At 43.3% G+C, this 72,089-nt stretch overlaps 3 protein-coding genes and 1 non-coding gene across 7 annotated transcripts in view; 2 read left to right on the top strand and 2 right to left on the bottom strand.

Moving 5' to 3' along the window:
- Pfkfb1 (6-phosphofructo-2-kinase/fructose-2,6-biphosphatase 1) overlaps positions 1 to 956 on the top strand; it is a 151,234-nt gene extending 150,278 nt beyond the window's left edge. Inside the window, exon 12 of the mRNA XM_071606774.1 lies at positions 857 to 956. Within this exon, the coding sequence (XP_071462875.1) occupies positions 857 to 945 (89 nt within the window). The 3' untranslated portion in view covers positions 946 to 956. The remainder of the gene's footprint in view (positions 1 to 856) is intronic.
- Positions 957 to 16,928: 15,972 nt separating this feature from the next.
- LOC114104183 (melanoma-associated antigen D2) lies at positions 16,929 to 24,975 on the bottom strand. 4 transcript variants are annotated; one of them, XM_027950207.2, is made up of 13 exons: positions 24,889 to 24,975; positions 23,323 to 23,396; positions 22,489 to 22,983; positions 21,818 to 22,126; positions 21,634 to 21,697; positions 21,324 to 21,403; positions 20,747 to 20,841; positions 19,843 to 19,922; positions 19,707 to 19,749; positions 19,347 to 19,409; positions 18,086 to 18,200; positions 17,247 to 17,695; positions 16,929 to 17,064 (listed from the first exon to the last, which is right to left on the bottom strand). In XM_027950207.2, the coding sequence occupies exons 2-12, from the start codon at positions 23,365 to 23,367 to the stop codon at positions 17,255 to 17,257; spliced, it is 1,830 nt and encodes a 609-aa protein (XP_027806008.2). In that variant the 5' UTR covers positions 23,368 to 23,396; positions 24,889 to 24,975; the 3' UTR covers positions 16,929 to 17,064; positions 17,247 to 17,254. The 4 variants fall into 4 exon arrangements, with proteins under 4 accessions (XP_027806008.2, XP_027806010.2, XP_071462429.1 ...); XM_027950209.3 differs by lacking the exon at positions 24,889 to 24,975 and adding an exon at positions 24,263 to 24,346; XM_071606328.1 differs by lacking the exon at positions 24,889 to 24,975 and adding an exon at positions 23,644 to 23,662.
- LOC114104191 (small nucleolar RNA SNORA11) lies at positions 18,378 to 18,505 on the bottom strand. Its single transcript, XR_003584804.1, has one exon. It is a non-coding gene; the product is annotated as a small nucleolar RNA SNORA11 (small nucleolar RNA).
- Positions 24,976 to 34,713: 9,738 nt separating the features above from the next.
- Positions 34,714 to 63,177, top strand: Itih6 (inter-alpha-trypsin inhibitor heavy chain family member 6). Its single transcript, XM_027950164.2, is given in 14 exon segments — positions 34,714 to 34,815; positions 35,918 to 36,072; positions 41,601 to 41,711; positions 42,539 to 42,786; positions 44,893 to 45,062; positions 49,559 to 49,675; positions 54,889 to 55,060; positions 55,757 to 56,758; positions 56,761 to 57,789; positions 59,570 to 59,662; positions 60,382 to 60,417; positions 60,658 to 60,771; positions 61,694 to 62,071; positions 62,966 to 63,177. Coding segments are annotated over 14 exon segments (3,939 nt in total).
- The last annotated feature ends 8,912 nt before the right edge of the window (positions 63,178 to 72,089 follow it).

Genomic DNA, 72,089 nt, shown 5'->3' with positions numbered 1-72,089 from the left:
AACTTAACCTAAGTGTCTACCAAAAAATGAATGGATTTTAAAAAGTAGTACACAGTGGAGTACTATTTGGCCATGAAATTCCTTCACTTGTGACAACAATGTATAAACCCAGAGAACATTATGTTAAGTGAATAAAGTCTTGCACAGAAAGACAAATACTGCATGATTTCACTCCTGTGTGGAATTGAAAAAGAGTTGATCTCATAAAAGTACAGAGTATAATAGTGATTACCAAAGGCTAGGGATGGGGAGAGGTTGATCAGTAGGTACAAAGTTATACTCAATAGGAGTAAGAATATTGTGCAGAAAGTCAAATAGTTAGCAATAATGTATTCTATATTTTCAAATGGCTAGAAGAGAATAATAATGTATTGTATATTTCCAACTAGGTAGAAGAGAATTTGGTTTGTACCACAAAGATACAATAAATGTTGGAAGCAATGGGTATACAAATTGCCCTGATTTGATCATTACTCAATGCATATATGTATTGAAACATCATATTATAACCATAAAACATGTATAAATATGTACAATAAAAAAATAAAACAAAACTTTTAAAAATAATTCCATTCTGCTATAATTGGTGTGTTGTTATGGTTGAGATGTGCAGTGTCCTCCACAAGCTCACATGTGAGACAATGCAAGAAGGTTCAAAGGAGAAATGATTGGGTTGTAAGAGTCTTAACCCAATTGGTGACTTAATCCCCTGATAGGGATTCACTGAGTGGTAACTGAAGTGGTGGCCTGTGGCTAGAGGAGGTGGGAATTGGGGGCGTGGCCTTGGGGCAGGTATTTGTATCTAACAAGTAGAACTTCTCTCTCTCTCTCTCTCTGCTTCCTGATCACCATGAAGTGAACTGCTTCCCTCCACCATGCTCTTCTGCCATGGTATCCTGCCTCATCTGGATCCCTGAGGAATGGAGCTGGCCTTCTCCAGACTAAGACCTCTGGAACTGTGAGCCTTCAAATAAACTTTTCGTCCTCTAAATTTGTTCTGGTGGGCTCTTTAAGTCATAGCAGTGAAAACGCTGATTACAACATGTGGTATTCCCTTAATGTCATTTACATTGAAGTGTTAAATATGCTTTTGGGGGGCTGGAATTATGGCTCAGTGGTAGAGCACTTGCCTAAGCATGTGTGAGGCAATGGGTTTGATTCTCAGCACCACATATAGGCAAATAAATTAAAGATCCATTGACAATTATATATATATATATATATATATATATATATATATATATATATATATATATATTTCAAATCAACTTACATATTTGCTAATAAGTGGTTTCACCAGTTACTGAGAAAATTGTTAAAATATCTACTTATGATTGTTCAGGTCTCCTCTTATTTCTATCAATTTCTTAATATTTAATACCTATAATAATGGGTGCATACAAATTAATTTATTTTTTTAGTACCAGGGATTGAATCCAGAGGTACTCAACCAGTAAGCCACATTTCCCAGCCCTTTTTTATAATTTATTTAGAGACAGGGTCTCAATGAGTTACTTAGGACCTTGCTAAGTTGCTGGGGCTAGCTTTGAACTCATGTTCCTCCTGAAGCCTTCTGAACTGCTGGGATCACAAGCATGTGCCACCATGCCTGACTACATACAAATTTATAAATGTTATGTCTTACAACTGAATTGACCCCTATGTCATTTCAAAGACATGTCTTTGTCTTTGGTAATACTTCTTGATCCAAAGTCTATTTGGGCTGGCAATAATACAGGCACACAAAGTAGACTTTTACTTTTAGCCTTTTTTTGTTCTTAAATTTAAGGTTATCAATTGTTTTGATGTGTGAGCCCTACCTATGTTTAGTGTTTAACACATGCATGGTTTATTTAATATATATTACTATATCTGTCCCACATAACTTTGTATCTTTATTCCTCTTCAGATTAATTGGTATTCTACTCTTCAATTTTATCTCATGTATTAGATTTTATATTGTGTATTACTGTACTACTGATATAATGTTTGCCCTAAAAATTGCATTATGCATGCTTGATGTGTTATTTTTTTATCATTTTGACCAAAGTAACTGACATAAACAACTTAGAGGAGGAAAGGTTTATTTTGTCTCATGGTTTCAGAGGTCACAGTCCATGGTTGGCTTATTTCATTGCTTTGGGCCATAGGTGAAGATGAACATCATGACAGAAGGACATGACAGAGGAAAACTGCTCAACTTATGTCAGCCAGAAAGCAGAGAGGTAGTAAAAAGGAGGCCAGGTTCAAGTTAGACCCTCCCAGGGTACAACACAATGTGCTTCAACAAGGCCCCACCACCTCCTACAGTTTCCAACACCTTCCAATAAAGCCACCAAATTATCTTTTCCATATTTTTATTGGTGCATTATAGTTGTATATCATGGTGAGATTTGTTATTACATATTCATATATACACAATATGACAATAAAATTTGGCCGATATCACTCCCCACTATTTTCCCTTTCCTTTCCTTCCTCCCTCTCCTTGTCTTTTCTTCTACTGGTTTTCATGAGATCCCTCCAACTTTCTTTCCTTTTTCCTCTCTACCTTCCACATATGAGAAAACTTACAACCCTTAACTTTCTAAGTTTGGTTTATGTCACTTAACATAATATTCTCAAGTTCCATCCATTTTCCTGCAAATGACATAATTTCATTCTTCTTTATGGCTGAAATCTCTATAGCTCCATTGTGCATGCATACATGCTTCACTTTCTTTATCCATATTGCCATTAAATTACTAATCCATCAATGAATTATTCCACTGATGAGGTCAGAGTCTTCATGATGTAATCACTTCCCCAAGCCCCTACCTCTGAACATTGCTGCATTGGGGATAAAGCTTTCAATACATGAGCCTTTAAGAAAAATTCCAGATCCAAACTGTAACACTTGATTTAGGAACTACCATAGCCGTTTTACCACTTCCCAAACAATTAAAAAATATATAAATTATTTTAAGTACATTTATTTATTTTATGCCATCAACACTAATACTTTGATATCTTTTGCTTCTGCAGTCTATAACTTCCATAGCAAATAATATTGTTGCATCAAAGAGTCAGTATTCCTTCATGTTTATTCACATAGATATTTTCCAAGAAACTTACATTCTTCCCACATTCCACTTCGTCCATCTGGATTCATTTTGCTACAGCCAAAACAACATCCTTTCATATTTCTTGTAGTTTGAGTTTGCTGGCAACAAACTGTCTCAGTAATTGTTTACCCAAACATATCATTATTTTACCTTCATTTTGAAAGAACATTTTTGCTGAATATTAACTTGAGTAATTTTTTTTCTAATTCCCTTAACGTACATTCCATTGCCTTCCATTTTCCATAGTTAATTTTCAAAGTTTAGATATAAGACTTATTATTGTTGCTTAAAGATAATATTTCTCTTTCATTGGGTGCTCTTGAGATTTTTCTTTCTCTTAATAATAATTCATAAATACTTTCCCGGATCTGAAGTCTATTTTATCTGTAATTAATACAATTATTTCAACTTTATTTGCATTTGTATTAGCATGGTAATCTTTATCTCTTTACTTTTAATATCTATTTGCCTTTATAATTAAATTGGGATCATTGCAGACAACATAAAGTTGATGTCTAATTATCCACCCTGCTGAGAGTTTCTATTGTATTGGTATATTGAAACCACCAATATTTAAAGTTATTATTGATATATGGTTGTATTAATATTTGGTATATTTGAAACTTTTCTATTTGTTGCCCTTATACTTTATTCTTATTTTATTCCACAGTTTTCCATTCTCGTTTTGTTTCTTTTCTTTTTTTTTCTGGGCGGGGGTGATACCAAGAATTGAATCAGGGACACTCAACTACTGAGCCACATCCCCAGCCCTATTTTGTATTTTATTTAGAGATAGGGACTCACTGAGTTGCTTAGTGCCTCACTGTTGCTGAGGTTGGCTCTGAACTCACTATCTTCCTGCCTTAGCCTCCTGAGCCACTGGGATTACAGGCATGCACCACCGTGCCTGGCTTCCATTCTTTTTTCTTTTTTTCTCTTTTTACTTTTCAGTTTGGGAAACTTCCATTGATATATCATAAAGCTCACTGATACTTTTTCCCATAGTTTTTACTGATGCATTATAATTGTACTTTATGGTGGGATTTGTTGTTACCTATTCACATACACATGCAATATTCATACAATATAACAATATAACTTGGACAATATCATTCCTCAATATTTTCCCTTTTCCTTTTTTCCTGCCTCCCCATGGTCACTTTCCTCTACTCTACTGATCTCCCTTTTATTTTCATGAGATTTGCCCACCCCAACATTCTTTTCCTTTTTCTGCTCTAGCTTTCACATGAGAGAAAACATAAGACCTTTGACCTTATGAGTTGGGCTTATTTGGTTTAACATAATGGTCTCTAGTTCCATCTATTTTCCTGCAAATGACATAATTTCATTTTTTTTTTTACTGAATAAAAATTTGATTGTGTATATACACATAATTTCTTTTTTATTTATTTTTCAGTTGTAGTTGAACACAATATCTTTATTTTTTATTTATTTATATTTATGTGGTGCTAAGGATCGAACCCAGGGCCTCTCACATGTGAAGCGAGCGCTATCGCTGAGCCACAACCCCAGCCCCTACACTTAATTTCTTTACCTATTCATCTATTCATGGACACCTAGACTGATCCCATAGTTTAGCTATTATAAAGTGTGTGTCACTATAGTATGATGACTTTAATTCTTCAGAATAAATATCAAAGAGTGGTACAGCTGGGTTATGTGGCAGTTCCATGCCTAGTCTTTTGAGGCACCTCCATACTGATTTACACAGTGGTTGTGCTAGTTTACAATCCCACCAACAGCGTAAAAGTGTTCCTTTTCCTCCACATCCCTTCCAGCATTTATTATTATTTCTATTCTTAGTGACTGCCATTCTGACTGGTGTGAGATGAAATCTCAGTATAGTTTTGATTTGCATTTTCCTAATTTCAGTTGATGTTAAACATTTCTTCATATATTTATTGACCATTGATATATCTTATTTTGAAGTTTACTGCTTCTTTCTTCTACTATGTCCAATCTCTTGATTAGTCCATCAAAGGCATTAATCATTCCTATTACATTGGATTTTATTTCTACAATTTTCTTTTATTTTAAGGGTTCCCATATTTATGCCTTTTACATTAACCATCAGTTTTTCCACATTGTCCAATCTTTTCATTAGAGCCTTTGGCATATTATTCATACTTATTTTAAATTCCTGCTCTTCCACACATCTGTAACAAGTTCAAATGCTATACTTATCTCTTCATATTGTTGAAAGGTTTTCCTTTTAACATGCTTTATTATTTTATGTTGAGAGTAGACATGATGAATCGGGTAAAAAGAAATGAAGCAAATAGACTTTAATGTAAGGAAGTGAAGCAAATAGACTTTAATGTGAGGTGTTATGTTATTCAACTGTGAGTGAAGATACACTTGTTTTTCACAGTAGTTGTAAGGGTCAGAATCTAAAATGTACTCCATTGTCTATGCTTTGGCTCCTCTTTTCTCCTTAGCTTTCCTAAGAACTTCTTTCTTATATAAGGTCTAAGGTTTGCAGTGCTTTCACTTGTACCCTCCAAATATTATGCAATGCTTGAGTTGATGGGTTCAAGTGCAGAATGAGAGGAAGCATTCTATAATCCTTTTGGTTAGGTCTCAGTCTTTTGGTGAGCTAATGGCCCTGGTTATGAACTTCACAAGTGATTTTGAGACCCTACCCAATGCACTGTAAGTGACACAAGAAGGCTGAAAAGTTCTGAAGTTGGGTATATTACTTCTATACACCGAAGGTGAGAGCGCTAGGTTGGGATGTTTCCCCTCCCACAGGATAAATGCATACTAAAACACAACTTTGTAAGTCTTAGGTCTCAAGGGCTCTGTGGTTGAAAGCTTTTAGGCACAAACTTACCACTGTCCAAGGAAACTTGAACATTATTATTCTGGAGCCTCAGATTGGTACAGTTTGAAATGCTGCTTCCAGAAGTTAATGGATCAAGGCACTAAATCAAAGACTCTGTGATATATGTTCCCACAATCCTGATTCAAGGATGAATGATAGAAGGAATAACATACTAAAATTTATGGCCTCAGAAGTATATGGTTTCACATTTATAATGACACTACTGTATAATACCAGGCTATGGCATTATAAAATCTTAATTTTAAAAAAGTGGCTTCTAGAAGAATAAGAATCTTTATTACCTAAGGTTTTATTAATTCACAAATCTAGGAACACAGGATACTCTACCTGGCACGATTTACAAGCTAGGAACAAATTGAAAACTGGAAATGGGTAGCAAAGGGTATCATGGTTTCATGCTGCATAGACAAAAGTTAAAATGTTCCTACAAAACTGTGAGATGTTTACATCTTTCCTGTTATGTAAGGTATAAGGGGCCTAGAAAAGACATGGATATAGGAGAACAAGATTCATGGAAAGTGTAACAATAGGCATGAGGTACTATTGTTACAAAATTCTCAGCTTACTGGGCCTCCTATAGCCAAGACCACGTATAAAACATAGGTACGTATACCTGCTTCATCTTGGTACCAAACATGGAGCCACTCACATCAATAACAAACACCACATTCTTTTCCACAGGCTGGAGGCCTCGGGGGGCAAAGTAATGAATAAAATAGCCACCATAAATCTGAACAAAAAGAAGGGAAACCAAAAAGGACTGTGAGAGAAGATTTAATCAGGCCCATCTTATCCTCCTGCACAACAGCCCGCTAGGACTGCCAGGATCCTAGGACTTCTTTCTCACTGTTTCTAGTTACAGAGGCATGTGTGCAATTGTTTGCTCAATGTCATTCTCCCCCCACCAGAACTCTTCTGTTCAGACCTTCATCCCAGGCCTTGCCCAGAGCTGTGGAGTGAAGGAGACTGGCTTGTGGCCCAGGGCTCCAAGGATCAGGATTTCTGTAATATGTGAGTTCCTGTCCGTGAGAGAGCTGGGCTTGCACAGTCTTCAGGGTCCCCAGGGACACTTTGCCTGGGCTCCAGGAACTGTAAGTATTGTTTTAACCTCCCTCAATAGAGTGAGCCTGGGGCCCAGCTCATTGCTGCCAAGGGCTGGGAATTTGCAGGGCCTCCCTCTCCTCCTAAAACCTCCTTTCTGCTGTTGCTGGGCAGAGCAGGAGGGGAGGAGGCAGCAGAGGCCAATTGAGCTGTGTGTGCAGAGGGGATTGGTTACACCAGGTACAAATGCCTTGGGCTGCCCTGGCTGTGATTGGCTGCCGAGTCTCTCCCCCTACTCCATCTCTCTCTGGCTCTCTCTGCAGAGCCAGGGGGGGCTGGGCAAGCTGAGCAAAGGGGAGGGGGCCAGAAGGTCCCTCAGCACCAGTGTCTGCTCAGCCCAGGGTTCTCTGGGCTTGCTGAGCCTCTGAGATCCCTGAAGCCTGAAGCCTGAAGCAGGCCTGGCTCTGGGAGACTGGCTCATCCTCCACTTGGCCCTCAGGTGCTCTGTGACCAGAAGGCTGGACACTGGCTCCTCCTATCTCACTGGAAAGAGAGGAGATGGGAGGCCCTTGCCCCCCTTTGAATGACTCCATAGGTTCACATGTGGCTTCTGTCTCCAGGTGAACCTGGCTCTCTGTCACAGTTCCCCAAGGCATGAATCACTCAACCTACCATTGCTTAAGCCATGAGAGAACTCAGCTGGCCTTGAGTATGACTCCCCTACAGGGGTAGGGAGAACTGTCATGCATATCACGCCACCCATGTTTGATCCCAAGCTAACCAAATCCTATTGGGACACCTGGAGCAGTACCCAGCTCACCAACCTCTCGCTGGCTCCTCCAAAATCACCCCACCCCACCTTCACAATTCAGGAAGAATGTGAAGGGCACCAGGACACACACTTGCACCACCCACCTGCCCATGGACCCATCCATCTTCTGAAGACCACACAGTCTTAACACAGACCCTAGGCAATTAGGGCTCTCAGCAGTCTTTATCCCTTGTCTTCCTTTCACCATCTCCCCAACGTGCAACCCACTGGATGTCCCATAGAATATAAAATCAGGCGTCTTTCCCATCCATGGAGGCAACCCCTTGCTCTCAATCCCCATCAGACTTCTTCTATCCAGCCTCTTCCCTCCCCATGGCATTCCAGACTAAAGACTGGGTCTCCTGAGATGGTCTCTCTTCTCCAGTTCACACCTGCACAACCACCAGGACTGATCCTGCTCCCAACTCATAGGGACACTGCTTTGCTCAAAGGCAGCTAGCTATGTGCTAGCTTACCTCCAAACTCAGTTTGTGTATTAGGAATCTCACCAGACTAGGCCTCACTGATGAGTTTCAACTTGACAATGACTTCCACTCTCTCCCAAAGCCTTTCCCCTGGCATTCTGAGATCATCAGCTGTCCACATTCTCCTAACACCTCTCAGGCCACTTCATCCAGTTTCTCTCTCTAGGACCCATTGTCCACCTGCCCCTTTTCAGTGCTTCCAGTCGGCCAGATCAGAGTGTGCAAAGACAGTGATTAGGATTGTCTCTCTCTGGAGTAAACTAGCGAGGCTCAGGGTGCTGAGCAGGCTTTCTGCTGTGGGTGGGGCCTGGCAATCTGAAGCCCCAGATCAGTGGCTGCTGAACGGGGAACTCCACCTGACGTGACATCACAGCCCGGGCCTCTGACTCCACTCATTCTCCCTGTGTAGACTCACTCTCTAGCTTGAGTTACACCGCTGAATCTCCACCTATGTCCCACATCTCTTTCTTGGCCTCAGGGTACCCGTTCCCCGACCACAACTGCCGACACACTAGCTGTGGACCTCTTCACCTGGGAGGCTGAAGATGCTTCCAACAGATGCTGCTCAAACAACAACCTCATCAACTTCCCGTAACGAAGCCCTGAGATTTTCTCAGGTGGGAGCCACTTCATTGAGCCTAACCTGGATAAGAGTGTCACCTTCAATTCTGTGCCCAGCTAGTCTGCCACCAATTCCTGCTGGTTTTATCTGCTAGAGACTTCTCGGGCTGCCCCACCTCTCCCTCCAAAACAAAACAATCTCAAATTCAGGGCTACTTTTCCTTGGGTTCCCTGCTTTTTTGCGAAGTCCTCCATCTCTACAGCTTGGCCACAGCTAGCTCCTGGGTTGCCATACACACGACCTCATAATGTACTGCCTGATCACGGCTCCCCAATCACCTACAGGACAAATAGTAGCTTCCTTTTCATGCCACTGCAGGAAATGCCAGCCATTTTCTGATCTCTTACCATTTTGCATCTGAAATCCATGCTCCCTGGTTCCCAAGCCATTTCTGACTCCCTGCACACACTCAGAGATGTCAGGCTTCTGTTGCTTTTACCCTGTGGCCCCACTTGGCCAGCATACCTTTCCCTTCCCTCATGGCCCCCACACAGGGCCTGTTTCTGGCATTCCTTATGTCCCAGGTCAGCTCGACATCCTGCAGGGTGCCTTCCCTGGCTCCCTTTCCCCCTCATCTTGCTAGCCGCACACCTTGTGCTCTCATGGAAAGGGTATGTCTCATCCTGTGTCAGGGTTGTTTCCATCTGTATGGCCACAGAAGAGGCAGGATGTGTGTGGAATCCTCCAGAGTTCCCTGCACCAGCCCAAACTGGAAACAACGACAATTAGGGGCCTAGGGAGTCCTGATGGAACAAGCAGGTGAACGCACTGGGCTTGAAAGGTGGGCACAGTCAGATAGGTAATGGTATGGGGATGGAGTGCTCCTGGCAGATGGCAGGAGGAGTCAGAGTTCACAGTTAGTGGAAGTCCTCATTGTCCAATTGAATGCCTAGTCCCATGTACCCAGTCTCTATGCCCACTCCAGGCCATTTGGAAAAGGTAAAGAACCAAGCAGCAGAGAATGTCTCCATGAACTAAACATACCTGGGTAGGTGACAGAGGGGCAGGTTATGCCCCTGCTGCCACCTGCTGACAGGGTACCCACAGCTCCTCCTCAGGGTAGGTCAAATGCTTTCTTCCCCCCTGCATAACAGCCTTGCCATACCTCTGCACCCCTGCACATGCTATTCCCTCTCTGGTGTGCTTTTCCCTTCACCAAGTTCACCGACATGGAAGCAATGCCATTCATTACCCTCATGCTCTCTGAAATGCCTACTCCTTCTGGAAGATTATTCTGAATCAGCCTTCTCTGGAACCCCCACTTTGCCCCACAGATATACACACAGTGCCTAGGGATTTGATGCACGTGATGACTATGTGGATCTGGCTGCATCAGAATGTGGAGATTAGGGGTTGAGGCCACAAATTTCTGAGTTTCTAGAGTCTGAGGGCAGGATTTGTGTAGAGGGGCTCTGCTGGGTGGCCATGTGTCCAGGTAGAAGTGAATGCACAACTCACAGGAAGAGCCTGGATGAAAGCAGAATGTCTGACAGGGGAGAGAGAGGAATTTCAGATGGGATGGAGTCATGAAGAAGAAGGGATTTGGCCCAGGATTAAGAGGAGGATGGTGACTGGTGGAGAAGGAGGAGAAAGACCCTCCCAGGGCAGCAGCTGGTCTGAGAAAATGATTGATCATACACAGAAGAGGGATCAGGTGACCCGGGGGGAAAGGAGTGAGTTGTGCACTGGGGCTGCTGGAGGGTGGTCTTTGTGCTGGCTGCTGGGAGATGTGTGGCCCAAAGACAGGCCAGGACCAGACCTATCAGGCTGTCTCCATCCTCATGGAAAGTCAAGGTCTTGGGTCAGAGCTCCACAGCTCAGAAGGAGTAGGGATCTCTCAGGGTGTTCATGAGTGGGTGGGCTCAGAACTGAAGGGCTCCCTCTTTAGGCATGCGGCTCTTTCGACAGGAAAGGCCTTTGCAACAAATAAGAGACAGCAAGAAAGTCCACAAGAGCAGGACAGTATCAGAGCCACAGAAAGTCTGAGAGTCTAACTGCTGGACAGTGGTTCACTTTGCCAAAGGGCTAGCTCTGAGTGGGCTATGCTTTGGTCCATTCTGGGAATGGGTTCATTTGGACCGTGATTCAACTCCTGTGGTTCCAGGTTCCCATCCCTTTGGGTATACACGTGGGTCCCAAGGTCAGAAGCTTTGAGATCTTACATATCATCCTATCCTTGTTTACTAGTTCCCATTCATCCCCAATTGTGTACACCAGGGCATTGTCCAGACCTGTCCAACTTCAGAACCCATGTTGTCTCCGAGTACCTGCACGTCCCCAATGATGTCCTCCATGACCACATCATATTGGACCATGAAGTCAGCCATGATGCCTGAGCTGGAGAAGGCAGACTGGTCTTGCATTGTGGGGCAGAAGATGATTCGGACACAGGTCTCTCCCTTCTCGATCCTGGTGGATGGGGGTGAGTCAGCCTCACCTGTGTGAAAGGGGACAGTTGCGGCAATGTGGCATGGAAGGCTCTCGCCAAACAGAAAATCCAGGGACATAGACAGCACAAGGGCACCATCAGGAAGGGTGAGAATTCCAACCCTTACCATCACCTGCATGCATCACCCTTCCACCTGCCCCCATGCCACTCTCTCTCCCAATCCTGCGGCCAGCTCCTGATTCACCTCCTCCATCACACCCAGTGACAGACCCAGGCACGTCCTCAGCTCCCAGCACTGACTGTCTGTCCCTCACTCACAGCCTCACCCTGCCATGCTTCCCATCCTCCCTGGGCCAGCCTGGAGGAGTGTCACTGCCCAGCTCACCCAGAAGCCCGGGTTCCCCTCCAGAGAGGCACTGTGGTGCATGTTAGAGCAGAGACAGACACATCCACAGGGCCTGGGTCTCCTCCCGTCCCCTTCCCTCTGTGGGAAATGGCAGTCTAGCAAGGTTCTCCTGTGGCATAGAATTGCATGTGCTTTCTTCCCCTGTGCCTCTGACTCCCAGCATCACGTGTGTGAATAAGCCTTTTAGCGTCTCATGAAATCACTGATGACTTTCTGGTCCCGGATGTTTGCTGAGCTGGCCACAAGATCAACTCCTCTGGAATTTTAGTCCAAGACAAGTGTCCATTTAGAAAGGTCTGTGTGCCTCCTTTTTTCCACAAAATGGAGGCCTGGGAATTCTGCTCCCCCTCCTTCCTGCTACAGCTGTCAGGAAGCTTAGGGGCAAACTGAGCCCCCATACTCTCTGAGGCGCCTGCTCACATACATTCCCTGGGCTTCCTTCCTTTCATAGCTCTTTGTTCTCTTTTATCCCCACAGGATTGGTTCTATCCTCTGTTTTAGCCTTTAAGGGGAAGGGGGAGGGAGCTGCCATTTATAGATTAGGGCTTAAGAGTGCAGGCTGCAACACTCAGATGGCCCTTGGGCCCAGGTCTCTCCTGCTGTTGCCTTGTGTCACTGGAGAACTTAGTCCCTCTCTGTTACCCTTAGTCCCTTCATCTACATCACAGGGATAACATGTGGCCTCATTTAATATCTACAACATCTTTGTGGAATGGCTATCACAATCATCTATTTATTGATTAGGAAGACGAAGTCCAAAAAATGGTAAAAATGCTTTCTCAGGTCATATAAGTGATATAAGACAGACCAAGCCTGAAAACCAGGCCTTCCTACCTGACCTCAGAATCCCTGCTGTAAAGGTAGGAAATGTCCCAGGTACTGTGCTTCACCTGATGTCCTGGACCTAAGGCTCCATTCTGTTACTTCTAAACTGGTAGCTTCTTATTGAGGTAGGCTCTGATGTGACTCCCAGTGTTGTTTCTCAGAGTAAAGATAGAGACTACTGGAAGTGTCCTCCTGTCCCTTGGCACCACCTGCACCTGAAGAAAGTTGGCTGGAGCTAGTCCCCACTCTGCCCACACAGCCCCAAGCTCAGTTGGACATGTGTTCTTCTCTACACGTGTGTCCCACACACATATATGTGCCCATATGCACAGACACACACCAGGCCTCAACTTCCATTGCTCACAGGCAGTGTACCAATCCTGGATTAATAGTACTTTCCCAATTATTGCCACCACTCTCCCCATCACTGTAGATCTCACTCATGCAGCACCTACTATGTATCAGGGAGTGCTCTGGGTGCTCCACACTCACCATCCAAAGTGACACAGAGACCAGGCTGGTGAGTGAACGTTGCTCTAATCTTATAGGCAGGATACAAGGCCATAGCATGACAGAAATGTGTCTGAGGGAACACATGATCCTATGTGTAAGGGAGCTGGTGGGTTAAACCATGTCTCTGACCTCCCAGGCTCCTTCCACCCACACACACTGACTGCTGACTCATATTCATTATCAATTGTAACATTAAATGCCTATATTTGTAGGTATAAATGCACCTGCATGCATTTGTGTGGACATTTCTTGCTTACAACATCTATGATTAATTACACACTTATTCATAGAGGGAGAGCTGATCTCTTGCTCCTCTGGGCTCCCACAGCCATTTGTGGTTCTTCAGTGCTGTCATTGCTTCCCTCCCCAGACTGGCCATCTCTTAATAACAAGAACACCCAGCACGCAACACAGGGCATGAACACTGTAGTCACTAGGACATGTTGGTTGAATGTGTTGAGTGACAGATTAGGATGGCGTATGACAAGTCCCAGTTGGAGAATCAAGGCAAGCTCCTAGCATCTTGGCGCAAAATCCATGCTATCTTCATCAAATAACTACTCTCCTTTTAAGAAACAACCACTGGCACTTCACAATCAATTCAACATTAAATTACTGGGCCCTGATTGAGTTTGGAGTTTGAACCACGAATGATGGGACCCCCAAGTGACCTTGTAACCCAAGCCACCCATCCTGGGTTTGTGCCATCTGATTCACCAAACTGTAAATTGGTCAGACAATGACAATATTCCATCACAAAAGAACAGTGATCTATACAATATCAGACCAGAGCATATCCTGAAGCCACACAAGTTACAGGAATCACACCTTACCTACCTACTTACCTACCTACCTATCCTACCTACTTCTGCCCCATTGCTTGCTTCCCTCAGCTCATCCCCTAGGGCCATGTGGGAAGTTCCCATATAACCAGCTTCCTGAAGAAGCAGCCCAGGAGCATGATTTACAGTTGGTAGATGACACCACATGATAACCAAGAACTAGCCTGAAGCTGATCTGTGGTGTTACAACCACACTCAGATGTGACCCCGATAGGTAGTAAGGAAGGGAGATCCTCCTAAGGGCTACACATCTGGTTCATCTCCTTATCCAGAAAGAAACCTTGCCAGGAGCACTAATCAGTATGGATTAAATCAGGCCAGTTGGTCAGAGACCAGGAAGGAATGAGATTGGAGGATTGATAGCAATAACAATGATGCAATAAAATATGTAGTGAGTACACATTGTGTGTAAGGCACAGTTCTAATTGCTTTTCCTGCATATAGAGACAGTGGGCAAATCTATAAGAATGGGCCCATGTGCATGCTCACCAAAAGGACAATAATGACCTAAAAGTGCAATCCTGTTAACTGTTCTGCAGATATCACAGTGACCTTTTAAATAAGCCAATGAATAAAATAGCCATAGTAGAAGTGACATGTTATGCCTAGATTCAACATGGATTTACCTTCACGTTTAACTTTTAACTTAAAACATTTAGTCATTAACTAACCCTGTATTGAAAAAAAGAGTAAGTATCATCTTACTCTTTTATTTACTCTATGTATAGTCTATGTATAAGGCATAAATACACAGCTATTAGATATATAGTATACTTGTGGAAATCAAATTTCATGGGCAGGGGACAATCGGGATAAAAATGTCTAGGGGCTTCTTAGAAGGTGATAAATAGATGGAGAAACTGCTCAAGGAGCTCTGCCCATTCCTAGCCAAGAGGAAGATACATGAAACAATAAAGAATTATCTTAGATTTAATGAATGATATAAAGGAAAGACTGGAAATTGTGAGTTCATTCACATTTGGCATCCGTGCTGATAAAGGCGGCAAAAACAAGAACCAGAGTCTGTCCTCATTTCCCCTGCCAATATTCCTCTTCCTCTTCCCTATTCCAATATTCCCTCACTTGTCAGGGATCAGACTAGCTCTCTTCTTTCCTCACTGCCTTCAAGGCCCCATACTTGAGAAGCGAGGAAAAGCCAACCCCTTGTCCTGTCAAATTCTAGGCTTTGTGGGAGGGAAGAATTATTGAGGAGTCCTGCAAGTCCAGGGGTCTGTGGAGGAAGGGCAGAATTCTTCATGATTGATTCACCTTTTATCAAGTACCTTTTATTAAATTGTTATTATAATCACAGTCCCTGAATTCTTCACTATCCCCCATTATTCCTCATCCCCTCCAATTTCAAATGGACAGCACCTGGGAATCTGAGGGATCCTTGGACATGCTATCCACCAGAAATGCCTCCTAGGAGGACAAAGCTGCCTCTGACCTTGGGAACTACACAGCCTCCTGAGGAATCCTCGTCCTGTTTATTAATGAAAGAACATCTGCTTCCAGTGAAGGATACCTCAGCAGTGAAAGCAGGTCTCAATTCACAGCTATGGGCAAGGAACTGTCTCACTCTGGATAGAGCTTTTAAAAAAATCCTGTTTCCTATGCAATGAACATATTGCCTTTATTGCTTCTAGAATCTACAGTAGGGAAGAGGTAGCCATTACAAGGGCCTCACTGTCTGCAAGACTGGTTCAGTGATTAGGTGCCTGGTAAAGTAGGGATTAGAGATGGTGAGGACTTCTTGGAAAAAATGGTCCAGGGCAGTACCACCCAAAACAAGGAGGCAAGTCTCTGACAGCTTGAGGTCCCTGTCCCTTTGTTGGCAGTATAGGAGAGGACTTTGGTACCTGACTCATACTGCCCCCCTTTACCTCAACTCCTGCTACAGTCCAGGTGCTTTGACTATCCACATGGATATCCCAGCCAATACTCTGGCCTCTCAAGCTATTGACATCTCACCTGCAAGGAACCATCATCTTCTCTCCCCTTCAACCACTCATTTCTTAGACATCACCATTACCAGAGCTCTCTCTGCTATCCTCTTAAATACAATCATCCCCCTAACTATTCCCCCAGTATAACCTTCCAGTTCCCTTCATCACTCCTCCCCAGATAACCTGGATCACTGTTAGATATACAGCAGCTACTCAGGATGTTTACTAAACATTATGCCCCCATTCATGGACTTCATTGAGTCTCCTATCCATAGATCCCCATGTTGTCTCCCAATCAATTTCATACTCTTATCCTTCTTCTCCAAGCCTGCATAGGTCCCATGGTCCACCTTTTCCACACTCTACATCTGTACTGCTTGTCAGGCAGGGACACAGTAGGAAAGATCTTGACCCATATTGACTGTCCTTGGGTCTAGATTCACTCATTCCTTATCCCAAATCCAAACAGAACCCAAATCTTGAAAGAAATCAATCTTGTTCTTGGCTCATATAGCCCTAATACTGAGCACCTTGCCAGATTCTTCCAAAATTCATGGTTTAATTTCTTATTGGGGCCTATTTCTTGACATCAGTCCCCTGAGTCCTGTCTGGACAGTGTATTCTCCAAGAGATTCCCACAACCCATTCTCTCACCTCAGGGACTAGCCTGCATGAGTCAATGTTCAACTTTTCCCTTTCCATTGGTTCCTGCCCTGTTAAGTCACTTTTTCCTTCCCCAAGAAAATGGCCCCTTGTTCTGGTATCTCTCTTTAGCTACCTACTTCTCCTTCCGATTTCATCCAAATTTCTGAAAAGGAGAGTCCATACATATGTTCAGTCTCCTACACTTCTGCTTTCTGATCCGGACTTGCCCACCTCACACCTCTTCTTCAAGAAAGTGTCTTCTGTGTCTATAATCCCCATGACTCCCTCCCCTGCTGAACTTCTCTCAGGAAGATGTGCTAAACTTGCTCCCTAAAACTAACACTGTCACCTCAAACTACACATAGACTGAAACAGAAACTTTTCCAATTTCTTTCAATGTGTGACAGCCCACCAAAAAAAATAATGCAACCAATTCAGAAATAGCAAATAGATTTAATGCAGAGTATCAACATCTGTTGATTGATAGTGGCTGCCTAGAGTGCTGTTTTGAGTAGATTTCTGAGGGTGCACCCTGGCTTGAAGAGAAAGACTGCTGGGATTAGCAATATCTGCAAACACAAGTAAAAGAAAATTAAAAATTCAATTAATATTCACCAATCAGGAAGAAATAAAATACCCAAAGCAGTGTCTTTTACACACTCTCTGTATCATTCTCAAAACCAGGCTTCATTCAGCTCCTCATCCCATTCCCATGAGCCCCAGCTTCTACCACCAAAATTATGACAGATACCTGAAATCTCACTTGTAGGAGAAACCACAGGCACCAGAACTGCTACTGGTACTGGCACCAGCTCCACCAAGGCCAGCAAAGAGCCCAAATGTGAGAGTGGCGGTCAGGCTCGCACTGGCACTGAAGCCACCACTGGCACTGGCACTGGCACCAGCACCGGTACCGGTACTGGTACTGGTACTGGCAGCAGCACTAGCACCACCACTCTCTTGGGCTTTGGCTTTAGCTTCAGCTCCTGCCTGGATCCGGGCTTTGGCCCAGGGTCCAATATCAGCTTCATCCCAGTTGCAGGGCCCAGCAGCATTCTCAGAGCCAAGCCCAATGCCCATTCGGGCTCTAATCTCAGCCCTCGCCTTGGCTTCAGCTGCAGCCTCAGCTGCAGCCTTCAAATCTGCTTCCATTGCCTCACGGTACTGAGCTGCCCATTCCTTGGGATCCTTCTTTTGTACCTGAAATGGAAATAACAACCATCAGAAGGATCATAATCAGAGGATGAAGTACGTACTATTTGCTAGGCACCATTTTACATGCTATATGTAATAGCAATCATACAGTAAGTTCTAATAGTAATTCTGCACCTACTATACTATTCCATCCCTGCACTAACACTTTCTAGCTCCATAACTGGAACATATCACCTACCAACCTTTATGGACCTGTTTTCTCACATGCAGTAAGATAATACCATGTCAGTTGTAAGTGCCTGCCACCATGTTTGAAAACTAAGAAGAGACTTCAGAATGTTTAGATATGACTACAGGCTGTTCTGCACACAGCGTGTCCCAGCCAGGGGCACCCCACACTCTTGATGTGCTAAGCTCAAGCAGCTCTCCAATTACCTTGCAGGCAAATTTCAGGACTTTCATCTTGCTGGTCTCATAGTAGGAGCGCAGGCCCCAAAAGAACTCATACTCAGGGGGATTGCTATTGGGGACTCTGGCATAGTCCAGGTACCTTGAAAAGAGAGGTTTAAAGTCTTTATTTCCAGGGCCACCCAAGGCCAACCCATGCATGGACTATAGACAGGCTCTAGATGATCACCTCCCAAACTAAATACTGCAGCTTTCCCCTTAGTATTGAGCTCTGTCTCACTGGTCCTTTCTGAAAGTCACATGGAGGTGTAGAGGGTACACATGTAGGGCATTTGTTCATAGGGAAGCCACAATTTTTGTGCCCCTTGTCACAATAACCCCATATTCCTGTTGGGTGTGTTGTAAACAGAGAAGCATTCTTCAGGCCCCCTGCTCTGAGCACACCCCACCACAAGGGTTCTGAAGCCTGGCTAAGCCCCTGGAAAGATCTATTATAGAAAATGACTAGAAAGATGATAAGGGAAGAAACAGTCAACCAAGAGCAACCTGCTCTTTATATTAACAATTGTGGTGTGTGTGTGTGTGTGTGTGTGTGTGTGTGTGTGTGTGATTATCTGTGTGAGTCATCACAAGTTCTCCAAAGAACAATGATAGGGTGGCTCTTGGTCAAAAAGTCAAGAGGGTTGGACTCCAGGCCCCAAAGAGCCTTTTACTAGCTGTTGGATATTCAAATGTCCCCTCTCAGAGCCTTAAGTCCCTGAAACACAAAAGGGGATGGAAAGACATTCTGCAGGGTAGTTATGAAAATGAAATCAATTGTACAAGTCATGTCACCAGCATGGTAAAACTGGCTACATGAAGTTTTTATACTGAGGCATTTCTTTATGGAAATTAATTTCTATGAGGTTTTTCTTAGCACAATAAAATGAACCAAGGAATTAGAGTCAAGATCCAACACAACTCTTCCATTTGATACCTATGTAACCCTGTGCAAATGACTTCACCTCTCTGAGCCTCAGTTTCCATGATATGTACAATGCTGGTAACGACAAACTCTCCCTTGCTCTCAAGGCACATAAGAGTCCACATAATAGAGCAGGAAATATACACTACACTTGTTCCCTATCAATGCCCCCCAAATAACCTACCAGCTGCACACATACATGCATTCACCACATACACACATGTGCACACATGCATATAGGAATTCACTTATGATGCCTTCACTGCTCAGTTCTGACACAGGTGAAATGCATGGAACACACCAACACTAGCCAAAGATACTTACTTCTGCTTCACAAACTCATCAGTAATGAGCTTCTTCACATCCCCAAAGAGTGAGTGATGTATCCTAAGAGCAGAAGAAAGACAAATAAACAAACAAATCAATGCCACAAGAGCAGTAGCACTTCCCAGACATGGGCAGAGGCATTTCCAAGATGGAAAACAAGTTTCAGCACAGGGGGAAGCTCTATAGAAGCTCAAGAGACAGTGAGAGAGGGAACAGAGTTCAAGAGCATTTGCCCATCCACCCAGCCCAGCACCCCCCGCCTGCTCCACCAGACCACCAGGCTGATGCAATCCTGGGACCGTCCTCTCTTGCCAAAGGACAACACGGACAGCAAGCGTTGAGAGAGCCCAATCATACCCAGGGCGCAGCCCCAACTTGCGTAGCACCTCCCAGATGACAGCTGCAAGGGGAGGCAAGAGGGGATAGGGACAGAAAATGAACACATGGAATTCAGAGCACAGCCACCCATTAGGTTACATGCCCATCCACTCACCCTCACTGGACCTATTTCCATTCATGAAGATGATGCTAAGAAGCACCATGAGGAGACCCAGCTTGGGTGAGTCCTTGGTCCTAAGGGAATAATAAGACAGAGAAACTTTATGTCCATGAGCCATGTGCAAGACACACTGGCCAGCTCACTAGGCTAGCCTCTCTTAGATTCCTTTGATATGTGAGAATTCTGTCCAGTCTGTTTTCAGCTCTATATGACCCTATGCAAGTCACTCAGACACATGAGCCATGGTGTCCCATTCAGTAAAATGGGAAAATCATATCCTATCTCTATCCCATGTTGCCAAGAAGATGGAAGAATACCTGTCACAAGTTGACCAGGTAACAACACAAGTACCCAGTCAATGTGAGTCCTTTCTTCTCCCAGAGCCCTCAGACCTGAGAGAATTCTAGGCAAAGTCCCCAGTGACGAAACTCCCCATGACCTTGGGCAAGTTTCCAGGTTCCTCCAGGCTTCAATCTCCCTATCCATAGTAAGCACTATGCACAGATGTATGCACAGCATATCCAAACCTTTCTTGCCATTGGAGCATCATGATCTGCCCACACCAGGAAGCCCTCCCATGAGAACCACTCTGCCAAGGCCAGGCCAGGCATTCAATAGGAAAAAAATCAGGCCACAATAGGCCTGGGAAGCTTCTGAGGAGACGACTAACCTAACAGCAGGAATGTCCCATCCTAGGCTCTTATGCTCTTCAGTCAATCATAATCAGGTACTACTACTGTATGCAGGACTCTAACCATGAGTGGGGGCTGGGGCAGGGGCTTTTTAGGTCTTGTCTTTTCTGACCCTCTAAGAGGACATGGGGAGAGAAGGCAAGGAAAGGGTAGTACCATGTATGAAAGTAGAAGCCCCCTCTAACCCCATCCCTTTTCCAGCTTACGTTCCCAGTATTCCTGCATCTGTGGGTTCTAAGGTGCTGAGAAGAATGTACAAGTGGTCATTCTTATCAATTTCCTTCAACTGAATCCCAAATACCTGTGGATGGGAGAAAAACTTGTGAGATCACAAAATTCAGCTTCCCAAACATCCTGAAGCTAACCGTGTACCTAAGGGTTTTGAATGTGTGAAAAATCAGTGAGATACTGCTCACAAAGCACACAGCTAAGTGCCAGGCACAAGTAAACAAGCAATAAATGTACTATTGTCATTATCTTTGTGATTAGTGGGAATCTAGGGAAACAGGAGAGTATGTAAAATATACAGAAGTACACATCCAGCGGAAGACAAAAGCCAGGACTAAGTTGGGTGGATTGGATTTTGGCTGTGCTTACACCACTGACTTGCTGTATGACCCATGGCTGATTTATGCCCCTCCTTAGGCTGCTGTCTGACCATCTTCCCAGTGATGGGGATCTATTAGTGCATCTCTGTGGTTTCTCCCCCAGAAGAGACATTGTATACCTTTGTTCTATTCAAGGTTTCCCCAGTCTACCCATCCCCCAGGGTTGCCCCTTCACCTTCTCCAATGAATAGCCTGCTCGTTCAATGATTTCAGGGTACACATCAGTATATTCTTTGATGATGTCCTTCAGCATGTCTGCAATGGGAGAGTGTTGCCAGCACCTGGGCTAAAGAGATGTCCCATGCCCAAGCTACTGACCCTTTGCCAACCATGCCATGGGTGGCTTAACCAGGTTCTAGCACTGCCAAATTAGAACTTTGGGAGGAAAGAGGTAAGAGTGTAAGAGTGAGGGGTGCTCCCAGCCCACAGAGAGAGGGCAATTGAGGGCAGAGCTTAGGGAAGGGTTAAGGTTAGTAAGACTCTACCTGAGCGTTTGATGGGAATCTTTGTCTGGTCTTTAGATAACAGGTACTTCACCAAATCATTTGCCTGGAAGAGGAACAAAAGATGAAAAGAGCAATATAAGTCTGCAGAAAACCTGAGAGGTTAGCAGAAAAGGGTTCAACCAAGGCAGTGGAAAAAGCAGGATAGAAAGGATAAAGTTCTCACCCTCCCTTGCAAAAGGGCAACATCACGAGGTGGTGGTGCTTCAGGCTCCTGGGATGACTGGAGTTTGGCAGCTCTACGCCGGGCCTTGCCCCTGCGGGCTTTAGGTGACCTCAGTGAGAGCAATGCTCTCCGGGCCCAAGCAGCCAACCGAGTTCTTGATGCCCTACGGGCCCAAAAGGCTATGGGACCCCTTGAGGCCCTGCGGGCCATTGAGGCCATTAGGGCCTTTGAGACCCTTCGACCACCTGTGGTTCCAGAAGCCTGACTTTGATCACTGTTGCCATCCTCTTCCCCATCCAGATGTTTCACCTGCATCAATAGAAAGGAAACTCAACATCACTAGGTAAAGCAGGTCCTTTCTTTACACCTTATCTCTTTCAGGAAGCACCCCCTAATCCTGCCCCAGTAGTAACAGCCTAATTCACTGGATACTGGCCTCGCTGATTGCTGGGTTTGTTTTTCTGACTTCCAGTTGGGAGTTTCATCCCCACAGCAGACCAGGAACAACCCAAGGGTGGGGCCTGAATCTTTTCCTCTTTCTATGTGCCCCACTGGCTCTGTGTATACCACCCTGGACTCAGCGTCCTCTATAAAACTGAGACTATGAGAATTACAAACCAAGTGAGAAAAAAGGAATGGAAAAGCAAGGGTGATGACTGCAGAAGTCTTACCTTTCGGGCTTTCTTGGCCTTGACCTTGGGTCGAGTATCCTGATTTTCCTGAGCCTGGGCAGCTGCACCCTCAGGCTCAGGTTCATCTGCTGGAGCCTGAGAGGTAGTAGTCTCAGTCTCCAGAGCCTTTGTATTGACCTTTGTATCAGCTACACAGCTGGCCTTTTTGGTCTCAGTGGCAGGCACTGTCACAGCCTGCAGGTCAGCATTCTGTGTCTTGGTGTCAGCTGCTGGACTCTTCTTTTCAGCTGCCAGAACCTGAGCATCAGTCAGCTTGGTGGTAGTAGGTGAGGCCTTGGTGGTAGCTGACTCCTGAGCCTTTGAGGCCTTTGAGATCTCTGTAGCCTTTGAGACCTCTGTAGCCTTTGAGACCCCTGAGGCTTTTGAGACCTTTGCAGCCTCTGAGCCCTTTGGTGTCTCTGAGACCTCCAAGTTCTGGGTCACTGTTAACAGGGTCTGCATTGTCGAGCTACTGTTCTTTTCTGAGGCTTCTGCCTGCAAGGGGAAACAGGGAAGCTCACTGACCTTCTCCCCACACCCAAGCAGGCAAATGGCTCCAAAATTCCAAGGCCACACTTCTCTGATCTGTTCTGACTCTGACTTGCAGTGTGTTCTGACCACCTCAGCCTCCCCTTCCTCTGAGCAAGAATTTATGACAGAAGAGGGGCCCACCCACCCTCTCCCTTCCTCCCTTCCTCCCTCCTGAGGGAACCCAGGCAAGGAAGTGGGTGGAGATGGACAAGTGGGATGGGAAGGGAAGTGCCAAGGGATTTAGAGCAGCAACAGGGGCTGGAGAGGAAAAGCAGCTGCATAGAAGACAGAAAGAGGCCTTACCTGGAAGCGAGCTGGACCCGCACCACTCTTGCTTGTGTCAGACATGTCTCAAGTTGGCCTGGCAAGAGCTGAGCCTGAAGGGGAAAAGGCCTGGGTCAAGTGGTGAGCCCAATGAACGTTGTCTCCCGTTTGGCTTAGAGGTTGATCCTCACCTTTTCTAGGGCCCCAATCCCAAACCCCTCCCCCACCCCCAACGACTCTGTTCTCAGATACAGAAATCCAAAGACTAGGTCTCAATTCTCTGCAGCCGCACCCTCCCCTTCTCCAGGAAGATGTGCCAGCGCGGCAGCTCTAAGGACCCCGCCCCTTTTCCCAATGCACCCCCCAGCCGCAGGTCGACAGTGCGCATGCGCGTCTGCTGCAGGGCCCATCTCAGCCCCGCCTGCTTTCCCAGCACAAGCCCTTTCTTTGATGTCCACCGTGCACATGCGCAGTCGGCAGCTGGCCCATCTTGGTGCTGGCCTTTCTCACACGCCCCTTTCTAGTGATACACGACACGCATGCGCAATAGTTAAGCTCTCAGTCCAGCACCCAGCCCTAATACACGCCTCTCTCCAGGTCCGCAGTGCTGTTCGGTCCCGCCCACTCCCCAAATACCCTCTCTCCCAAATTGTCGCAGCTTCTGGTGGTCCCCGCCCCTCCCCTAATCACACCCGCCCCACCAAGTCCACAGTGCCTTCTGGTCCCGCCCTTTTTCCTAACACGCCCCCCTTCAAACAGGGGCAAAACACATCTAGGTTCCGCCCCTTTCCTATTACACCCCCTCCTCAAATTTAACTAGTGATTCTATCTTGGGCCAGGCCAAACTGGGTCCAGTCCCTCCCTTTCCAGCCGGATGGATCCGGTATGATCCGGTCCTTAAGGCAGGTTTTCTCCAGATCCCAGAGGGTGGTGCCGACCCCTAGCGGGCTCTCATCCAAAACCGGGCCCCACTGCTCACCTCGTCCTACTACAATTCCCGAGTGCGTCCACTCTCTCCAAGCCCCTCCGAAACTCGGAGACTGCCCTCCCCCCTCCAGGCCGGAAGTGGTCCCGCCCCTTTCCGCCTCCCTAGGGGGCCTCCGTCCCAGCCTGTCTGCCCCTCCCCCGCTCCCTGCTCCTCATTCCTTATCCCCCTCCCTATTCCCTCTGCCTTGCTCCCTATTCTCTATTCCCCCATCGCATTTCCTATTTTCTGCACAGAATTCCCTATCCCCGTTCCTTACATCCTCCTCTGTGTTAACTATACACACCCTCCCCCAGTACTCTTTAACCCCTCTCTGCATCCCCTACTCTCTTCTATGAATCTCCACTCCCCCTCAGTATTCCCTTCACCCTTGTATTCCTTGTCCTCTACCCAACATGCTCCGTTAGCCGTTTTTCTCCGTTCCTCCGCTAGTCTCTGTTCCCCAGTCCATATACAGTCTACTACTTTATCGGTCGTCCTTATTGCCTTCAGCCCACTTCGGGTCATCTCTGCTCCAGCTGCAGTGGTGCAACAAGAATTGCCCACCTGCCTGTCTGTAGGTTAGAGGTGTTGGAATCACTGTCTGGCCGCCCGAAAACTCCAGTCTCGACGCCACTCACCTTGTCCTCGAGCGAGTCTGGGATGCGTCTGCCCTCTCTCAGTCCCTCTCCGAAGTCTCAGGCTCCTGGACTAGAGCTGCAGACAGCCCAGCCCAGCCCAGCCCCTTTCCGCAGCCCCCTGCCACCCCCCCTCGCCTTCCTCGGGGGTGGGGCAATGGGGCCCCGCTCAGGGCTGTCTGACGCCAAAGCCCATGTTTATGCCACTGTACCAGGCTCGGTCTGAAGCCCTTCCAACCCAAACCACCCCCTGAAAGCGAGTCATTCATTGAATTTATTTATTTTTATATCTTTATTTTTTCTTATTACAAAGGTAATGTGTTGATGTTGTCAGAATTTGAATAATGCAAAAATATGTAACAGACCAAAGAAAAGCTAACCTTAACTCATTTCCCCAAAATACTACTATTAACATTTTGATACTCATTCATCTAGATTTTTTCCCATTGATTTACTAATTATTTGGGTTTTCTCACCATACATGGTACACTATACTAACTCTTCTGTGACCTGTTTTTCTCTCCAGTTACATGTTTAAACCTCTTTCCCTTAGTGCACATTTTTTTTTAACAGCTGCATAATCTTTCCTTGTATAGATGTCCCATAACTTATTTAGCCAGTCCAGCATGCAGGGACATTCTGATTGTTTCCTCTTATCCCCTCACTGTTGCATACATTGCAACAGGATACATCCCAAGATCATTTTTTTGTTAATGCAATTACTATATAACTCAAATGACACAAAGTGTCAACTTATTTCAAAAAGTGCACCGAATAACATTTCCACTAACAATGTCTCTTGTGTCATGTTATAAGTATTTTTCATGTTACTTATGATATACAAAAGGGTTTGCTATACAAAATGTTTAATTATTATGTAGTTAAATACATCCCTTTTTCCTTTATCAAGACTGGATTCTACTTTTTTGCTTTTTACTTAATTAATTTTTTCTAGTGCATTATAATTATACACAGTATTTGGATTCATTGTGACATATTCATATGTGCACATAACATAATTTGGTGAGTTTTATTCCCCATTGCCTCCCCATTGCCTCCCCTCCTTCTTCCCCTATCTTTTTCCTCTACTGGTCGCTCTTCTATTTTCATGAGATTACTACCACTTATTTCCTCCTTTTTTCTCTCTAGCTTCCACATATGATCCTTGACTTTCTGAGTCTGGCTTATTCCTCCTAACATTATGCTCCTAAATTCCGTCCATTTTCCTGCAAATGAAGCAATTCTCCTCTTTATGACTGTATAAAGTTCCTCTGTGTATATCTACCACATATTCTTTACCCATTTGTCTGTTGACAGGCACCCAGGCTGATTCAATAACTTGGTTATTGTGAATTTTGCTGTTATAAACATGGGTATGCGTGTATTGCTATAATATACTGACTTTAATTCTTTTGGGTAAACACGGAGGAGTGGTATAAGCAGGGTCATATGGTGGTTCCATTTGGATGCTGCTTCTTGCTGAAAGATGCTTTCACTACTTCTATTTATAACAATCCCTGTTTGTTTCAAGCACTTTTATGGCTCTATTGTTTAAATTTAAATGTCTGATCATTCCAAAGTTTGTTTTGTATAAGGATTCAGCTTGGTTATTTTCCAAAATCATAGTGTCTTACCCCTATGCCATATGCAAACTAAATAATCTTTTACCTCATTTGAAATGGCACCTCAATCACACAATAAATTAACATAAACAATGGGGTCTATTAGAATAAATTAAGATATAAAAATTGTGGCACGTAGATAAAATCTTCATTGTTTACAAAGTATATTAATACAGACCTGGAAAACTAAAAAGTGTCAACTAAAAACTTGTTAAATACCATAGTTAACTTAGCACAGTGGTTAGCTGCAGAAATAACATTCAATACATTTCCTGTATCTAAATTTGATTCAAATGATTACAAGTGTTTTGGTTCATGAGAACACCTTTACCTTTAAAAAGCAAATAAAACGTCATGAATCCCTTTGTTTTATAAATAATTCATATTTCTCTCTCCTTTCTCTCTCTCTCTCTCTCTCTCTCTCTCTCTCTCTCTCTCTCACACACACACACACACACACACACACACACACAAATTTCCCCATGTATTCAAGGTGGGTTTCCATTCTCCTGTTTCCTCTTTTTCTCTGAATTTCTATTTCCTTCAAGTTTGTGATATCATCTCACCACTTTCTTGCCTCCTAGGTTCTTGCCCCTATCCATGCTTGATATAGCCCCTCATTTTCTTCCAATTCTGGCACCCCAATTACCTATCCCTTCCAAATTATGACAAGTCATGAATGCCAAGATGAAGACTGAGTCTTAATCCTGAGAATACTGAGGGATTATTGAAGGACTCAGGGGGTGGATAAAACAGATTTGTGTTGCAAGAAAGAACGTCCTAGCTGCTATATGGAGTATGTCTCGTGGAGAAGGGGAGAGTATGACACAGATAGACATCCGGGTAAGCAATGATTGTGGGTTTTCCCATGGTGGTAGCAATGGAGGTAAGTAGGAGTGATTGAATTCAGTAGATAGTGAAGAAATGAAAAATAGGATTTTTGTGAGTAGTAATTGGATTGTGTAGAGAGGGGTTAGTAGGAAGGGCATGTTAGAGGAAACTTGTGAGGACCTGATTTAAGAGATTGTGTGGATGGTGACCACTTTCACTGAGCTATGGAATAGTGAAGAAGGGACAGGTTTGAGGAAAACTGAACATTTTGAGGCACTTGTGAAACATACAAATGGAAATTATCTACAAGCAGTTGAATGTACATGTCTGGAGCTCAGGAAAAAGGTCTGGGCGGAAGTTCTATATCTAGGAGTCATCAGTATATAAATGGTTCTTGAATTCGTGGGAAAGGGCAAGAGCATTCAGGAAGAATGTATTATGCTAAAAGAGGCATGGACCTAAGAAAGAGCCCTGGAGACCGGCAGCATTTATGGTATAGGTGGAAGAAAAAGATCCCATGAAAGAGGCTGATAAGAAGTGCCCAAAGATATTAGGAGGAAAAAAAAAAAAACAGAAGAAAATAGTGCCATAAAACCAAGGAAGTTAATGTTTTTAAAAGGAGAGAGAGGGGTCAATAGTGTTTAATGCTGCTAAGATGTAAAGAAAAGTGAGGCCTGAAAATATGTAGGAATTTTGACAATTTGGTGGGGTCTCTGGTAACCTTAGAAGGAATATGTTCAGGGCAGATATTTGTGGTTTGATTGCCAATTACTTACACTGGTATCCATTCTCATCTCCCTCATTAGTAATAGAACATCTCAGTTTTAGATGGATACATAATTCCCTTGGGAATGAAGGCCATGAGGACTGGAGTCACACTCTAGGATGGAGCAGTAAAGTGAAAAGAACCTGGATCCCTAACAATTTTATGGATCCACTACAGACTGTATGCCTTTGGCTTCCTTTTAATGAGTTAAATAAATGAATGTCTTATCTAAGCCATTGCTGTTTTGGAGTCTATCCCATAGTGGTTTCCTAATTGCAGTGAGTTGAGATGTGAGTGGCAGGTAAGGTATTCATAACAATGAGTAGTTTTTTAAAAAAATCTTTTTATTAATTTATTTTTATGTTGTGCTGAGAGTCAAACCCAGTTGCTCACACGTGTGAGGCAGTTGCTCCACCACTGATCTACAGCCCCAGCCCAATGAGTAGTTCTTTTTTTTTTAATTTCTAAATTTAGACAAATCACTTTTTTTTTAAAGAGAGAGAGAGAAAGACAGAGAGATAATTTTTTAATATTTAATTTTTAGTTATCGGCGGACACATCTTTGTTTGTATGTGGTGCTGAGGATCGAACCCGGGCCACACGCATGCCAGGCGAGCGCGCTACCGCTTGAGCCACATCCCCAGCCCATGAGTAGTTTTTTAAGAAATACCTGAGCCTGCTTTCAAGGCTTTCCCAAAATCTAGCTCTCGCAATTTTTTTAGCCTTTTTTCTGTTGTTGTTGTTGTTGTTGTTTTCTGAGAACTATATACAGTTGCCTAGATTCCACCTAAACAGAATATTTCACCATTACCAGATGTGCCCTGCCTTCTCTTGCCTAGAAGTTTTAGATCATGTGAATTCTTCTCCATAAAACACCCTCGGTTACATCTACTACTCTGTTAGATCTACCCTCTGTTACAGCTTCCAACATTTTTAAGCCTTTAGGATCCTGGAGTAATAGAGTTAGAAACTTCAGGAGATTCAAGAGAGTGAAGCAAAATCTCAGTATCAGTTAATCAGAAAGACAACTCCCAAAGATTTTTGAAACCTTAACTTCCCCAGTCCCATCTCAGTTCTATCACCTTCATAATACTGTAAAATTCCTTGAGATCTGGAGATTGGAGGACAGAAGGCAACCTTATCAGGAGAGAAAAGACAAATATGTTCATAATCTTCATCCTTTTATCCGGGAGTTTTCTTCCCATCTTCTTCCCATCTTCTCATGAACTCTTATAATCTTTTGCCTATCAGTGTTCACCCATAAACATTGAAGAACCTAGGACACTAGGTCTTGGGCCTATTTTCAGCATCCATAGATTGGCAAGAAAAAAACTGAGATTATATGGATTCTACATATCGTTTAAATAGAAAGATGAAAAGATGAGTTATCATCCCCATTTAGGAGATAAGAAAAAGTAGGTAAAAGATTGCTTAGTGCATAATGTCAGGATGAATCTTTTCTAATCCCAGAGCATTCAAGACTCCCAACTCCTGAATATCAAATGAGAAGCCCAGTATATCCTTAACACCAGTACTGTCCTAAGCAAAATTCCTTTCTCCCAAGCTACAGAATCAGTATCTCTGAATTTTGGAAAATTCAGAGGTAATGCTGGCAGAGGGTGACAAAGATTTCCTTCCAATGATTCCTATTATTTCTTTAATCATCTAAGCTGTACAGCACAGCAAATTTAAATTTAAATTGGACATAATACTTTCTTATTCTTTACAGCCTGGTTGCCACTCCCGATTCCTGTGAGCCCTATCTGTCCTCCAACATACTGACAGCTCCACTGCTTTCCATTTCCAGGCTCCTAAGTCCTCTCTAAGATCTGCTGTTGCAATCTTTTTTTTACCCTTTTATATATGTGAGGCAATTTAACTCACTTTGTGTCACTCTAAACCCTGAGGGCCATATATCTACAACAACACGACTATATTTTGTTAAACAAACAGGAAATTCCCTGTAGATAAGAAAATCCACTACTTACTTTTGGATTAACACTGCTTCTCCCCTGCTTTTTGTACATATATTCCTGTCTCAGAACAAGGCTGTGAGGCAAGATTGACCCATTCAACAGAAAAGGAGGACCAACTACATATTAGGTGTCTCTTCAGAGGTGGCCATTGCTTATAAAAGACTTACATTTCTGCTGTATGAACACCAGCCTCATTTTACAGAGGACAACATTAGGGAATAAAAAGAGTAAATTGTCCCAAGGAAAGCAACTATTGAGTGGCATAGAAAGGACTTGAACCCAGATCACTGGGATGCAAAATACCGTACCCTTAGCCTCTACATTAGGCTAGTTCCAGAATATTCCTTCCAACTCTTTTATTTGGATGTAGTTTGTCCCCCAAGGGTTCATGTGCCAAAGACTTGGGCCTCAGAGTGATGATGGTGAGGTAGTGGAACCTTTAAGAGATGAGGCCTAGTGGAAGTTGATTGGGTCATTTAGAGCACCACTCTTAAAAGGGGTTAATGTAGCTCTCATGAGACCCTGGTAAGTTTCTGCAAGAATGGGTTAGCTTTGCCCCTGAATTTCTCTGGCTTCCTGTCTTGCCATATGATCTCTGCTTCTTGCATGTTCTCCCACCAAGATGTCTTCTGCACCATGTTTTCATGCATTCAAGGGGGCTCTCACCAGATGAGAAACAGATGGGGCCACCTGATCTTGGACTTTCAGCCTCCAAAACTGTGAACTAAATAAGTCTCTTTATAAAGTACTCAGCCTTGTGTATTTTGTCATAGAAATAGAAAACAAGGTAATACACCAACCCTCTTCATAAACATGTTAGACATATTACATATGATTTTCATCTATGGAAGCAAGTCTAACTGGATGACCATATGCTTATGTGGATATTGTCATAAAGTTCAATAGGGTATATAATTATTTCATTTGTGTGATCAACATAAGGTTTTTAACATTTGATTTTTATTAAATTCATGAGTTTACATGGCAACAAATCAAACAATACAGAAAAGCATGTGATGAAAATAGTCCCCTGCCTTGACTATCCCCATCTCCATTCTATCCCTTCAAACCATTTTTTTAAAGATTTTTTGGCTTTAGTTTTCCCAGTGGTTCCCTTCACAACTCTATAGATAATATGTATGCAATGTTTCTTGGTTTATAAAATTTAGACAATATCCTATCCACTTCCAAAAATACCAATGAGAATTTTATGTACACTGCCCCCTCACTTTTACTTCTAAACCCCTGCAATGGTTAGCATCAATATTCCTTTTTGTTATTGGTTAATTTTGTATCTTGAAAAAAAATACTCAGACCCTCATTTCTTATTCTATCCATTTTTGAAAGTTGTTTTTAACTGCCCACTTTTGAGGCAAGGATACTAGGGACACTTACCTCCTCCTGCTCATTCAAAGTCCTTCACTATCAGTTTTATCTTTGCTTTTGCATTATCCGGATTATTAATATTTACATTCTGTTCTGTAGCCACACTAGGTCTTCCTCTAATGATTGACTAAAAAATCTGAAAAACCAACAAACAACATTTACATTATCATGGCTATGTAAATATTTTTCAAAGTCCAGCCAAGTAGTGAGCCACGAATACACTTCCTTCTGTACAAGCCCAGTGTCACAATCTCTGGGCCTGTCAAAGGAGAATGTTTCTAGCAACAAACAAGGTCAAATGGTGTTTCTTTTAACTGCATATAGTCATATTCTATTTTGTTTTACATTTCAACCATGAATTTCTTGCATAATTATACACACAGAGTTTATAATAACTTTTTCCTTGAGTTGCATTGCTTTTATTATATTCACTCACTCAATAAATATTTATTGAGTGTTCACTATGTTCCAGGCATTGTTCTGGGAGCTGAAGCTACAGCAGTGAAGAAGTAAGAAATTCACTGAGCTAATTCTAGTGAGGGAAAGAGAAAAACTATTCAGATAAATATGTAAAACACATAAAATTAAAATGTAAGATAAGTGTTATGGAGAAAAATAAAGCAAGGTAAAAGGGATGGAGAATGCCAGTGAAGGTAGGAGGTTACTTCAGTTCTCAATAAGGTGGTCAGAGAATGACTCATTGAAAAGGTAGCATGTGAGCAAAGACTTGCATGAGGTGAGAGAGCTAGCCAAGTGAATACAGGGGAAAGAATATTCCAAGCAGAAAGAACAACTAGTGCAAAGGCCCTGGGGCAGGATCGTGCATGGCATTTTCCCCCATGCCTGGCATTTTTGAAGAATATAAAAGCCAAGGTTGTTACAGTGGTAGAGAAAGGAAAGGAGGAAACTAATAGGAAATGAGGTCATATAGGTAATAAGGGCTCACCTCGCCAATCCCTCTCACATAGGGCTGTGTAAACCATGGTGATATCCACCAGAAGGTTTTGGACAAAGGAGAGAGGATCCAACTTGAGTTTTTAAAGGATCTGAAAATATACTAAAGGGCGATGGGGCAGAAGAGGGGATGACAAAGGACCAGTGTGGGGACTGCTGCAGCAACTGTTTGAGTTGGATCCAGTATTTCCTGGATTCAATGTTCTGGGAGCCTGCTCTGCAGATCTTTCTTTAGCTGTAGGAAATTGACTTCTTTTTTTTTATAACTTAAAATTTTTATTTTATTTATAACATTATATGAATTTTATTACCTTCATATGTTAATGTATCTGCTTTTTCTTATTTATTTATTTATTTATTTTTTAATCTTTTTTTGTTGGTTGTTCAAAACATTACATAGTTCTTGATATATCATATTTCACACTTTGATTCAAGTGGGTTATGAACTCCCATTTTTACCCGGTATACAAATTGCAGAATCACATCAGTTACACATCCATTGATTTACATATTGCCATACTAGTGGGAAATTGACTTCTAATATGCCTTTTTTAAAGTTTTATTCATGGTTTCTGTTCTTTTGACCTGGAACTTCTATTATGTAAATGCTGAACCTGCTAGATTGATCTATATCTCTTAACATTTTCTCTCATATTTTCTGTTTCTTTGATTTTTTTACCTTAGATTCTGGAATATTTCATCCATGTTACTTTCCAGTGTGTCTGTTGCTTTTTTTTTATTTTAACAACTTGTTTTCAATTTCTGAGGAGTCTTTCTTTTCTCTGATTGGTCCTGTTTTGTGGCATCTAGTTCTTGTTTTATGCGTGTCTAAAATCTCACTGAGGAACATTACCATTTTTCCCTGAAGTTCTCTTTTGTTTCCCAAGTTCTCAAATTGCTCTAGGGTCAGTTGTTCTATTTATTTTAGTATTTTGCTCTTGTGCTACAGACTTCCTTAATTTGCCTCTGAATCCTTGGTTATCTATTCATCTTCAAGAGAAAGTGACTGGATAGTTGATGTAACTTTTCTGTTGCTGTATAAGGAAAGTTGTTCTGTAGCTAGGACTTTCCCTCTGAAGAAATTCCAACAGGAAACTTTGTGTGGACTTAGGGAAGGTGGCAACTGACAAGCTTTGGGACCCCCAAATGTCAGAATAAGAGGTTTTTGTTATTCAATGTCAAATTCTATAGGGAAAATCTGAGTGTCCAGGGGAAGTTAGTCATCAGAGATTTTGCCCTGAAGGTAAGTGCTGGAAGCTTGTGTAAACTATGCGAGTAGAAAGGAGAGAGGTAAGGGTTCTGATGAATGCTGATGGCCCCCATGCAGACCTCTAAGTACTTTCCAGTTTCTCAGCCTCACTTTTCACCCAGCCCTCCATAGGACCTGCAAACACTGAGTCCAGAGCACCTCAACTTGGTGTCTCCCAACTCATTCAGCCACTGGAGGGACAAGAAGCTACCCATACTTTTGATGTTTGCCCTCATCCTGGCAGCTATTTACTGAACACCTACCTTATGCTGAGCATTCCAAAAGTACAAATTCACTTAATCTCACAACAACATTATGAAGTAGGTGCTATTATTATTTCATTTTGCAGATATGGAAACTAAGGCTACAAAGAGGTTAGTTGACTTGCCCATTATTACACAGTCAGTAGCTGGCAGAACTGAGATTCAAACTCAAATGATCTGAGTCCAGAGCCTATATTTTGAACCACTGCTCTGCCTTAGCCCACCTTGGCTTCTGACTCTTCTGGAGATTACATGTGTCACATCTGTGGGACTCCTAAATTGTTATGGGCCCTGAGTAAGTCCCACTCATCTAAAGACTAAAGTCAGTACCAGAAAGGACTAAGATTGGGGGCTTGGATCTCCAACCCCTCTTTCATCTCTGCTACCTTTTTAAGATGCTCAGTGCTGAGTGACCTTCCTTTGGCCCTGGTTATGGGCTCCACTGGATGTTTATAGGAAAGAAAAACCCCACCCTGAGCCAACATAGCAAACAGACAGACCCAGCACTTTGGTATGTTTAGTTTCCATTCATCTTACAGCTGGATGAGAGGAAAAAGGGAAGCATGGAACTGGCCCTTCTCCAGGCAAGATGCCAGCCTCAGCTCTTGGACAATCCTGGCTTGTGTGGGCTTCAATGCCACATTCAGAGCCTTCCACACCCTTCAGGATGGTCCCTCCCTCTCAAGAGAAGGGATACCTGGAGTTTTAAAAGAGCAAGGGTTTGGAGATCAGGCTCAGACCTTCTGGAAGTGAACAGCAGACCTAGACCAGAAGTGGCACTATGTCTGAGTGGAGGTACCTCATCTGTGTCAGCTTTTTGCTGACCATTTTCCTTGAATTGACATGCCAGGGACCTCCTGGCCCCTCTTCATCAAGCACAAAGGTCAGTTCTGGAATGAGGGAACAAAGCTCTGGGATTTGTGAAAAAAAAATATGTCTTTGTGGGGGAGTAGGGGAAGCTGTTCAGTCTGTTTCTTCAGTCCTATGACTGAGAAACTAGGAACACAGAAGCATTACTATTTGCTGAGTACATGTCAGGTGCTATACCAGGGGTCTTAAAGTTACTGTTTCAATTAATCCTCAGAGCATGTCTATAAGCCAGGCTCTATTATTATCCCCATTTGTTAAAAAAAAAAAAAAAAAAAGAGAAAACAGATGTTCAGAGGTTAAGACACAGGAAGTGGTAGAAAGAGAATTTGAACATAGGTCCATCTGATCCTAAATATCCTCCATTTCCCACTGCCCCACTCTGGAAATAAACTGTGTATTATGTGTGGATAGGCAGAGGGATCATAACTTCAGAAAAGGTGAAGAAGAAGATATCTACTGTGGGACCTCAGTCTCTGAGCCTCAGTTAACACATTTGTAAAATGTGGACAATAATAGCATTTAGATCATATGGCTGATGTCAGGATTAAATAAGATAATGAATGGCAAATGTGTATTGTGCTTGCAGTGCACAATTGCACTTATGAAATGTAATTCTTTACACCTGAGCTCTTAAAGAGGAAAGACTAAATGCCTTATACAGAGTAGAGCTCAATGAACGCTGATGTTCTGTTATATTCTAAAGTGTTGTTAGTGTTGTATACATTCTAAAGTGAAATCATGGACCAGCAGCATCAGCATCCTCCTGAGAGTATGTTAGAAAGGTGGACTCGGGCCTTACCCCAGACTAGCTGAATCAGAATCTGCATTTTAACAGGATACCTAGGAGGTTTGTGTACACATTAAAGTTGGGGAAGCACTTGTGCAGAGGTCTTTTGATTCTTAATCTTCTGTGACCCTTTGGTTCTGAGATTTGCTAAAGCTTACTAAACTATCAAGAATGTCCGCTAAAGAAATGATAGAGGCCACGTTCCCCTTCTGGGCCTCAACTTCCCCAATGTACTCTGAGACCAGTCCATGAACTTTGGGACCTCAAGTACTATCTACCTAAGCCAAAGATTAAATTTACCTAATGCTCCTCCTGTCTTCTTTCTCAGCTGTTGATGACGAGCTACTCCATACGCTCCACCGTGGTATCTCGCTATGCCCACACCTTGGTCACCTCTGTTCTGTTCAATCCACATGCTGAAGCCCACGAAGCCATCTTTGACCTGGATCTGCCTCACCTTGCTTTTATCTCCAATTTCACTATGTAAGTCTGGTTCCACTTCATTCATTTGAGCATACATTCTTTTGCTTGTTCTTTCAGTAGAACATGGTAATTGCGAGAATGCACTCTGAGATCAGACTTCTTGAGTTTGAATCCTGGCTCTACTAATTATGGGACTCAAGACAAGTTACTTTACTTTGGAGTTTCATTATATGCATATATAAAATAGGGATAAAATTTGAATCCACTTTCAAGGGTTAACTGAGTTAATATATGTGGAAATTTACACTAAAATCAGTGTCAGGTACATAATAAGTACTTGATAATATTAACTTTACTTTTTAAATATTTATTTTTTAGTTTTTCGGTGGACACAACATCTTTATTTTATTTATTTTTATGTGGTGCTGAAGATTGAACCCAGTGCCCCGTGCATGCCAGGGAAGCGCACTACCGCTTCAGCCACATCCCCAGCCCTAACTTTACTTTTTAAACAATAATTTCCTGATGTTGACTATGTGACTTGCACTTTGGGTACAACAGAAAGAAGAAGATGGATTGCACACAGTCCCTGCTCCCAAAAAGCACTGTCTAATGAGGTACATGAAAAAGAAACAGATGATTTTAATAAAGTCTGCTATAAAGAAAGAGAAATATAAATGTGGAATGGTAGGAAGGTGAGACCCAAAAAGAGACAGTGGTCAGTTTCCTAACCCCAGTCAGCTGGATAAAACCGCTGAGGTATAACACCTAAACTGAAGCTTGAAATATGAGATGTTCACCAGCCAAACAAGGTGAAGGCATGGATGTGGACTCAAGGAATAAACACACAGATGTTCCCCTCATTAGGAGAACTGCATGTACTTCTATGCCGCTGGAACATAGGGTACCAGCAGGAGGTAGAAGAATGGTCAGAAATGAGCACTGAGAGGTAGGAAAAGATTAGGCTCTGGAAGGCTTCCGATGTTAGAATGAGCACTTGGGTTTTACTTATGGTCTCCAGACTATCTTATGTGTTTGTGTATCAAAGACAAACTTGGTCATATATGCCCAAAATATGTTTATTTATTAATGTATACATTATATAAATATATTTTATAGCAATGATATTAAGTACTCTATAAATAGAGGGCTAAAATCGTTCCACTCCCTCCTGATTTGTCTGTAGCATGCCTAGGGGCATGTATACCTCACTTTGGAAATAATTGTGGCCCATAATGATGAGACATGGTAGGATTATAAGCAAGAAGTGACAATAATGAAGTAGGGATATGCTGAAGGGGTCAGTCAGGAAGTTGGGAAACTGAGTAAGGAAATAGGGACAGAGTTCATGTGGAGGCTGGAACACTACAGTGCTGGTAGAATTTGAGAAACCAGTGGAGGAAGAAATAACCTGACTGTATGTGGGGAGTAAGTAAATATAGACAGGCTCTACATTTTGGGGGGGAGTCTTGTCATATCTGGTAGGTGACAGGACCTTCGCTAAGGTGATAAACAAGAAAGGAGGAGCAGGAAAGTGAAAGCTTAGAGGAGGCCTCATAAGCCTATGTAACACCCTAGTGAATTATAAAAAAAAAAGCCTCTGACTTTGAGTGTAAACACTCTCAGACCTGAAAGATTAGCGAGCCCCACAGTCAAAATCTCTGCCCTTGATCAGCCACCCTCAACCCTGTTAGTGGAGAGAAAGTTCTCATGCCATAAACAATCTGTATCATCAACATCCTCTTATGGCTGCTCTGCAGAGTAGCTAAGTTAGAGAAGGGGATCAGTGGGGAATCAGAGGCATGAAGTACAGGGGAGAGGCCCTGAGGTACTCCAGGAGGGTTTCCTGGAAGCAGAATTTCCATATGGGTAAGATTTGAAGGGACCAGGATCATTGCATAAGGGGGACCAACAGAACCAAAGGGGGATTTAAAAAAAAAAAAAAAGCAGGAATGGTATGGAGTATGGGGGCTAACTCAAAAAGTTGGCAGTCAAATGATACAAGGGCCAAACAGTCAGGCAGAATTTGGATTTTTGCTTCAATAGAAAAAACACCAGAAAAATTTTTAAAAATTAAGCAAAGCAGGCTGGAGGAAATGTTCTTGGGCAGACTCTGTGGAAAGTATGCTGGCTGGAGGCAGCACACACACACAGAGGCCCCAGTGTGCTGCTGCCAGAGCAACTCCACCCTACACCCCCACACCCCCCAAGAGACCTTGGGACCCTGCCAGATTGGCCCACCCCCACACTAGTCCAGCCACGGCAATACTGTTTCAGCTACTTAGAAACACTCCTCGCCTGAGTGGTCTCTTCTGCCAGTTCTATATCCTCCCCCCCTGGTGTTCCTGGAAGCTGCTTCCTTGATCAATCTTTCTCAACATCTGTGCCTCAGTTACTCTATTTGTGAAACAGAGACTGCTGTGTGATCTCATTGAGCTTTCTATTCAAAGCCTTGATTCTCTAGGCCTGCCCAAGCACTCTAACCTTCTCTCCATGTACCTTCTCTGCCCCTCTGATCTTCTATTCCCTGAAACACACTGTGTTTCCTTACTGTCTTTCTGGGATGCCCAGACTGCAAACAATAATTGAGTGCTTATTGTATGCCAGACTATATTCCAGGCACCAAAGATACTACAGCAAATAAGAAAGACAAAATCCTTGCCTTCAGGGAGCTCACAGTCTCATAGAGAAGACAGACATGGAAAAAATAAATATGTCAGTTTGTAGATAAGAAGTACCCTAAAGAAACAGAAATCAGAATAAGATACAGAGTGAATGAAGGTGCTGTTTTAGAGTAATCAAAGATGTCTCTTTAAGGAACTGACATTTGAACAAAGATCTTAAAATAGAGAGGGTATGTGGGGCTGGGGCTGGGGCTTAGTGGCAGAGTGCTTGCCTAGCACTGTGAAGCACTGGGTTCACTCCTTAGCACCACGTACAAAAATAAGCAAATAAAATAAAGGCATGCTATCCATCTACAACAACAAAAAATAATTTTAGAAAAGAAAGGGTGTGAAAACTTGCAAAGATCTGGATGAAGAACATTCCAGGCAAAGGGAACAGTAATTGCAAAGGCTCTGAGATAGGAGTATGCTGAACAAGCTCAAGAAATAGCCAGGAGTGTTATTTACTACAACCAAGAAATAGAAACACCTTAAGCTGATGAATGGATAAAGAAAATGTGGCACTCATATACCATGAAATACTACTCATCCATAAAAAAAATGCAATCCTGTCATTTGTGACAACATGGAAGGAGCTGGAGATCATTGTGTTGAGTGAAGTAAGTCAGGCACAGAAAGACAAGTATTTACATGATCTCATGCACCCGTGAAATCTAAAAAAGTTGATCTTGCAGAAATTGAAAATAGAATCATGGTGACCAGAGGCTGGGTAGAGTAGACTAGGGGAGGGATGAGGGAGTGTTGATCAATGGGTACAAAGTTACTTTTACACAGGAGCAAGAAGCTCTGTGGTACTGTTGCACAGTATAGTGACTACAGATAACATTATGTACTGTATATTTCCAAAAATATTTTGAAAGTTTTCATCACAAAGGAATAATAAATGCTTGAGAAGATAAATGTTTCACTTGATTTAAACATTACACAATGAATACACCCATTAATATGAACAACTTTTATGATTTTATGTATTTCTTTAAAATAAATTTAACTTTATCAAAAGAAATAACAAGGAGGCCAGTGTGGCTGGAACAAAATGAGTGACAGAGTATGAGGAGGTGCCATTAGAGAGGTGACAGCAAGCCAAATTGTGTAGGATCACAGCGGGTGCAGTGAGGAGTTTGGTTTTTACTTTGAGTGGGGATGGAAGCCACAGAGAGTTTTGAGCAGAGGAAATACGTGGCCTGATTTAGGATTAACAGGATCTCTGTGACAGCTATGACAACAGACTACAAGGAGCAAGGGTTTAAAGAGGAAGGCCTGTTAGTAGGTTACTGTATTTACCCAAGTAAGAGACATTGGTAGTTTGAACCAGGGAAAGAATTGTGGGGGTCATGAGAAGTGGTCAGATTCTGGATATATTCTAAAAATAGATCTGAAAATCCCTGATGGATTGGGGAGTCAAGCATGGCTCTAAGATTTGGTGGAGTAACAATTTCCTGAGATAAGGAAGACCTGGGAAGGAGCAGATTTTGAAGGTGGGGGGAGAAACTAGGAGCTCAGTTTGGAGTATGTTAAGCTTGAGGTTACAATTGAACATTCTAGTGGAGATGTCAAGTAAGCAATTGGATGTATAGTTCTGGAGTTCAGGGGGACAGATCCACCCTGGAAATACATTTGGGAGTCATCTGGTATAAATAGCATTTTAAACTTCTTCTTCTTTTTTTTTTTTTTTTGGCAGTACTGGGGATTGAGTCCAGGGGTACTCTACCAGTGACTCACATTCCCACCCCTTCTTATTTTTATTTTGAGATAGGGTCTTGTTAAGTTGCCCAGACTAGCCTCGAACTTGTGATCCTCCTGCCTCAGCCTCCTGAGTCACTGGCATTACAGGAGTGCCACCATGCCTGGCTGCAAATCGGTATTAAGGCAATAGGACTTGATATTACCTAGAGAATGAATATAGGAAGTACAGAGGATGGAGAGAGAGAGAGAGAGAGAGAGAGAGAGAGAGAGAGAGAGAGAGAGAGAGAGAGAGAGAGAGAAAGAAGAAGAAGAGAAGAGAAGAGAAGAGAAGAGAAGTAAGGAAAGTATGTCAAGAATAGAGCCTCAAATTGTTCCAAAGATTTAGAGGTCAGGAAGAGGAGAAGACAACAAAAGACATTGGGAAGGCATCATCAGTGCAGATTATTATCCATAGCCTCCCTGTTTTTCAGAACCAGCTCCAAGGCCAACTCCTCCAGGACCCTTCCTTGAAGGCTTGGGAAAAAGTGTTCTCTCCCTCTTCCTTCTTTATTCTCTCTTATAGTTTATGGCCTTAGAGAAATTGGAAGAATAGCAAGTCTGTTTTTCTCACTTTTCATCTATCTTTGAAATCCCTGAGAACAGGAAGGTCCCTAGTCAGCCTCAGAAGGCTTTGCAGTAATTCACACACCACTTTCAAAACTTTTACCACCTATGCCCCCAACCGTGTTGTTTACTTAATGTATTTTCTTTAAATAGATACACTTTTTGATATTAAGTTAGTCTTATCCTAAGTAAAACATCTGTGAGCTCATGGGTTCAAAATGTCATGTTTTTAAATAAATGCTATAGAAAATATGTAATAATAATAATAGTAAAAAATGTTCAGTTATGTATCACCTAAAAACACCTTGTGTGTCAAAAGACAAAACTCATTCAATACCTTGAAAAATACAAAATTATAAGACTAGGTCTATCATATGCTGTGTGGTGTCTATTTCCACATCTGAAAAATGAAGATCATTGTAATAACTGCACCCTGGTTTATCTCCCTCTCCTCTCCTCTCTTCTTCCCTTTCAAACTTGGGCTTTATGATATGATTTTGTTCTTCCCCTTTTTTTCCATTCCTTTCCTCCTCCTTCTTTATGTCTTCCCATGTCTCTGATCATCTCTTTCTCTTTATCTGCCTCCTCTGTCCCTTCTCTTTCCTGTACCATCAGGACCATCAACAATAAAGTCTATGTTGCAGAAGTCAAAGAGAAGCGCCAAGCAAAGAAAATCTATGAGGAAGCCTATCACCAGGGAAAGACAGCTGCTCATGTAGGCATCAGGTAAGGCCCCATGCATTCCGGAATATGACTAAGCCTTCTGAGCTTCATCATCAAGGGAGACATGTTCTCTCTGGGCTACTTCTGTAAAGTGGGAACAATGATCTGTACTTCATATGATTAAATGAAGATGATGAGAGTTAATGAATATCAAAGTTTGCAACATAGTAAGTGTTTTCAACAAATGGAAGTTTATTTCACCATTTCTACTTTGCTCCTGCTCTCAGGATGTAGCTTGTTTAAGAATTTGTTCCTTCCAGGAAGGCTATGTGCAAGTGAGATTTTTGTAAATTGAATCCTGTTTTCTGAGTTTCATTCAGTTGGCAGAAATGCATTGTCTTCTTTTAATATTTCCTCCCAGATTCCAAGAGAATTTTGTCCTGCAGGAAAAGTTTAGATTTGGCTCCTGAAAACTGAGTCAATGCCATATAAACAAGCTCAGTCTAACACATAGGGGAGGGGTTTGTGAGGGGCTATTTTGAAGGGGAAGAGGCATACATTGAAAACTTTTTTTTTTTTTTTTTTTGTAAAACAAACCCATTCTAGATTCGAATTTTCACAGAATGAGTTTACTTAAGGGTGAACTACCTTTCATATAATTTCTCAAGCAGAATGTTTAAAAGGGGGAATGTGGGAGGGAAAGAGGCTAATTAGTGGATGCCTGCATGACTGTCTATGAGTCGGGAACTTAGTTGAACCAGAAACCTAGTTAGGTCTACTGAAACAATGGTGAAGAAAAGCAGAACCAGGTCAACTTTCACAGCATCTAACAGCTCCCCTACTCCTCCATAAATCCCATTCCCTCCCACCCTTCTGTCTTTCCTACCCAGGGACCGGGAATCAGAGAAATTCCAAATCTCCACCAGCCTGGCAGCAGGCACAGAAGTGACTTTTGCCCTGGCCTATGAGGAGCTGCTGCAGCGACACCAGGGCCAATACCAGCTGATGATAAGCGTGAGGCCTGGTCAATTGGTGTCAAAGCTGAACGTAGAAGTCACAGTGTCAGAAAGGACAGGCATCTCCTATGTGCATGTACCACCTTTGAGGACCAGCCGCCTGCACACCAACCACCGCACAAGTATGTGGACATCACTTTTGGGTCAACCACCACACTGGCCTTCCTGAATGGGAATCATCTGCTTACTGTTGGGCATTACAATAGTGATGCTTTTACCTTGTGCTAACAGCCAAGGCCCTTCCCACCTCAAAGAGGAGAAGGCATGTTTGGAGTTGAAGACATTTGGGGCATGTTTCAAACTTTCCAAATATTTGATTTATCTCATTAAAAAGAACCAATATTAGGGAAAGTTCTATTGGATTGGATCACAAAATCACATATTTACAATTTTATGGGCAGTGAAGCCACACTGGCCAAATCCGGCTTTCCCCAGGATCACTGCTGAGAGTGGAAGGACCATGGGAAGACAGGAAGCATAGGCACCCTGGAGGATACCTTTGCAGGACCCTTAGGGCAGAGAGGCAACCTGGCTGCCAGGCTTGCTTCAGATTTCATCCAGAAGACTAGGAAGGCCTGGCTGGCTTCATCAGAATCACTGCAGGAGCTTTCAGAAACAGATTCCTGGGCCTCAAACTTCTGGCACGAGGTACACTAGGTTGTGGTAGGGCCCATGAATCTTAATCCTTAACCAGCTTCTGGACTCAACGTCTAACCCGGCTGGAAACCACTGAGCAGACCTGTACAGATCTGCTGAGATGTGAGTGGACAGGCACAGAGAAGTCCCCCAGCTCAAGGGGCCACCATCACAGATCTGTTTAGCATTGGAGGTCCTGGTTGATTTGAACCTGCTGACCCGGAGAGGCGGGGTGGGGGACAAAGTGGAAACAGACAAAAGACTGCTATCGATTCTGGCTTTGATACTCTCCTAATATGGGGTCAGCAAAGCAAGTCACTTAACCCTCTACTTCAAATGCCCCATCTTTAAAATAGAGGAGGTGTCTTCTATGGCATAGAACCATTGTGAGAATTTGAGAACATTCTTATCTTGAAATCATTTGATGCAGAGTAATGAATGGTGATGATTGTACTAGCTGTCACTAATCAGCATTCATGAAGATCCAGGTATGGTTCCAAATACTTTAATGAATGCTCTTATTTAGTCCCCAAATCACTGTCTAAAAACAAGGGTAATTATCATCCCTATGCTACAGATGAGGGGACTAAGGGTAACAGAGAGGGACTAAGTTCTCCAGTGACACAAGGCAACAGCAGGAGAGACCTGGGCCCAAGGGCCATCTGAGTGTTGCAGCCTGCACTCTTAAGCCCTAATCTATAAATGGCAGCTCCCTCCCCCTTCCCCTTAAAGGCTAAAACAGAGGATAGAACCAATCCTGTGGGGATAAAAGAGAACAAAGAGCTATGAAAGGAAGGAAGCCCAGGGAATGTATGTGAGCAGGCGCCTCAGAGAGTATGGGGGCTCAGTTTGCCCCTAAGCTTCCTGACAGCTGTAGCAGGAAGGAGGGGGAGCAGAATTCCCAGGCCTCCATTTTGTGGAAAAAAGGAGGCACACAGACCTTTCTAAATGGACACTTGTCTTGGACTAAAATTCCAGAGGAGTTGATCTTGTGGCCAGCTCAGCAAACATCCGGGACCAGAAAGTCATCAGTGATTTCATGAGACGCTAAAAGGCTTATTCACACACGTGATGCTGGGAGTCAGAGGCACAGGGGAAGAAAGCACATGCAATTCTATGCCACAGGAGAACCTTGCTAGACTGCCATTTCCCACAGAGGGAAGGGGACGGGAGGAGACCCAGGCCCTGTGGATGTGTCTGTCTCTGCTCTAACATGCACCACAGTGCCTCTCTGGAGGGGAACCCGGGCTTCTGGGTGAGCTGGGCAGTGACACTCCTCCAGGCTGGCCCAGGGAGGATGGGAAGCATGGCAGGGTGAGGCTGTGAGTGAGGGACAGACAGTCAGTGCTGGGAGCTGAGGACGTGCCTGGGTCTGTCACTGGGTGTGATGGAGGAGGTGAATCAGGAGCTGGCCGCAGGATTGGGAGAGAGAGTGGCATGGGGGCAGGTGGAAGGGTGATGCATGCAGGTGATGGTAAGGGTTGGAATTCTCACCCTTCCTGATGGTGCCCTTGTGCTGTCTATGTCCCTGGATTTTCTGTTTGGCGAGAGCCTTCCATGCCACATTGCCGCAACTGTCCCCTTTCACACAGGTGAGGCTGACTCACCCCCATCCACCAGGATCGAGAAGGGAGAGACCTGTGTCCGAATCATCTTCTGCCCCACAATGCAAGACCAGTCTGCCTTCTCCAGCTCAGGCATCATGGCTGACTTCATGGTCCAATATGATGTGGTCATGGAGGACATCATTGGGGACGTGCAGGTACTCGGAGACAACATGGGTTCTGAAGTTGGACAGGTCTGGACAATGCCCTGGTGTACACAATTGGGGATGAATGGGAACTAGTAAACAAGGATAGGATGATATGTAAGATCTCAAAGCTTCTGACCTTGGGACCCACGTGTATACCCAAAGGGATGGGAACCTGGAACCACAGGAGTTGAATCACGGTCCAAATGAACCCATTCCCAGAATGGACCAAAGCATAGCCCACTCAGAGCTAGCCCTTTGGCAAAGTGAACCACTGTCCAGCAGTTAGACTCTCAGACTTTCTGTGGCTCTGATACTGTCCTGCTCTTGTGGACTTTCTTGCTGTCTCTTATTTGTTGCAAAGGCCTTTCCTGTCGAAAGAGCCGCATGCCTAAAGAGGGAGCCCTTCAGTTCTGAGCCCACCCACTCATGAACACCCTGAGAGATCCCTACTCCTTCTGAGCTGTGGAGCTCTGACCCAAGACCTTGACTTTCCATGAGGATGGAGACAGCCTGATAGGTCTGGTCCTGGCCTGTCTTTGGGCCACACATCTCCCAGCAGCCAGCACAAAGACCACCCTCCAGCAGCCCCAGTGCACAACTCACTCCTTTCCCCCGGGGTCACCTGATCCCTCTTCTGTGTATGATCAATCATTTTCTCAGACCAGCTGCTGCCCTGGGAGGGTCTTTCTCCTCCTTCTCCACCAGTCACCATCCTCCTCTTAATCCTGGGCCAAATCCCTTCTTCTTCATGACTCCATCCCATCTGAAATTCCTCTCTCTCCCCTGTCAGACATTCTGCTTTCATCCAGGCTCTTCCTGTGAGTTGTGCATTCACTTCTACCTGGACACATGGCCACCCAGCAGAGCCCCTCTACACAAATCCTGCCCTCAGACTCTAGAAACTCAGAAATTTGTGGCCTCAACCCCTAATCTCCACATTCTGATGCAGCCAGATCCACATAGTCATCACGTGCATCAAATCCCTAGGCACTGTGTGTATATCTGTGGGGCAAAGTGGGGGTTCCAGAGAAGGCTGATTCAGAATAATCTTCCAGAAGGAGTAGGCATTTCAGAGAGCATGAGGGTAATGAATGGCATTGCTTCCATGTCGGTGAACTTGGTGAAGGGAAAAGCACACCAGAGAGGGAATAGCATGTGCAGGGGTGCAGAGGTATGGCAAGGCTGTTATGCAGGGGGGAAGAAAGCATTTGACCTACCCTGAGGAGGAGCTGTGGGTACCCTGTCAGCAGGTGGCAGCAGGGGCATAACCTGCCCCTCTGTCACCTACCCAGGTATGTTTAGTTCATGGAGACATTCTCTGCTGCTTGGTTCTTTACCTTTTCCAAATGGCCTGGAGTGGGCATAGAGACTGGGTACATGGGACTAGGCATTCAATTGGACAATGAGGACTTCCACTAACTGTGAACTCTGACTCCTCCTGCCATCTGCCAGGAGCACTCCATCCCCATACCATTACCTATCTGACTGTGCCCACCTTTCAAGCCCAGTGCGTTCACCTGCTTGTTCCATCAGGACTCCCTAGGCCCCTAATTGTCGTTGTTTCCAGTTTGGGCTGGTGCAGGGAACTCTGGAGGATTCCACACACATCCTGCCTCTTCTGTGGCCATACAGATGGAAACAACCCTGACACAGGATGAGACATACCCTTTCCATGAGAGCACAAGGTGTGCGGCTAGCAAGATGAGGGGGAAAGGGAGCCAGGGAAGGCACCCTGCAGGATGTCGAGCTGACCTGGGACATAAGGAATGCCAGAAACAGGCCCTGTGTGGGGGCCATGAGGGAAGGGAAAGGTATGCTGGCCAAGTGGGGCCACAGGGTAAAAGCAACAGAAGCCTGACATCTCTGAGTGTGTGCAGGGAGTCAGAAATGGCTTGGGAACCAGGGAGCATGGATTTCAGATGCAAAATGGTAAGAGATCAGAAAATGGCTGGCATTTCCTGCAGTGGCATGAAAAGGAAGCTACTATTTGTCCTGTAGGTGATTGGGGAGCCGTGATCAGGCAGTACATTATGAGGTCGTGTGTATGGCAACCCAGGAGCTAGCTGTGGCCAAGCTGTAGAGATGGAGGACTTCGCAAAAAAGCAGGGAACCCAAGGAAAAGTAGCCCTGAATTTGAGATTGTTTTGTTTTGGAGGGAGAGGTGGGGCAGCCCGAGAAGTCTCTAGCAGATAAAACCAGCAGGAATTGGTGGCAGACTAGCTGGGCACAGAATTGAAGGTGACACTCTTATCCAGGTTAGGCTCAATGAAGTGGCTCCCACCTGAGAAAATCTCAGGGCTTCGTTACGGGAAGTTGATGAGGTTGTTGTTTGAGCAGCATCTGTTGGAAGCATCTTCAGCCTCCCAGGTGAAGAGGTCCACAGCTAGTGTGTCGGCAGTTGTGGTCGGGGAACGGGTACCCTGAGGCCAAGAAAGAGATGTGGGACATAGGTGGAGATTCAGCGGTGTAACTCAAGCTAGAGAGTGAGTCTACACAGGGAGAATGAGTGGAGTCAGAGGCCCGGGCTGTGATGTCACGTCAGGTGGAGTTCCCCGTTCAGCAGCCACTGATCTGGGGCTTCAGATTGCCAGGCCCCACCCACAGCAGAAAGCCTGCTCAGCACCCTGAGCCTCGCTAGTTTACTCCAGAGAGAGACAATCCTAATCACTGTCTTTGCACACTCTGATCTGGCCGACTGGAAGCACTGAAAAGGGGCAGGTGGACAATGGGTCCTAGAGAGAGAAACTGGATGAAGTGGCCTGAGAGGTGTTAGGAGAATGTGGACAGCTGATGATCTCAGAATGCCAGGGGAAAGGCTTTGGGAGAGAGTGGAAGTCATTGTCAAGTTGAAACTCATCAGTGAGGCCTAGTCTGGTGAGATTCCTAATACACAAACTGAGTTTGGAGGTAAGCTAGCACATAGCTAGCTGCCTTTGAGCAAAGCAGTGTCCCTATGAGTTGGGAGCAGGATCAGTCCTGGTGGTTGTGCAGGTGTGAACTGGAGAAGAGAGACCATCTCAGGAGACCCAGTCTTTAGTCTGGAATGCCATGGGGAGGGAAGAGGCTGGATAGAAGAAGTCTGATGGGGATTGAGAGCAAGGGGTTGCCTCCATGGATGGGAAAGACGCCTGATTTTATATTCTATGGGACATCCAGTGGGTTGCACGTTGGGGAGATGGTGAAAGGAAGACAAGGGATAAAGACTGCTGAGAGCCCTAATTGCCTAGGGTCTGTGTTAAGACTGTGTGGTCTTCAGAAGATGGATGGGTCCATGGGCAGGTGGGTGGTGCAAGTGTGTGTCCTGGTGCCCTTCACATTCTTCCTGAATTGTGAAGGTGGGGTGGGGTGATTTTGGAGGAGCCAGCGAGAGGTTGGTGAGCTGGGTACTGCTCCAGGTGTCCCAATAGGATTTGGTTAGCTTGGGATCAAACATGGGTGGCGTGATATGCATGACAGTTCTCCCTACCCCTGTAGGGGAGTCATACTCAAGGCCAGCTGAGTTCTCTCATGGCTTAAGCAATGGTAGGTTGAGTGATTCATGCCTTGGGGAACTGTGACAGAGAGCCAGGTTCACCTGGAGACAGAAGCCACATGTGAACCTATGGAGTCATTCAAAGGGGGGCAAGGGCCTCCCATCTCCTCTCTTTCCAGTGAGATAGGAGGAGCCAGTGTCCAGCCTTCTGGTCACAGAGCACCTGAGGGCCAAGTGGAGGATGAGCCAGTCTCCCAGAGCCAGGCCTGCTTCAGGCTTCAGGCTTCAGGGATCTCAGAGGCTCAGCAAGCCCAGAGAACCCTGGGCTGAGCAGACACTGGTGCTGAGGGACCTTCTGGCCCCCTCCCCTTTGCTCAGCTTGCCCAGCCCCCCCTGGCTCTGCAGAGAGAGCCAGAGAGAGATGGAGTAGGGGGAGAGACTCGGCAGCCAATCACAGCCAGGGCAGCCCAAGGCATTTGTACCTGGTGTAACCAATCCCCTCTGCACACACAGCTCAATTGGCCTCTGCTGCCTCCTCCCCTCCTGCTCTGCCCAGCAACAACAGAAAGGAGGTTTTAGGAGGAGAGGGAGGCCCTGCAAATTCCCAGCCCTTGGCAGCAATGAGCTGGGCCCCAGGCTCACTCTATTGAGGGAGGTTAAAACAATACTTACAGTTCCTGGAGCCCAGGCAAAGTGTCCCTGGGGACCCTGAAGACTGTGCAAGCCCAGCTCTCTCACGGACAGGAACTCACATATTACAGAAATCCTGATCCTTGGAGCCCTGGGCCACAAGCCAGTCTCCTTCACTCCACAGCTCTGGGCAAGGCCTGGGATGAAGGTCTGAACAGAAGAGTTCTGGTGGGGGGAGAATGACATTGAGCAAACAATTGCACACATGCCTCTGTAACTAGAAACAGTGAGAAAGAAGTCCTAGGATCCTGGCAGTCCTAGCGGGCTGTTGTGCAGGAGGATAAGATGGGCCTGATTAAATCTTCTCTCACAGTCCTTTTTGGTTTCCCTTCTTTTTGTTCAGATTTATGGTGGCTATTTTATTCATTACTTTGCCCCCCGAGGCCTCCAGCCTGTGGAAAAGAATGTGGTGTTTGTTATTGATGTGAGTGGCTCCATGTTTGGTACCAAGATGAAGCAGGTAAGAAGGACCCTGTGTTGGCATTGGATGGTTCATAAAGCTCATAAATCTGTGAGTGCTGGAACTCTAGGTTCCCCAAGTCTCAATGTCCTTCCTTCCCATACCCTTTAGTCTCCTATAGCCAGGTCTCCTCTTGGTCCCTGGCACCTTACATAACAGGAACCATGTAGACATGAAAACAGAGAATTCTAGTAACTCTCCCTTCCAGTTTATCTTTAGGTCATAAAACCCTCAATCTAGATTGCCCCGTGTTCATAGAATCCTGAATCAATAAAACCTTAGATAATGGAGACGTTTTTTTTTGTTTTTTTTTTACCAAAGTCATGAGTTTTGGTGTGATTTTATTAGTTAAATTTTTAAATGTAAAGATCTAGTCTTATATTGTACCTTTGTTATAGGTTTAAAAGTTCTGGGATTAATTAATTTTAATATGATACCACTTCTATTAGTCACTCTTGACTCAGGATTCTAGGGTCATAAATAACAGAAACTTTGACTTTGTGCCTTGATCCATAAGGTTCCAGAAGCAGCATCTCAAAGCATAATATTCAGAGGCTCTAGAAGGATGTTTGAGTGTCCTGATAAAGTAGTGTCTTTGTGTCTTAAAGCTTTCAATCACAGAGCACTTGAGACCTAAGACTGAGTTATGTTTTAGCAATCAGTCAACCTGTAGCAAGATCCCCAGTCTTCAGTGTGGGGAAAGGGATGTACTCAATTTCAGAACTTTTCAACCTTCTTGTCCATTACAGTGCATGGGGTAGTGTCTCAAAATCAGGTTTGAGCCATTAGCTCACCAAAAGATAGACCTAACCAAAATATTGTAGATCACTTCTTCTCACCGTGCACTGGAACACATCAACTCAATCACTGCACAATATATGGAGGCTACAGGTGAAAGCACTAGAAGCTTTAGACCTTAAGAAGAAAGTCCTTAGGGAAAACAAAAGACAAAAGATGAGATGAAAATACAAACACTGGAGTACCTTTTAGCCTCTGACCCTTTCAACTACTGCCAACAACAAATGTAGTCTCAGGTAGATGATATAACACTTCACATTAAATGTCTATTTGCTTCACTTCCTTTTACTGGTTTCATCATGTCTACTCTCAACATAAAATTAAAAAGGATGCAAAATGGTTAAAAATCCTGAAATCTGAAGACATAATTATATCATTTGAACCAGACTCAGATATGTAGAAGATGCTGGAATTTTCGGAGCAGGAATTTAAGATATATATGATTAATATGCCAAGAGTTCTAATGAAATAATTGGACAGCATGCAAAAACTGATGGTTAATGTAAGCATCAGAGATATGGAAGCTCTATAAAAACGCTAGAAATAAAAAAAAAGAATGAAAACTGCCTTTGATGAGCTCATCAGGAGATTGGACATGGTTGAGGAAAGAATCAGTGAGCTTGAAAATATATCAATAGAAACTTCTCAAATATGAATGGAAAAAATACCCCAGAACATGAAACAACCCTAAGACCATTACAAAAGCATGATGCATATGGAATAGGAATAATAAAATGAGAAGAAAAAGTAACAAAAAATAGAGAAAGTAACAAAAGAAATATTTGAAGTAATTATGGATGCAAATTTTCCAAAAGAAATGACAGACACCAAAGCATATAGCTCCAAGAAGCTCAAAGAACACCAAGCATGATAAAAGCAAAAAAAAAAAAAATACTACATCTAGATATAACACATTCAAACTGTAGAAAATCAAAGAGAAAGAGAAAATCTTGAAAAAAAAAAGCCATAGGAACAAAGCACCTTACCTCTAGGGGGATAAGGATATGAATTACATGATACTTCTCTTCAGAAATCATGGAAACAAGAAGAGAGTGGAGTGAAATATTTTGTGTCAAAGCAGAAAACCACCCCAGCTTAGCATTGTCGATACTTCAAAATTTTCCTTCCAGTGTAAAAGAACTAAGGACTTACTTTCTCAAACAAAAATTGCAGGAATCACCAGCAGTTGACCTTTTTTTGCAAGAATTTTTGAAAGCAGTTTTTTGGTAAGGAGAAAAATAGTATATTTAAATACTTTGATCACATAAAGGAAGAAAAAGTGTTAGAGAAGGAATAAATGAAGCTAAAATAAAATATTTTATTTTTATTTTTAATTTATCTAACAGATAACAATTTGTTCAAAATCATAATAGCAAAATTCACTGGGTGAACATGACTTATGTATATGTACAATTAATGAAACAATTTTATAAAGGATGAGAGGGAAGTTTTAGGAATACTCTGTTGCAAGATACTTGCACTATGCATGAAGCTGTACAGTGTTATCTAAAAGTGGCCTTGAATTAGTTGCAGGTGCACATTGCAAAATCTAGGGCAACCCCTAATTTTTTTTTCAACTGGATATGATAAGAGATGAGAAATAATTAGATAGTGTAAAATACTCAATTAAAACTACAGAACTCAGAAATGAGTAGAAGACAAAAATAGGAATAAAGAATAAGGCAACAAACAAAAAGCAGTTATATATGGCAAATATTAATCCAAGTATATCAGTAAATCACTTTAAAAATGAATGTTTTAAATATGCCAATTAAAAGACAGATCCCCTGGCATGGTGGTGTACTCCTGTAATCCTAGCAACTAGAGAGGCTGAGGCAGGAGAATCACAAGTTCAAAGGCAGCCTCAGCAATTTAGTGAGGCCCTGAGTGACTTAGTGAGACCCTATCTCTACTGTCATGTATAACTAATTATAACACATAAAAAAATAAAGACAGGTATGGGGTTGTGGCTTAGTGGTTAAGCACCCCTGGGTTCAATCCCCAGTATGAGAGACAGAGAGAGAGACAGAGAGAGAGAAAGTTGAATTTTGTTTTATTATCTACATTGGCAATGCATCTCTCTCTCTCTCTCTCTCTCTCTCTCTCTCTCTCTCTCTCTCTCAAAATATGAAACTTCAAATATAAAAATACAGGTAGAATAAAAGTAAAGAAAAAGACAAAGATATACCATACTCAAAGCAAAAGAAAACTGGGGAAGATATATTCATTTAATATAAAATGGACTTTGGAGCAAGGAAATTAACAGAGAAGCAAATGCATACTATTTTGATAAAAAATTCAATCCCCCAAGAAGACATAACAATGCTTCATGAGAATGCACCTAACAACAGTGCCAAAATACATGAGGTAACAATTAATATAACCGAAAGGAGAAAGATGAATTCACTATTATAATTAGAGACTTTACTATCCCTCTCTCAGTAATTGACAAATCTCACAGGCAGAAAATCAGTAAGGATAGAGTTGACCTGAACAGCACCATCAATCAACAGAATCTAATTGACATTTGTAGAATACTTCCTCTACCAACAACAGGATACACATTCTTCTCAAGCTCACAAGGAACATTTACAAACAGATTACATTCTGGGCCATAAAACACAGCCTAACAAATGTAAAACAATATAAATCATACAAACTATGCTCTCAGACCAAGTGGGATTAAACTAGTAGTCAATAACTAAGATAGCTGGGAAATTTCAAAACAAGTGGATATCAAACAACAGACTTATAAAAACATATTTTGTCCCTGATTGACAAGAGGTTCGACCTTCTAGGTCCCCAGCCACTCACTTTTCTACTGTTGTTCTCAGGAAAGGCCATCTTTTTTTCATTTTTTAAAAATTTTATTTGTTGTTTTTAGATATACATGACAGTAGAGTATATTTTGACATATATGGAGTACAACCCATTCCAATTAAGATCCCATTCTTGTGGATGTACATAATGTGGATTTAAATTGGTGGTGTAGTCATATGAAAGGCCATAATTTTAAGTCTCAGCCCTCTCACAAGGGAAACAACACTCAGCTCCCTACTCCAGGATCCATGACCTAACCCATGAGCTCTCCCAGTAGTAAGAAAGACACCACAGTAGAAGCATTCAAGACATCTCTTATCAGTTTAAGGTGTACAGAAAGGCAAATCTCAAATGTCCTTCTTGTGGTCTCTGAAATACATACCTGTCTAAAGGATGTATAATATTTTCTTAGGATCACTGGATTTGGCATCTCTCAAATAGGAATTTAAGTGCCTGACACATCAACTACTAGCTGTGTGACTATAAGAAAGTCACTTTGCCTCTTTGAGCCTCAGTAAAACACAGGAGTGATATTAGTGCCTTCTGCATTATGTTTCTGTAAAGATCAAATGAGCTGATGCATCTAAAGTATTTAATATGGTGTCTGGAACACAGTAAGCATTCTATAAATGATACTCAATACTATAATGTGCATAACCTATTCCCTGAACCTACTATATGCCTGGCCCTATGTTAGGTATTGTCATGGAGGAAAGAGACAGGAAGAAGCAGCATTCTAAGCCCTGTTCTCAGAGGATTTGATAAGTGTTTAAAGAATGAACAGTCTGTGACAAGGACTATCTGGGTGAGAAGGGTAAAAGTAGACATCTCAAAGATGATCTTTCTGGAGAAGGAACAACTGAAAGAATAATGAAGATTTGAATAAATAAAGAGGAAGTGGGAGGATGTGCTAAAAGGCACAACAAGAACATAGTTTTAGAGATAAAGCAGAATCTTGGTTATCTGGAGGCTGCTGAGAAGACTAGCCTAGAATAAACAGAGAGTGAGAATGATAACAGATTAGAGCAAAACCAAAACAAAGTCATTGAGAGATAGCTACACAGACCTGAAATCTGAAGACTCCTGAACTTTAGAGTCCTGGACTCATTGAGTCCTGGGTCATAAGGTTAGGAACCATAGAACACATGGATTCTAGGGCTCTGAAAACAGAGTTTGAACTTTTTAGACCATTGCTGTCTATTAGAACTTCCTTGATTATGAAAATATTCTAAAATTCTGCGCTATCTAGTTATAGTAACCACTGGTCACATGTAGTTATTGAACATTTGGAATGTGGCTATTGCAAGTAAAGAACTACATTTTAAAATTTTCTTTAATTTTAACTAAGTCACATTTCAATCTAAATAGCTACATGTGACTAGTAGCTGCCATATTGGATAATACAATTCTAGGCCTTGAACTGAAAAGCCCATAGAGCATCTTGACTTGATAATCCTAGACTTACTGAATGCTGAAGTCAGAGTGTGTTAAAGCCATACAGCATTTAGACCTTAGTACCTTGCATAGAAAGAACCTTTCAAGCTCAGAAACCTCAAGTCTTGTCCCATCTTCTTTACTTCGTCCATATCCCACAGACTAAAAAAGCCATGAATGTGATCCTCAGTGACCTGCAAGCCAATGACTACTTCAACATCATCTCCTTTTCTGACACAGTTAGTGTCTGGAAAGCTGGAGGTTCGATCCAGGCTACTATCCAGAATGTCCACAGTGCCAAGGATTACTTGGGTCGCATGGAAGCTGATGGCTGTAAGTGTTAGACCTCCCTACCCAAATGGGCAGACTGATGATTTTGAAAATTCCCCAAACCCTCTCTTTACTTCCCATCCTCCTCACCTCTCACAGTGCCTGAAACTGTCTCATTTTATATAAATATGTCCCTTCATGCTCTGTGTTACCCTCCCATCTCCCTTTCCCTATAGAAAGCTGATTCCCTATGTATCTTAGGGCACATTTATCTTAGGTCCTGAGTTTCTTCCTCCTCAAAGCAAATACTCAGAAGAATTTGCTAAGACTTTTAAAATCAATAATCTAGATATTTATTTTTAAGTATTTGAGCAAATTTCTGCTTTTGATCTATCCCCTCTCAATTACTGAAGTCTCTCCCACCCACCCCTCCTGTCAACTTCTTCTCCTGTAGCAAGAAGGGGGGGGCTATCTTTGGGTAGCTGCCAGTATGACTAGGAAATGAGACACCCCCCCAAAAAAAAAAAAACAATTGAAGAACAGTCAAAGACAGAAAATTATAAAAGCCAAGGATGTATGGGCCCTACCACCAGGTCTCAGAGATACTGGGTGGGGCCAAAGGAGTTGGGAAGGATAAGCAGCAAAATGAGAGAAGATGAGATATGACTAAGCCTGGGAGATTGGTGAAGTATCTAGTGTGTCTGCAGTGGGGATAGAAGTGACTAGAGAACATGGTCTCACAGTCTTCTCTCCGATTAGGGACTGACATCAATGCAGCTCTGCTGGCGGCTGCTTCAGTGCTGAACCATAGCAACCAGGAACCTGGGAGGGGCCCCAGTATGGGGAGGATCCCTCTGATCATCTTCCTAACAGATGGGGAGCCCACAGCCGGCGTGACAACCCCCAGTGTGATCCTCTCCAACATTCGTCAGGCACTGGGCCATAGAGTATCCCTATTCAGTTTGGCCTTTGGGGATGATGCTGATTTCCCACTGCTGCATCGCCTGTCCCTGGAGAACCGGGGAGTAGCCCGACGCATATATGAGGACACTGATGCAGCCCTGCAATTAGAGGGCCTTTATGAGGAGATATCCATGCCTCTGCTGGCAGATGTGCGTCTGGACTATCTGGGCGGCATGGTTGGGACCTCCTCTTGGGCTCTCTTCCCCAACTACTTTGGTGGCTCAGAGCTAGTGGTAGCTGGCCAGGTGCAGCCAGGTGAGCAGGAACTGGGCATCCACCTAGCAGCCCGTGGCCCCAAGGGTCAGCTCCTGGTGACCCGCCACAGTGAAGGAGCCACCAACGGCAGCCAGAAGGCATTTGGTTGCCCAGGAGAGCCAGCCCTCAACATAGCCCTATTCATCCGCCGCCTCTGGGCCTATGTCACCATTAGAGAGCTGCTGGAGGCACGTTTTCAAGCCCGTGACACCACCACTCGCCATCTGCTGGCTGCCAAAATCCTCAACCTATCCCTTGAATACAATTTTGTCACACCTTTGACTTCACTGGTCATGGTGCAGCCCAAGGAAGCCAGTGAGGAAGCCAAGAAACAGCCATCCACCACAGCCGGACCAACCACCATCATGCCCTCATCCAGCAGCAGCCATGGCTTAGGGACTGGCACAGCTCAGCCAGCCTTGGTGCCCAAGGTCTCCCCCAAATCAAGGCCTATAAAACAAACTTCAACTGCTATGGCTTCTACAAAGATGTCCAGTTCCAACAAGTTAGAGCCACTGGGTCAGAGCTCTAGTGCCTTATCTACCTTAGCAACCCAAAGCCCAAAACTCCAGTGCAAGATTTTGGCACCTTGGCCCACCCAACTCTCAAGACAAAACCTGTTGCCCTTACACCCTCAAATTCTAGTACTCTATTGCTTACAAAGTCTGGCACTCCATCACATCAGAATCCTGGTGTTACATCACCCATGAATTCCAAGACACAAGTTCTACCTCTGAGTTCTGGCATCCTGGCCCAGACCAAAGGTGGCCCACAGCATTCTAAACCTGATAATCCATCACGACCTAAAACAGACTCCCCATCACACTCACAACCTGGGGTAGTCACATCACAATCACCCAAAAGCCTGTCACAGCCCAGACCTGGAGTTTCTATACTTCCGATCCCCAAACACCTGCCACATACCAGACCTAAAATTACTGCTCCCAAGACCCCAAATAACCTGCCACACCCTAGACCTGGTATCCTCTTGCCTAAGACCCCTAAAATCCTATCACCTCTTAAACCTAGTACCTTACCTCACCAAATTTCTATAAACTTATCACTTTCCAAACCTGGAACCCCAACCCCCCATACACTGAAAACTCCACTACCCCCTAGACCTGCCAGACCCAGGCCCCCACCTTCTCAGAGCTTTAACACATTCTCAAACACAGTCTCAAGTTCTACAGGTCCCAGCAGTACCATGACCAACTCTGTCCTTGAAGAACCCCTCCCTGCCCCCCTTACCCCTACTCCACCTTCTCTGCTACCCACTGGAAGGCTCTGGCCTCAGCAAGACCTGTTGTTAAGGCCCCAGGGCACAAGGCAAGCACTGGGACCATCTGTGCTGGGGGTCCCAACAATGGTCCTACCCAACAACTCCAGTTCTGAGCAAGAAGGCAGCCCTCCAAACCTGCCAATCTTGCTGCCTTCCAGCACCCTCTCTGAGGCCATCAGTCTGCTCCTTCTTCCAGAGGAGCTAGAGCTGCTATCTGAGTCAATGATGGAGTCCAAGTTTGTGGAGTCTTTGAACCCACCAGCTTTCTATACCTTCCTCACTCCTGATAAAGATGGTAAGTGCCGTGAGCAAAAGGGCAAGTCATGGTGGGCAAAGGAGAGTGTGAATGAAGACCACTAGGAGCTGGGAATCTAAAAGGCATGTGCAGATTCTAGCTGTTTGCTTAGTTGCTTTGGGACTTTGGACTAGTTGCTTAACATTTCTGGGCCTCAGTACATAAGCACAGAATTAAAGGCCTTGGGAAGGTTGAACAGAAACAAACTAGTCAAGCTGTAGTCTTGAAATTTGCATTGTTGGACAAGAGAATTTATGATAATTCCAAAGTGAGAGAGATATATAGGATTATAAATTGGAGGATCTCTGGCAGCAGAGGTCTGATTGGCTTTTCTGTGTTCCATGAACATCCCTGCTTAATAATAGGGGCATAAAAATTTGGGAAGATGATGATAATTACCGTTAAGTTTTCCAAAGACTATAATGTAATAACATTTTTAGCTCTTTCCATGTGCAGGTACTTTTCTACATATTGTACTTGTTGCTTCTCATTTGTTTCTCACAAGAGACTGTTTATAAATGCTTTACACATAAGGAAACTAAATTATACAGAGGTAAAGTAACTTCTTTAATGTTACACAGCTAGTCAGAGATTTGAACCCATAAAATCTGGTCCCAAAAATAAATGTGCCTCACCACTCCACTCTTCTGTCTTCCTATAGGAAAGAGTGACACGTCCTGGGTGATCTTATAGGGAAAGATTTAAAACAGTTGAGTGTGGCAGTAAATTATAGAGATGCAAATTTGGAAATGACATCTTCTTCAACACATCCCTCTCCCTCACCCGCCCCCAATATCCCATTCATCCCCAGTTCCTGGCAATGTTACCTCTAATATATTTCCCCAATCCACCCACTTATCACAACCCTGTCATTATCTCAGAGCAGAACACCATTGCATCTCATCTAGAAAACTGTTCCAGCCTCATCACTGGTCTCTGCTTCCTCTCCTGTCCTGCTACAAGTCATTCTCCCCCTGCAGCCAAAGGAATCTTTTAAAGTCACAAGTCTCTTCAGGTTACTTTTCTACTTAATTTCCCCCAAGCATTTCCCATCACACTGGGGATGAAATCCAAAGTCCTCTTCATGGCCTTCAAAGCCTTGCATTCAGTGATCCCTACCCCTATAACTCTCTGTCCTCATCTTCTCCCACTCTCTACTAATTTTCTAGACTTGGGGCCCCACTGGTCTTCTCTCTGCTCCTCCCATGGGCTCTTTCCTAGCCTCCACTCAGGAACTGCTTTCAAGTTACTTCCTCTATTTGCCCTCCCCCTTCCTACTACTTTCATTCCTTTCCATTGCCTCTAAAATTCCAGTTCTGCCTTAGATCTTAGATCAGATCTCCTTATCAGCCCTCCTTGCAGGCCACTTCAGGCCTCTATTACTCATTCAGTCAATCCATTATTTGTTTTGTGTACAGCATTTATATATACCATTTGTAATTATGATTTTCTTTATGCCTGCCTCCCTGGCTGAACTATCAAATTCACCAGGTCAGAAACCATGTCTGTCTTTTCCAATATCATATCCCTGAAGCCTAAGCAATGCTTGAATGAATTAGTGTATTATTTATGTATGAATGCTATGAATAAGAACTTTGTACATATCTGGGCTTGAAAGACAAAGAAATTGTAATGAACATAAACTCCCAGTCCTAGATATGGTCGTTTTGAGAAGCCAGTGTGGGCTTTCCTAGTCAGAAGGAAGACAGGCCCTTTGGTGAACAGAGAACCTTTGCCCTGAGAGTATGAAGGATTTCTCTTATTTCTTTGAGTGTGGCAGGAAATCCACATTGGGATGGCGATTCTGAGGAAATTCTGGGAGGAACTGGAGGGAGCATGGACACTCAGGGAAGTTCTGTGGGTTCTGCAAAAGGTAAGCAAGGAGCCCTTAAGCCTTCATTTCCACTTAATTAGAATTCTTAATGACATTATGGGAACTCGGAGAAAAATTGAAGTATTAATTTTCTATTGCTTACATAGTAAATAACCAGAAATTTAGCAGCTTAATGCAATGCCCATTATCTCAATCCATTTTAGGTAGCTATAACTGAATGTCATTAGACTAGGTAATTTATAAAGAGTAAAGGTTTGTTCATCCAACAGTTCTGGATTCTGAGAAGTCGAAGGTTGAAGAGCTACATTTCTGAGAACCTTCTTGGTGGTAGGAACCCTGTGCAGAGTCCCAAAGTGGTTCAGTGAAACAGAGCAAGGTAGAAAGAGTTCATTTTTATAACAAAGTCATTTCTTGATAACCCATTAATCCATTAATAGAGCTGGCCTTGAAAAATAACTAGGAATTTCTCCTTGGTAGTTAAGGAAAAAGAAAACATTCCAGGTGGCAGGAAAAACAGGAGAAAAAGATAACTCCAGAAGGCAGGACACTCATAAGAATAGTCAGTTCAGCTGAGATACAGCATAAAGAAAACATTGGAGAGTTAGGAAGGGGCTAGATTCCAGAAAAGCCTGAAATAATGAGCTCAGGAATTTGGCCCTTGTGTGGGATGAGGTGATTCAGAGGCCATGGTGTCTCAGGGTTCCTAGAAATGTGTTAGATCTGTCCCTCACTATTCAGGCTCTCTCTCTCCTTTGCAGGCACATTTCCAAGAATCTTCACCTTCTCATCCTCTGGTAAGCCAGCCATCTCTATCACTCTCCTTCTTTAGTACAGGACAACTCATGCACTGGGACTGGGTGGGGCTGGGCTCTCTCTCTCTCTCTCTCTCTCTCTCTCTCTCTCTCTCTCTCTCTCTCTCTCTTTCTCTCTCTCTCTCAATAGATATAGCCACTTCCCTTCTCCTTTCCTTTCCTTCTCCTCCATCCCATTCCTTCCAAGACCATAACTTCAGAGTTACATCTCCTGCCTTACAGTGGATGGGGACCCCCACTTTGTGATCCACATCCCACACTCAGAAGAGAGGATCTGCTTCACACTTGATGGACGCCCAGGAGATCTGCTGCAGCTCATAGAGGACCCGAAGGCAGGTGAGAGTCACAGTAACTTCATCTCCACACAACACCACAGCCAATATACTCATGTCAATATCTCCAGATATTTGGCATCTCACTAACACCCAGTAACCCATAAAAACACACGAGGACACACACAAAAATGCACAAAAGCACCAAGAGACTCACAGAAACATACACTGGGGCATATGGTAAATGATTTTTACATTCCTCACACTAAAAATATGCAAATATGCATCCAGGCACACAGCAACACATGATACATGCCCAGATATACACAATAAACACACTCAGACACACAAGGTGATACTCCCAGATTCATCCCAATTTCTAGGAATTCAGCACACAAAGACAGCACACATTCTCTAGTACTCTAGACATATAAAATGCAATGATGCACAGACATAGTCACACATGTGATGACACATATCCATATGCATGCACACTGACATCCCAGATATACATCGGTATATACAACATACAACCAGGCACACACAACATACACTATTGTACCAAATCATAGAACACCAACATATCCAAGGCATACATTAACATACAACAAAAGACACACTCTATCATGCCACCTTCTTCAAACATGGAGATACACTTACATGCCCAGAGATACTCCTCCCAATATAACCAAACATTCTCTCTCTCTCTCTCTCTCTCTCTCTCTCTCTCGTAAACACATACATATATGTGCAAATCACCACACTGGGGTGAGCATGTGCACACATATTACCTGTCCTCACACACAAAAAACTGAGGGTGGACTATGGTGGAATTATTTTCTCTCGAGCTAGACTTCTAGCCACATATCTATAGTAGTTCATCTGGAACCTGGGCCCCAAGACCTCATCCCTGCTCATACTGTGGGTGATGATGTGAATGCTCAGGTGAAAGCCCATGCTCTGGACCCACACTCCCCTTGCTCCAGGGCTGCATGTCAGTGGGAAACTGCTTGGAGCACCACCAAGACCAGGCCACAAGGACCAGACCCGCACCTACTTCCAGATCATCAAAATCACTACAGACAAACCTCAGGCCTACACTATCACCATCAGCCGTAGTTCCATATCTGTGCAAGGTGAGAGCACCTTGTGCCTGTCCTGGGACCAGCCTGCACTAGTGAGGAAGCCCCAACTAAAGCTCCAAGTAGCTGCTGCAGCCCGCCTCACTCTCCACATTGGAAACTACCTTGAGTTCCTCATCCTCCGGCACCGCTACAGACATCCCAGCACACTACAACTACCCCACTTGGGATTCTATGTGGCCAATGGCTCAGGTCTCAGCTCCTCAGCCCGTGGCCTAATAGGTAAGTACTGCTAAGGCTGAGAGGAGCAAGGGAACACCAGTCCCAAGAGAGACCTTTGGCAGGATGAAAGGCCAGTGGGCTCCCAGCACTCTGAATACCCAATCACAAAGAGGAATCAGAGCAGGCTCTACCCTTGAGGAACTCCTGGTCTGAGAAAAAGAAAGGTCCAGACATGAACAGTGATCACAGGGATGGATCAATCCTGAATAGAAAGTAGTCTAGAAGAACCCAGGGAGGGAGATCTTGCTCAGCCTCAAAGCTCAAGAAAGACCTTCTACAGGAGAAAAAGAAAACTGCCTACATTGCATCTAGAAGGCTGGGCAAGAATATGGGTGAAAGGAATAGAGATTGGAGAAGCTAGAACTGGAGTGGTCAGAACTCGGTGCCAAGATGAAGAATTTGGTTTTATCCTAAAGACAATGAGAAACCATGAAAGGTTATAAGCAGGGAAGAGACACAGTCAGATGAGAGTATTATTAAGTTCTCTCTGGATCTTTATCCTACTGTGAAAGAGACTGCAGGTCCAGAGATACTAGTAGAACCTAAGGAAGAGGCCCCCAACAGTTTGGACAATGACATTGGGTTGGACAGATACTTTTTCCTCCTCTGGGTCTCCCTGTACTTCTCTCCTTCCCCCCAATCTGCCCTGTCTCTCCTCCAAAGCTGGCTGTCCTCCTTCCTCTGCTATCTTATCTGTCTTAGCTTCCTACTTCAATACTACACCCCTGTCACATCTGGATCCTCCATATTTCCCACAGTGACCATCTTCTTCCCTTCTCCAGGCTTTTGCTTCCCATCCACCTGCCTACTTTTCCTTCTGGTTTTCCTACTTTAGGATCTTCTCAGAGCTCTGATCAGGGACTAAGGACACAACTCTGATATTTTCTTTCTCAGGGCAGTTCCAGCACACAGATATCCAACTAGTGAGAGGGCCCAATGGGCCTTGTCTGCGGAGGCACCAAGATCCAGATGTGCCTGTAGTTCTAGGCAAAAGGCTGCTGAAGGAGTCACCAAGGCTGCTGCCCCGCTGGGCTTCCTGCTGGCTGGTGAAACGCTCTCATGTAGAGCAGCTGCTGGGCCAGCCCTACCTTGCCTATGTCCTGTGATGGTTCCTGAACACCAAAACAAGAAGACTTGAATTTGGGACATCCAGAAGGCAGCACATAGAGTGAGCCAGGGACAAAGACCTAGTGACACAAACACATACACTCACACATGTGCTAAGAGATCCATATACTATGATATATAAACATGTAGATATGCAGACCTGTGGACCTACAGGCTTAGGGATTCCTATCTCTGCACAGTCCTTCCTGTCTCCAGTCTCTACTCCCTCCAAATCCATACTTCACAACACCCCTGGAAGTGACTTTCTTAAAACAAAAACTGAGTCTCTTGTCCTGGTCACAACTTTCTCTGGCTCTCAGGGTATATTTAAGGCTCTTGGAGTTTCCATAACAAACCACACTCCCTCCCATCACTGGATCTTTGCATGATTTCTTCCTTCTGCATGGGACACTCTTTCTTTACTTCATGTAAGTAAATTTAATTCACCCTTCACCTCTCAGTTGCCACCTCTTCTAAGAGGCCTTCTCTGACCCTTTCCTTAGATTGAGTTTGACTCCTTCTTCCATGTTCCCATAGCCTAATGCCATCCCCTTCTAGTTTACAGCACTTATCATACAGTGTAATAATCATCTAGTTACTCATCTGGATCCCTAACTTAGAATGTAAGCTCTTTCAGGGCAAGGGCCTTTTCTGAATTATCCATGTAGCCCCAGTGCCTGGCACATAGTAGGTGCTTAGTAAATATCTGCTGATGAATGAAATAAACAAAGAGATCCCATGAAATAGCAGTACACACACAAATATATATGCTCACAATGAAAGACACAGAATTACACACAGAAAGATAGCAACAAGGACACAAACATGGAAATAAAGGGACAGAGACTATGGAAACACAAGCCACAGGGATATCAGAACAAAAGAAACCATGGATATAGGAACATACAGACATACAAAGAAAGAGTCAGACATACAAAGGCAACAGAATCAGGAATAAAAGTCTAGAAAGAAAAACAGATGCTCTCTTGCTGAGCCTCTATGACCCCATGATTTTGAGTTACTGTCCCTGTCACAACAATGCAAGGAGATAAAAACAAGGTAATTCAGGGACATACATTCAATGGTTAATGTGAAGACACTTAGCCATAAGAACATATAAACTTAGAAATAGATATACAAAGAGATCTAGACATAGGAACAGGAAAATCAAAACACACAGAGATACAGGGACACAAAGGCAACTAGGGAGACACTGGTCAGGACCTAAGTTCAAGATACCAATGACAGAAAGATAAAAAAAAAAAAAAAAAAAAAAAAACAGAGATACACTGACATGTTGACCTGCAGACAGGGAAGAAGATGAAAGAACATGGAGACACAGAGCCAAAGACATACAAAGATGTAAAAACAGAGACATTACACGGTCCTAAATTTGATAACAAAGACCCAGAGACATAGACACATGCAAAGGAACACAAAGAGTCAGACAGGAACACAGATTCATATATTCAGAGATCCAGAGACAAAGAGAAGAGTCTAAGGTACTTGAACAGTGACGACAGCAGAGATAGGGTTTAGGCCATATGAGAGACATAAGGAAGGATAGGCAAGGTGCAGACCCAGGTACATTTTGACCAGTGACAAAAAGAACACAGGAATTCAAATACAGAGACCCAGAACAATTAGACATGGGAATGTTAACCCACAAACACAGTCACATGAGACAGAGGCTAGACACAGGAACACAACTGGAAAGGTAGAGACAGGAACAAGGAAACCTAGACACAGAATATAAGCAAATGGACAGAAACATTGAGACAAAGAAATCTATCCAGAGAGGCAGGAATACAAAGACACACAGAATGAAGGGACACCGAGAATAGTGACACATAAACAGGCAACCAATAGCACAAATGAAGGGATGGGGACAGTGAATTCAACACAGGGGCCTAAAGATAGTGGTTCAAGGATTAAAAAAAACATGGAACTAGATACAGAGAGGCAGAGAACACAGATGTGGTGAATCAGATCAAAACAAAACCAGGATAGAGTAAGATAGAAAGAGATACAGGGAGACACCTAGACAAACCCATAGAAACTGGAACATATTCATAGAGACCCAGAGAAAATGACCTAGGGACTAAGAAAGGCATCAAGTACCAGAGCAACTTAAGACACAGCCACAATAACAAAATGAAGCAAAACTACAGAGACACTGACAAAATAAAGGAGAAATAGATGGACAAGAGGATAACTACCAAAACACCAATAGAGGCATGGACATGGACAACAAAGTTCTGGAGATATACAGACACCAAGTACATGGAAGGAGGTATATGCAGACCCATGAGCATTAAGACACTGGAACATGAAGACTCAGCGATACCCAGATACAAGAATATAGAGACTCAGAGACACGTGTACACTGGATTACAGTGTTTCAGAGGCACAAAAGACTTGGGAGTACACAGAGATGGGGCAAATGGATAATGGAACACAAAATTTCATAAGCAACCAGCCATAGAGGTATATAGCTACTAGGTCATATGCAAAGACTTGGGGACATGTAAAGATTCAGAGACATGTAGATTCAAGGATGCACAAAGATTCAAGGATAGACAAAGACTCAAGAATATGCAGATTCAGGGACATGTAAAGTATCATGAACACACAAACTCAGTGATCTACAGCAAAAGGAACACACACACTCTCAAACACATAAGCTCATTGAATGACCAGACACTGAGACACAGATACTAGAACAGAGGCTCAAGATATGCAAAACTCAAGGATAAGAGACACTAAAACACAGAGACCTGGGACACAGAGACAAAGAACAGACATAAAGAATATAAGAATCTTAGAGTCACCCAGAGATGGGGATATACAGATACTGAAACAGAGACTTGTAAGCTGTATGATGACACAGAGATGCATAAAGGATGTGACACAGAAACTCACAGGCTTAGAGAACCAAGGACATATAGATACTGGACCACAGTATACAATGAAAGCTCCAGAGACATTGAGACATAAAAAACCTTCAGAAACTGAAATATGAAATATGTAGACACTGGATCCCAGCAAGACACTTGTCATATGGATAATAAGATCCCTATAGCTAACAGGAAACATAGCCAACCACTAAAACACACAGAGATACTGGTATGAACAAATACTCAACACACACAAACACTAGAACAGATGCAAGACATACAAAAACAATGGGATGAGACCTTGGTACACAGGTACAGGTACACACATTCACTGGCATATACAGACAGAGGGACACACATACCACTAGGGCACAAAGAAACTGGGGCATAGAAAATGAAGCTCAAAAACACAGAAATGTGCTGACCTTGGGACATATAGATACTGAGGCACACAGACACAAGGATATATATATATATATATATATATATATATATATATATATATATGAGACATACAGGCACTGAGATTCACAAACAATGGAACAAGCAAACACTGAGATATATATATATATAGATATATATATATATATATACACACTGAAGTACACAGGCACTGGGACACATAAACACTGGGACGTATAGTCATTGAGGCATAAACATACAGGCATGGAATTACGTAGACCTAGGTTTCTACACATTGTGACACAGACACTAGGACACAGATATGGAAATTCACAGACAGATTGAAATTAAGAGACACAAAGTGACATGCAGCTCATCTGGATATGCAAACACTGGCATACAGAAACTGAGGAGCACAGATACTAGGACATACACAGGCACTGAGATGGACACTGGAACACACAATCATTAGAACAAACAGACACTGGGTTATTCAGGCAGATAAAGAGGTTGTGTTGTTCTGACACTGAAGAATATGCAGACACTGTTGACACACAGTCATTTGGTGCCTATAGACTTTGAGAGCAGACACATAGATCCAAAAACACTGGGATTCATAAACATTGGTACATAGGGGTAAACACAAATATTAGAACTTATGGCTATTGGAGTAGGCAGGCACTGGGATACAGACACTTTGAGATACACAGACACTGGGACACAGCCATGACATGCAAAGACAATTGGATGTAAAGATACTGGAGGATACAGTCATTGGGACACTCAGATACTGGGAACAAAAAAGTAGCAGTGCACAGATATGGGACAAACACCGGGACACAGAGACACAGAAATACATGCATTAATACACAGATACTGAAAAACACAAACTCTGGAGTACTTAGAAATTGGGACATGCAGGTACTGGAAAATATTCACACACTAGGATACACAGTCATTGGGACACACAAACACTGGGACACGTAGACACAGGGATATGTAGACAAAAACATGTAGAAACTGAGGTACAGAAACCATCACACACAAAACAGTCACAGATACACCACAACATGTTTACTCTGGAATACACAGCCACTGGAGCACACAAACACTGGATGTATAGTAACTAATAAACAGGAAAAGGGATATACAGAATCTAAATAGCACAGACTCCAGGACATACACAGACACTGAGATATACAGATTATTAGCATTCCAGACACTGAGACGTACCAGACGCTGGGTAAAAAAAAAAATGGATAAACAGACACGAAGACAAAAATTATTGAATATACAGACACTAGGTCATAGAGACAGTTGAACATATATAAACATATACGTAGAACACTGATACATAGGGACATAGGGACACAGAGATGCAAAGACACTTAGCACAGAACTACTGAAACTGGAGACTCAATGAAACATGCTGCCACTAGAATTTTGACAATGGGACACACTGACGTTGAGAAACATAGACAATGAAACATACACAGGCCCAGAAACATACAGACACTGATATATAAGAAAGACAGCCTGAAACACAGGCTCTGGGATACACTGAAACTGACTTGTAGAAACACAAAGATTCTTGGTCACACACATGCTTAACAATATTGACACTAAGACTACAAAGATACTGTAACACAGAGACACTGAGGCATATATAGTCATTAAGACATAGACACTGGGACACAAAAACACTGCTACTTAAAGATATGGAATAAAATAAACATTGGGGGATATACATCTGAGACACATAGATACTGGGGCACACAGATACTAGGATACACAGATGCAGAGACACACAGACACTGGGATACATAGAGGCACAGAGGAACTGAAAGACAAAATGTGACATGCTGATGCTAGGGCACAATGATAATGAAAAACAGATATTACGATTCAGATACAGATACCCAGATACACACAGGCGCTGGGACACACAGACTCAGACCTGATAAATACACATTGTGACTTATAGCCCATCAGACACCCAGACATTGAGATATGCAAACATTGAAACATACATATACACTGAGGTACATACACAGGCACTGGGACACTGAATCTGAGAAAGTCAGACATTTTGACATAAATACACAAAGAAATATAGGCACAGAAATACAAATGCATTGACACACACATATAATCTGGGACATAATGACATGGTAATATGCACATATCAAGATACAGAGATTCTTGAGCATAAATATGCTAGGACACAGAGGCACCAGGAAAAAGGCATTGGAGCACAGAAACACTGGGGTATACAGACACCAGGGTACATAGACACCGTGACACAGAAACTGAGATTCATAAACACATACATACATGCACACACAGTTGAACTCACAAAAGACACCAAGACACACATTGAGATACATAGTCATGGAGAAATACACAACCCTCAGACACATATACAATGAGATACACAGGCACTGGGAAACAGACATTGGAGCCAGGCACGGTGGTATATGCCTGTAATCCCAGCAGCTCAGGAAGCTGAAGCAGGAGGATTGAGAGTTCAAAGCCAGCCTCAGCAACTGCAAAGTGCTAAGCAACTCAGTGAGACCCTGTCTCTAAATAAAATACAAAATAGGGCTGGGGATGTGACTCAGTGGTCGAGTGCCCCTGGGTTCGATCCCTGGTATCCCCCCCTCTCCCCAAAAAATGAAAGAGAAACAAGCATCAGGATATGGAACACATTGACTGGGACACACAAACCCAAGCATATGTGGTCAAAAGACAGACACTAAGACCCTAGAACACACAAACACAGGGTCAAAGAGACACTGGAACACAAAAACTGAGACATAATTATTGGAACATACCCAGACCCTGTGACAGTCACTAGGAAACACAGACAATGAGAGGCACAGCCACTGGAACTTATTGAAAACAGGAAAAACAAAGCCACTGAGATATATACAGACTTTGAGACACACAAACACTGCCCAATACAATCACTGGGACGTGCACAAACACTGGGGTGCAGGGATACTGACGTCTACACAAAGAGGCAAATACCAATGCCAGGAAATATAGATGCTAGAATACATAAACACTGATTCTAAAGACACATAGACACTTGAATGCAGATAGAGAAAAACTTGGGCACATAGTCACTGGAATACTGAGACACTGGAACCCAGTCACTAGGACATAAAGAAACCAGAATGCACAGAAGCTGAAACATACTGACACTTGGACACACAGTCACTGAGATCTACTCAAATACTACATCACTCAGACATTGGAGCACAAAGACACTGAGATTCATAAATGGGACACACAGGCAGTAGGATACGCAGACAACAGAATACAAAGAATCTGGGCTGCTCTCAATTCTAAGCCTTGCAAAATCAGTGTTCTTCTGGCAAAGAGGAGAAAAAGAAAATATAGCAGAAGAAGGACCTAATTCTGAGTCTTGAGAGAGGACAGGGCATGAGAGTGCTCTGTGTCAGGGAGTGGTGACTAGAGTGGAAGGTGGATGGCAGGAGAAAATGAGTAAATTGGAAAGAGGGAATGTGAATAATAAATGTAAGCTTTCTCCTGCCATCACGAGAACAAAATGTAGTCTGTGGAAAAGAATGGAGGTGTTTGGAACCAAATGAGGGAGAAGAGAGGGGAGAGAAGAGCAAATTGAGGTGTTAGGAAGTGGGAACAAATACACACAAATGTTCCATCTTCCACTCACATGCATAGTCTTCATTCAACAAACTTTCATTGTGGGCTTCCAGAGTAAAACAAGTTATGTGCCCTAGGCCCTGTCTTCTAGTACAATAAGCCCACTTGGAGATATAGACTTTGAAACAGACAATGATGATATAATATGACCAATGCTAGGACACAGGTGAACACAGTCTGTGGGAATACTTAATGATCAAAGAATCCAGCCCAAAAGTCAGAGCAGGATTACCAGAGGAGGCAAGATCCAGGTCTAGTGAAAAAGGACAAAGAATTAGTCAAAGAAAGACAGTGGAAGAAAATAATATTTCAGATATAGAGGTTATCTTGAGGAAAGTCTGAAAGATTCATTCTTTCATTCATTAATTCTACTAATATTAGTGAGCACATAGTATGTACCAAGCAATGTGCTAGATGCTGAGAATTTGGAAGTGAACAAATGAATACAGTCCATGGACTCCATAGAGTTTACCTTCTACAAAGGAATAGATGAAACTGCCACATTTTGTGCAGGAAATAGTTCAGCATAGAAGGAATTAGAGAAATCAAGGGAAGGAGAGAAGCATGAGAAAATATGTGAAAAGAAACAGGAGCCAGGTCACAGAGATTATTATGGACCATAGGCCAGAAGCAATGGATTAGAGAAATAAAGGAATCTTGCAGAAATGATAAAGTAGAAGGTGTTATGATGGATTATTTGATTGGAGGTGAGGGAGAAAAAGAAGTATAGTATGACTTCCATGTTTATTTCTAGCTTGAATAATAGGGTGAATGTTGAAGCCATTTTCTAAGATAGAGGAACATAGGAGAAGAAGCAGACTTTGGTGAGAATACATTCGTTTAAGGTATCTGAGGTCTCCCAAGTATTTGTTCATTATTCAATCTTACCTCTTTCTCCAAATCTTTTGAAATTTCATAGACTTCTTTGTTAAGATGCTTTTGGTTGCAAGTAATGGAAAATTCAGCTCAAACTGCTTTAATAAGGAGGAATTTATTGGCTCATATAATTAAAAAAGAATCCAGAAGTAAGATGGACTTCAGAAGAATACTGAACCAGTCCAACTGCTTAATGATGTCACTAAATAAGAATCCAGCTTTTTTTCTCTTTCTCCACAAAGCCACTCTATCCTAAGGTTGGCTCTCCTGATAACAGGGTGACTGACATTGGCAACAACCACTGAACAAAAGTACTGAGCTTCACTTTACCTTGGGTACATGCCCATCTCAGAATCAATAGTTGGGTCCTGGAATATGTGTTTGTGGTAACTAGCCTAGTGGAAATTTGGGCCCATTAATGGATCAAAGGATTGTGTCAACCCCATCCAACTATATGACTTCTACATATTGGATAAGGGAGGAAATAGATGCTGAATAGAACATCAAGCAAGTCATTATATTAGAATTAATATAATAAACACTAAATTAAACACTATAAGCAAATTAAAGGAATAAGTACACAGTAATGATGGAGTAGTAATTATACCAAAAGATTCAAGGAAGTTAAAGCTATAACTATGCAGCCCAAAAACTTGAGCTTCTTAAGAAGTAGGGCATAAAGTGACAAAATAGTGATGACTCTGAGGGTGATCTTCATGTAGCTATTTCTTCATAGTAACCAATGACTGTCACAGCCCCTTCCTCCTTTATGTAAGTCAGGTAGAATCTGCAATTTGACAATGCCACTCTTAACAGAAGATAAAGTGATACCAAGAGAGGTGCGTGATTTACTTTGGAGGACAAAACAAGGCAATGACAGAGATAGGACTAGAATCCCCAATGTGTCATTTTTTGGCTAATAGCAATAGAAATAAACTTTGACTGGATTAAGCAGAAGGAATTGGGTAAATAAGTATTGGGTAGCCCAAAGAGTCTGGATGGGCCAGAGAATCAGGTACAGAGGCTGTGTAGTCAAAAATGATGCC

This window comes from Marmota flaviventris, chromosome X (assembly GCF_047511675.1).
Source record: "Marmota flaviventris isolate mMarFla1 chromosome X, mMarFla1.hap1, whole genome shotgun sequence".
In the NCBI taxonomy this organism is placed as follows: domain Eukaryota; kingdom Metazoa; phylum Chordata; class Mammalia; order Rodentia; family Sciuridae; genus Marmota; species Marmota flaviventris.
The sequence above is the reverse complement of the archived record's forward strand: the minus strand, read 5'-3'. Positions and strand labels throughout refer to the sequence as shown.

What these genes read in the sequence shown, in the direction of transcription:
- LOC114104183 (XM_027950207.2), bottom strand. Translation starts at nt 23,367, where the DNA reads ATGTCTGACACAAGCAAGAGTGGTGCGGGTCCAGCTCGCTTCCAG. An exon ending in CGGGTCCAGCTCGCTTCCAG is followed by an intron (nt 22,984 to 23,322) that starts GTAAGGCCTCTT and finishes TTCCCCTTGCAG; the next exon opens with GCAGAAGCCTCAGAAAAGAA. An exon ending in AGGCCAAGAAAGCCCGAAAG is followed by an intron (nt 22,127 to 22,488) that starts GTAAGACTTCTG and finishes CTATTGATGCAG; the next exon opens with GTGAAACATCTGGATGGGGA.